Source organism: Pelobates fuscus, chromosome 1 (assembly GCF_036172605.1).
Source record: "Pelobates fuscus isolate aPelFus1 chromosome 1, aPelFus1.pri, whole genome shotgun sequence".
Lineage (NCBI taxonomy): Eukaryota > Metazoa > Chordata > Amphibia > Anura > Pelobatidae > Pelobates > Pelobates fuscus.
In genome coordinates this window covers 439,344,019-439,416,107 of record NC_086317.1, presented here as the reverse complement: position 1 = coordinate 439,416,107, position 72,089 = coordinate 439,344,019, and the positions used below count along the sequence as shown (strand labels likewise).

The window sequence follows — 72,089 nt, the reverse complement described above, 5'->3', positions numbered from 1 at the left end:
TCACACGCCCATTCAGTTCCTGAGACTACCTACTCATCTGATGAGAATGTCTACTCAACTGGTAATTATACTGGTTTCATTTAATTAATCTAAATTAATTAAAATTTTCTAATAGCATGATATATGACTGGATAAATCACGATCAGATTTCGATATTTAGAAATCTTAGTTACTAAAGAATACATAGTTATAGCATCCCATTCTGCAGGTGGGAAAAGAATAATTATATATTAGTGTGATTACATCACATGTTAGCATATCGTGATATTTATCCAGGTGTATTGATTTGCTCTAAAATAAGATAAGATATCTGTTTAGGCAAGTTAAAATTCTGCTTATAGAACATTGTAGATTACTCTTATTGGATGGTTCCAGGAAATTACTAATGAGCTGGTTTAAATGTTATGTTATTTAAAATTACATGAGAATAGATCTTATATGTCCAGAAAGATCTAACCAGCATTGAAAGGGTTATTCTAACTGTTAGCTAAAGTTTTATGGCCTTACGCTGCAAGCTCCGTGAAAGAAAGTTTTTCTTTGTCTCTGTGAAGCCCATCATAAATCTTGTCTTAACAATTGCTATGTTAACCATTGGAATGTGTATTGCCATTGTATTGCATACCATGTTATACTAAATATTCATTGATTATTATCACGCATGTTACATATTATTATTATTTAATTTGTCACAATAAATTGTATCTATTTTTATAACAAATTGTGATTTTATTTATATGGAATACATTTCACTTACATGATAACGATCTTTGGGATCTGAGAATTGAAATAGTGGGCAAATCAGAGGCATTCTATATAAGATATAAGGAAGCCAATAATACTTGCAAAAAGGCAATTAAAGAGGCCCCATCGATAAAAACAATATTTAGCCACGATGATCGATCATAAAAAACTCAAAACATATACCTGTGCACAGCAGAACCCCCACAGAGAGAAATGGGACGAAGAAACCGCAAGCCGACCCACTCGGGTAGCTCTAAACAGCCCGACATCCGCACATCCTTCGACAGGCCGCAACAACAGGCGCAGCCCAAGATGGCGCCCGAGCGGGCCCGAGACTCCAGCTACTCAGACGAATCCCCGGAGGAAGATGACAACAGGCCCTCGGAGACCCAAAACCGGGTGTACGCGAGTGAAGACTCAGACTCCGACACCTCACCCTCCACCAAAGGGGACATTAAAAGACTGCTGGTCGACCTGCGGGAGGTCTGGAAGGCCGACCTGGCGGGAGTGCGGTCTGAAGTTAATGGCATAACCGCGCGGATCGGTGTGGTGGAAACAAGGAAGGGGAAGAGGGATCAGGAGCTGACAGAAGCGAAGGCCCAAATGGAGGCCATGTCTCAGCAACTTAACAGGCTCACACGCACGGTCTCCTCGCTGGAAGCGAGGCACCGTAGGAAAAACATTAGGATCCGCGGTGTTCCGGAAAGTGTGGGTATGGAGGCTATACTAGGCTTTGCCAACACAGTCGCAGAAACACTGGGAGTGCGACCCACAGCAGGAGCCTCACTCGTTCCGAATTAGAAAGGCCCCGACGGCACCGGCAGACGCCTCAAGGGACGTCATAGCAGTAATGTGGGATATATCCACGAAAAGTGCAATCCTGGCCCGCTCCAGAAACAACCCTACCACTATGGTGAAAGGCAACCCCGTCCGGATCTATGATGACCTACCTTTCACAGTGCTCCTGGAGAGACGGAGGTTCATGCCTGTGACAAGGGAACTCCGCGACAAGGGGATAAGATACAGATGGGGCGCATCGGGCACCCTCGTAGTGCAACAGGGAGAATCGGTGCTCGCTTTATCGGCACATGAAGATCCGGCGGACTTCCTAAGGGCGCTACCTCTACTGATGCAAACCTCCTCTGCAGGGAGGGAAAACACAAACCTCACGCCTGAGGGACCCAGCCGGGCACGAAAACAGACCACTGAGGCCGACCACACGCAGCATAAGAAAAGAGTTCTGCACCCACCATAGATCGGGGCAATGGGCGGTAAGCGGGACTTTTACTACCCCAGAGGACCCACGAACACCCACACTAACCCCCTGCCCAGGACTTAACCTGAATCACACACCACGGCTACACCAAGATTCTCCCTACAGCTTTGAACCGTCCACATTGTTATGCTCTTGTATTTTTATACTCTTATTTTTATTTTATTTTTCTTACACAAGTCACCTTATTCTTGGCCGCACTGAAGCTCCCGGACACCCAACTAGGGGCCTCGGTCACACAGGGGACTGCAACAGAGGGGGTAACCCCAAGGACAAACCTGTCCCACCCTCGCCCAGTTTAGAGAATATGTACAAGGAACTGGCAACTGATATGGATGGTTTTGAACACCCAGGGCATGGCGACCTAACTGGCTGGGCTAAACAAGGTGTACTCCTCTTAAATGCTGTACTAACAGTCCAGGCCCATAATGCCAACTCCCCTAACGAATGGGGAGCAGTTCACTGATTTTGTGGTTTCCTGGCTGAACAAAAATCTTGATGGAATAGTCTTCATGTTATGGGGAGCCTATGCTCAGAAGAAGGGCTACAATATTGACACAAAGCATCACCACATTCTTTGAACCGTGCACCCACCCCCTCTGTCTGCACACAGAGGATTTTTCGGATGCCGTCATTTTTCTAACCCAAATATCTTCCTCCAAGAATTGGGAAAAGATACTATTGACTGGAAGGCTTTATGAACTCTGGGAGTTTGGAACACTTCAGCCTTTGTTTCAATTACTCAACGGTCCACGCCTGACTCCTTCAGTATTCCACTGTGAGAAATCACTAAATATGAACCAGAGTGCCTTTTATTTAACATGTTATGAATGGCCGTAGTTTCTGTGTAGATGAAATAACTGGGCATCTATTAATTTTAGAGAATTTATTTGTTATACATTCACTTGAATAGTACTAGACATATTGTTTTCTAAAGTGAAATGTATCTTTATATTTGTGCTTATGCTTATTTTGTAGGAAGTAGCTCAGAGGGTGCGATGGCAAATGCATTAAATACTTCATTATACAAACCAGCTGCTCTGATTGCATCGTAAAAGGCCATTGATGGAACTAGGTTCCTAACATGTAAAAGGAGATGCACTTCATCATATAGTAAATCTGGTAGGACCTGTGTGGCCATTTTACAATTTGTAATGTTCACTATAAATTCATAATTTTGGTGCGGTTTTGACAGCTTGGTAGATTGGCAATTCATGCTATGGAATGGAGGTCACTACAAATTCTAACATGTTTTAAGAATACTTTAATGTTCTAATGCATTATTGTCTTCCAATGTATCTTGAGAGAACCTTTTTTCAAGTTTTAATTTTCTGTATTCCCTTTGGCTCTTAATGATGACTGTTACTCTTGACTTGACTTGAAAACATACCTGTTTTACCCACTTAAGTCTTTGACACAACTAGGAAAATGTGTATAAACCAGTTACCTCTGCAGGTCATTCGGGGGGATTGTGCCACCGTCTTTGTGATATGCTCTGCACGCATGCTCAGTATCTTTGAATGACTCTCTATACTTAGACAAGGCGCCAGATTATACATTTTACTGACGTGAGTTGAAGCAAATTCATTCATTTAAAAATAAAAAAGTATACCTAGTCATATCGAATAGATAATCTTCGTTAACCTAATAGGTCTTATAAATGTAAAACTCCACAAATACACTATTGTCACAACGAGAATAGAGAAGCTAGAATCTAACATCATAATCTGTTTACTTTACATGTCTGCAATGTTAATCTTGTTAATTTTTATACCACTTTAAAAAGTGCACTGTATTTCTTATGCCATGTCACTCTATGTTAATGAACGGTTGGCTGTAGCTATTGTGGCGCAGCAAGCCAGACTGTAATTTCATGCACAAACAAAAATAAAGAATTTTTAAAAAAAAAGGCAATTAAAGTGGCTAAACTAGAAAAGGAGAAATTGATAGCCAAAGAATGCAAAACCAACCCCAAATTTTTTTTCAAATACATTAATTCTAAAAAAATGAAAAATGAAAGTGTAGGTACACTGAAAACAGAGATGGGTCTGTTAGTCAATGAAGATCAGGAAAAGGCAGAAATTTTAAATAACTATTTTTCTTCAGTATATATTAATGAGGATCCTATGGCAAGAAATATGCAAATGACTGCTGCAACAAACTTGCAGATAACTTGTGATTGGATAACTTGAGACAAGGTGCTACAGCTATTAAAGAAAATGAATGTAAATAAAGCTCCAGGGCCTGACGGTATCCACCCACGAGTACTTAAGGAGCTATGTAGGGAAATAAGTGAACCTCTGTATTTAATTTTTCAAGATTCTTTTGTTTCAGGTATTGTACCGGAGGATTGGAGGAAGGCAGATGTTGTTCCTATATTTAAAAAGGGTTCAAAATCCTTGCCTGGAAATTATAGACCTGTGAGCTTAACTTCTGTGACTGGGAAATTATTTGAACGGCTATTAAGGGATAATATTCAGGAATTCATTGGGAAGAACTGTGTTATTAGCAATAATCAGCATGGTTTTATGAAACATAGGTCATGTCAAACTAACCTAATTGCATTCTACGAAAAAGTAAGTAGAAATATAGATCAGGGTGTTGCAGTGGATGTGATCTACTTGGATTTTGCCAAGGCATTTGATACGGTTCCTCACAATAGGTTAGTCTTCAAACTAAAATAAATTGGTCTAGATGAATATTCTTGTTCTTGGGTAGAACATTGGCTTAAGGATAGAGTACAACGAGTTGTCATAAATGGTACATTTTCAAACTGGACAAAAGTGGTAAGTGATGTCCCTCAGGGTTCAGTTTTGGGACCGCTTCTATTTAACATATTTATAAATGATCTTGAAATGGGCATTGAAAGCCATGTTTCAGTGTTTGCAGATGACACAAAACTTAGTAATAAAATGTGAGCCGGATATTGCCTTGCTGCAGAGGAATTTGGATAGATTGGGGGACTGAGCACTAAAATGGCAGATTAAATTTAACGTAGAAAAATGCAAAGTTATGCACTTCAGGGTTCAGAATGCACAAAATTTAAGTCTCTTTAGTTTGGAAAAAACGGCGCCTGAGAGGGGATATGATAACATTATACAAATATATTCGGGGCCAGTACAAACCATTATCTGGAAATCTATTCATAAACAGGGCTATACATAGGACACGAGGTCACACATTTAGGCTTGAATAAAAGAGATTTCATCTAAGGCAAAGAAAAGTCTTTTTTATAGTAAGAGCAATAAGGATATGGAATTCATTGCCTGAAGAGGTGGTTTTGTCAGCGTCTATACAGATGTTTAAACTGCAATTGGATAAATACTTGCAAAAACATAAAATACAGGGATATAATTTCTAATTAGTGGGGAAATAGCTGATTGATCCAAGGAGACATCTGACTGCTATTTTGGGGTCAAGAATGAATTTTTTCCTAGTTTGTTGCAAAATTGGAAGCGCTTCAGGCTGGGTTTTTTGCCTTCTTTTGGATCAACAGCAAAAGCATATGTGAGGAAGGCTGAACTTGATGGACGCAAGTCTCTTTTCAGCTATGTAACTATGTAACTATACTGATAGATATATGCATACATACAGGCATACACACATACATACTGACAGACAGACATACACATACATATATGCATAGATAGATACACACATACATACACACATACACACAGACATACATACATACTGACATATATATACATACACACTTCCTTACATACATACATAGATAGATATATACACACATACTGACAAACAGACATACATACATGCAGACACATACATATATTCTGATATACATACAAACATACAGCCATACACCTCATTTTTCAGCCACCCTCCTATTCCTTACCTTTAAGTTGCAGGAGGGTGGCTGGGGGTGATGGGAGCGGATGCCTCTGCTCTCCTCTCCTCTGCTCAGCTCAGCTCGGCTGTCTCTCCCCCCGCGCAGAGTAAGCTGGGAGGAAGTGACCGGCCGTCACTTCCTCCCAGCAGCACTTGTGGTGCAGCCGCATTATTATTATTATTATTATTTCTTAAAGGGGCCCGGTCGTGCTATTACAGCGCTGACTGGGCCCCTGAAGATATAGGGCTCATCGGGTGGCCCTAAATGCTTGGGCCACCTGATAAGCCCTGCTGCAGATGCAGATGCACGTGGTTGTCACCCCCTGATGGCGGCCCTGTGTGCATGTTCACTTATAAAGCCCGCTTAGTGCATGAAATACAAAACCTGGACATTTATATCATGCATAGAAGGCATTGCCCATCTTAGGTGTTCATATTTATGTGTAGTTTAATACCCCGCATATGAAAATAATAAGACAATACTTAAAGGGAAACTCCAGTGCCAGGAAAACCATCTGTTTTCCTGGCATTGCAGATCCCCTCTCCCTCCCACCTCCCAATCCCCGGTTGCTGAAGGGGTGAAAACCCCTTCAGTGACTTACCAGAGGCAGCGATATGTCCCACGTCCCTGCTTCTTCCTCCGCCGCCGCTCCTTCTCTGCATTACGTCGGCCGGTGGGCGAGACTGATCCCGCCGGCCGGGGAGACCTAATGCGCATTAGAGCTCCCCATAGGAAAGCATTGAAAATGCTTTTCAATGCTTTCCTATGGGGAATTGAGCGTGAGAACGTCCAGCGACGCTCTAGCACAGTTTTTCTGTGCTATGAAGCAGGAAGTGCCCTCTAGTGGCTGTCTAGTAGACAGCCACTAGAGGAGGAGTTAACCCTGCAAGGTAAATATTGCAGTTTATGAAAACTGCAATAATTACACTTGCAGGGTTAAGGGTAGTGGGAGTTGGCAGAAGGGGTCTGGGTGCCTGGAGTGTCCCTTTAATGAAACAAGTAAAGATCCCAAACTTAACCCGTTTTCAAAAATCTGGACAAACTGAAAATCTAAAACTCTATATAGGGAGAAAACTAAAATAAATTGCGGGGGCGTGGCCTGACTGGGAAGCAGTGCAGTCGCATGAAACGAGAGCTCCCAGGCCTCAGGCAAATTACTTGCTAAAATCGGGGGCAAACTCAACAAACCTGACTCCCCACTCACCGCTTCTTACTCTGCAAACACTGGCGAACAAGGGGATACCACACATGCCCGGAAAAAACGCAGGAATGACAGAGCTGAGGCCTGGGGCCTATACTAAGCAGGGCAACGGAGAGGCGGCCGCTCTCCCAGCCCATAACCGCAAGCAGCACCCACAGCAAACGACTACCCCCCCCCCTTCGGACCGGTGGGGTTATCCCGGTCCCAAATGCCTCGACTGGCAAGACCCAGAGGACACTAACAGCACCAAACTTGCAAGCAGTCCACGATAACAAAATGGCGGACAAGCAACCTCGTGGACAAACTGGGCCTCCCCTATGAAGCCCCAACACACTCGACTCCCTTAATACCCGCCTAGACAAACTGTTTGAGGCCTTCTGGGCTAAGATCGCGGCCCGACATAAGACAGAGCGACCTCAGCTACTAGTGAGCGGAGGTGCGGAGGGCCAACATGGCGACACCGACCGGAGTGGGACCAGGCTGCCCTCGGCGAAGCCGTGCAACCACAGCCCAAGACACTCCACACCAGCCCATCTGGGCCCAGGGCCACCAGGGGATCAACCCCAGAGCATCGGCCACGCAGGCGGAGACCCATCCGCCGTAGGCGGCACACCACCAACCCCAGGATCTCCAGACCTACCCCGAAAGGGAAGGACTCGGCCTTCAATAGCCCCCGAGTCCGCGGCCACAAGGTGCCGGCCCTGCAACGGGCCCGGAGCGGGAGGGCACCACTGGCTAGCTCCCGTCCGACCGCCAAACTCTACGCTACCCCACGCAAGCTCCAGAGGGCACGGCAACACGCATCTGTGGCAAGAGCTCTACCAGCGCGCATGACACTGAGCCCAGCGAAGCCATCAGCAACACAGAGGGGAAAACTGCCAAGATACAGACCCCAGCCCTACATTGAACTTTACATGCCATGGAGAGCCGGATCCCTGACTACAGACCAGCACAACCTCCTACCTGGGACTTACACTGGCAACAACCTACCCTCCCTAATCTGCGACTGGACACACCAGGGCAGGAGAGCAGAGCAGCGGGAACCAGGCAAAAGACCGCTGAGCGGCATTGGTTGACTGTGACTGGCATTACCACACATTACGTAAAGCAGAGCCTGTGTCTCCTTTCTTTTCTCCTTTTTCTTTTATCATTTGCTTTTTAATTACCGTATTTTTCGCTCCATAAGACGCACTTTTTTCCCCCTCAAAAGTGAGGGGAAATGTCTGTGCGTCTTATGGAGCGAATATGAAGCTTTACTTACCTGTCTTGCATCGTTGGCCGGCAGCACAGGGCGCACCGCGGTAGTGGAACTTGAATTTCATGTTCCGGTTTCCGGCGGGACTGAAAGGAAGTGTGCACAAGCTGAGTGTGCACAAGCTGAGGGGGGGATGAAGTCTATGGGGAGGGGGGGGTGAAGTCTATGGGGGGGGGTGAAGTCTATGGGGGGTGGATGAAGACTATGGGGAGGAGGGGATATGAAGTCTATGGGGAGGGGGGGATATGAAGTCTATGGGGAGGGGGGGATATGAAGTCTATGGGGAGGGGGGGAGATGAAGTCTATGGGGAGGGGGGGAGATGAAGTCTATGGGGAGGGGGGGAGATGAAGTCTATGGGGAGGGGGGAGATGAAGTCTATGGGGAGGGGGTGGATGAAGTCTATGGGGAGGGGGGGATATGAAGTCTATGGGGAGGGGGGGATATGAAGTCTATGGGGAGGGGGGGAGATGAAGTCTATGGGGAGGGGGGGAGATGAAGTCTATGGGGAGGGGGGAGATGAAGTCTATGGGGAGGGGGTGGATGAAGTCTATGGGGAGGGGGGGATATGAAGTCTATGGGGAGGGGGGGATATGAAGTCTATGGGGAGGGGGGGAGATGAAGTCTATGGGGAGGGGGGAGATGAAGTCTATGGGGAGGGGGGGGATGAAGTCTATGGGGAGGGGGTGGATGAAGTCTATGGGGAGGGGGTGGATGAAGTCTATGGGGAGGGGGTGGATGAAGTCTATGGGGAGGGGGTGGATGAAGTCTATGGGGAGGGGGTGGATGAAGTCTATGGGGAGGGGATGGATGGAGTCTATGGGGAGGGGGTGGATGGAGTCTATGGGGAGGGGGTGGATGGAGTCTATGGGGAGGGGGTGGATGGAGTCTATGGGGAGGGGGTGGATGAAGACTATGGGGAGGGGGTGGATGAAGACTATGGGGAGGGGGTGGATGAAGTCTATGGGGAGGGGGTGGATGAAGTCTATGGGGAGGGGGTGGGTGAAGACTATGGGGAGGGGGTGGGTGAAGACTATGGGGAGGGGGTGGGTGAAGACTATGGGGAGGGGGTGGGTGAAGACTATGGGGAGGGGGTGGGTGAAGACTATGGGAGAGAGGAGAAGACTATGGGACAGGGGAGAAAAAAAAATATTCTGTACAAACTGTCCCATAGTAAGAAACACTGTGGGACAGTTTGTTCAGAATATTTTTTTTCTGGGTTTCTTCCTCTAAAAACTAGGTGCGTCTTATGGTGAGGTGCGTCTTATGGAGCGAAAAATACGGTACTTCTCCACCTCTCCTGATTTTACTGCATATACGCAGGGACCCCTATACACCCATGTTAGCAAGCATACAGTAAGGTACAACGGGGACCCATGCTTGCATGCTCCACATTCATAACTGCACCCAGCAGCTTTCTAGCTCTGCTGTAATTTTAATTTTAATTTTATATGTGTTAGTTCAAGGGCCCATCCAACATGAGACCTAACCGGACTTAAGCTAGCTAGCAACACATAATGATAAATATAGTCAGCACCAGGCTAATTCAGAGTGTTCTAGTTTCTCTTGTTCTAATGTTATATGCTCATTCAACCTAGACCTGCCTAAACTACCTGTCATAACCGACATTTACTTAACTTGCAAACTAATGTAACAATAGTATATAATTTCCTTCTGGGTCTTCACCCTCAGTCCATAACCTGTGAGTAAAACTTGTTAATCTTATTCCTTACTTATCGACGTAACACAAGATTGCAAATCACATTATAAGCATAACTGTACCTTCTCCTGTTACTCGAGCATGTCATAGTATACTAAAACAAAAATGTGCAAGATATATATAAGCCATGTTGATGTGACGAAGAGCTTGTGACAGCTATTGTGGCTATGCAAGCATAAAATAAATTGCAAATGTTCAAGCTGCCAGAGAACATATTCCTAATATTTGCCTAATATTTTATTTTGATTTTGTTTCTTTTTGTAGAACTACATATACATTTCTTTAGAAGGAGAGAAACATCATGTTTGAACACTTTTAGCTATGCATTATTTTCTTCGAAATCTGTCTGAAATAAAATAGCCGCTTAGACATATTAGCTGCACTGTCAACAAATATAAATCATTCCTACATTTTAGAAACAGAGGAGTTTAATCATCAAACCAGTAATTTTAGATAACTGTTGGGAATTGACAATTATAGGTTAAAATGTTGAATTTGGAAATATGTGAAAGCTGGCTATTTTTCAAACCTGACTATTTTGACCTAGATCTAATAAAAGAGTAGCTGGGGACATTTCCCCCCCTTTATTTTCTATTATATAGTAGCCTTAAATGCTACACCAAAAAATAGAAAAAACCCAACATAATGTGTTTCTGAGCTCACTAGTATTTAAAAAAAATTGGGCAGACTAGATGGGCCAAATGGTTCTTATCTGCCGTCACATTCTATGTTTCTATGTTACTAGTACCTTGGCATTGTCTGTAAAATGCACACTAGATGTCGCCATAGTCCATAAAACACACGCTACATCAGTCTATGCATATGAAAAGCTTTCTCTGGTTAACCATAGCAGTAAATACAAACTATATATTAAAATACATTGTTACGTCCACCCTTACAACCGCTAGAACAAGAAAAGAACTAAAGTCTTCATACGGATCGCAATGTTGGAAGAGGGCATTTTATTACGGATTTAGCCTTTTAGGGCCCTACCCTAAAAGGCTGTAAGTAAAAGTCCCTACTTTGTCTTATGTTTTAAAGAAAACGAGATCACATAGGAAGAAACGTAGAATCCTGAGGGAGAGAAGAGGAGGCGATTAAAGAAAGGTAAGTTCGTCATGATAGTGCCGCTTTAAGCATATCTTTAACTGCTCTCTTTGCTCTGGCATTGTCAATGCTCCTGTTCTTTTCCCCTCCTAAAATCCTTCTAACTATTAACTCTGCTGCCCCATATCTCTGCTACTGTCCTCTTCAAAGCTTCTTGAATGACTTGTCTGTAACTGCCTGACATGTTTTCTAAACTCAAACTCCCTCCTTGACCCTTTTAAATGTCTTCTGTCCCCTCCACTCTACTGAAACTGCTCTGACTAAAGTAACTTATCTAATCGCGACTAAATCCAAAGGCCACTACTCCATATTCATTCTTCTAAACCTCTCTGCTACCTTGTATACTGCTGTATAAAAGGCAACTTCTCCAAACTCTTCATGCTCTCAGCCTTTGTGACACTGTCCTTTCTTGGTTTTATCTTAATCTATACTGACTCAGTTGGAGTCCCCAAGACTCTGTCCTCACCCCCCTTCTATTTTCACTCTATACTGCCTCTCTCGGCCAACTTATTAATTCCTTTGGATTCTGTTACCAAGTCAGTGGAGAACACGCAAACCATGGGGCCCCGGTGCGAAAATGATCCATCAGCCCCCCCTCCCTATTCCCCCCCCAACAGACACACACACACACACACGGGCACACATATATACATACAGAGAGACACACACAGACACATACATACAAACAGACAGGCACACATACAGACACACATAGAAAGACACATACATAAAAAACAGACAGGCACACATACAGCCAGACAGACACACACACACAAGACGCACATACATACATACAAACAAACAGACAAGCACACACATACATACAAACACACAAAATGTTTAAGTCACCCTCCTATTTCTTACATTTTAGGTGCAGGAGGGTGACTGGGGTCCAGTGGTGGCTCAGGTGGATGGGAGTCAGAGTTCCCACTCTGACTCCCTCTGCTTCCTCCTGCGCGTCTCTCAGTGTTAGCTGGGAGGAGTGACGTGCGGTCACTTCCTCCCAGCTTCTGATGTCATCACAGGGGGCCCGGTTGCGCTGTTAAAGCGCCCAGCGCTGACTGGGCCCCCTGACAATCAATATGCATTGGGTGGCCCAGACAGCATGGGTTTGCTGCGTGGGCCGGGCCGCAGAAGTTGATGGCGGCGGATACCCGGTCACAGGGGTCTGCAGGGCGGCCTGTGCCCCCTGTAGTGGCGGGCCCGGTCGCAGCTGCGACCGCGGTATGTACGCCGCTGTACCAAGTGCATGCCGATGCCACCCAAATATACCTCTCCTCAACTGACCTCCTCTTGCTGTTCTAGAACAAGTCTCTGGTTGCCTCTCTTCCTTCTCCGATTGGATGTTCTCCCACTTTTTTAAAACCCGAACTTTATAATACTAATCCTCCCCTGCTGCTCTCCCTGCAAGTTATAGTACCCACATCAGCCTGTCCTTGCAAGCAAACTGCCCTGGTGTTATCTCTGATTCTGGCCTCCCCTTTATACCGTATATCAAGCCTGTCTCCAAATCCTGCACATTTCACCTTAAAAACATTGCTCGCATTTGCCCCTTTCTTACACAAGATGCTACTAAAGAGCTTGTTCATGCGCTTGTAACTTTTCCCATTGACTACTGCAATTCTCTTTTAACCCCTTAAGACCGGAGGGCGTACTATTACGTCCTTTTTAAAGCGGCTCTAAACGCCGCAGGGCGTAATAGTACGTCCTCTGGTTTTTTTTTTTACTTACCCGGTCGCCGGCGATCCCACGCTGGCGATCGCGGTTGGGGGGACTCCCAGGGAGCCCCCCCCGGGGCAGATCTTCCTCCTCCGGTCCCACATATATTTATGTAATAATTTTACATAATTAGGTATCCTAATTAATTACAATTAGCGGGACCTGCCTGACAACCCATGCCGAAAGTATAGGGAATTTAATTTGCTAGCACTATATTTAACCCTATAACATTCCAAGACACCATAAAACCTGTACATGGGGGGTACTGTTTTACTCGGGAGACTTCGCTGAACACAAATATTAGTGTTTCAAAACAGTAAAATGTATTAAAACGATGATATCGCCAGTAAAAGTGACGGTTTTTGCATTTTTCACGCACAAACAGCACTTACACGGACGATATTATTGCTGCAATACTTTTTACTGTTTTAAAACACAAATATTTGTGTTCAGCGAAGTCTCCCGAGTACAACAGTACCCCTCATGTACAGGTTTTATGGTGTTTTCAAAAATTACAGCGTCAAATATAAGGCTTGTGTTTTATTTTTTTCACATTAAAATTCGCCAGATTGCTTACGTTGCCTTTATGACCCTATGGTAGCCCAAGAATGAAAATTACCCCTATGATGGCATAATATTTGCAATAGTAGACAACCCAAGGTATTGCAAATGGGGTATGTCCAGTCTTTTTTAGTAGCCACTTAGTCACAAACACTGCCCAAAATTGGCGTTTTTTGCATTTTTTCTACACACAAACAAATACTAACGCCAACTTTGGCCAGTGTTTGTGACCAAATGGCTACTAAAAAAGACTGGACATACCCCATTTGCAATACCTTGGGTCGTCTACTATTGCAAATGGTATGCCATTATGGATGTAAATTTATTTCCTGGGCTACTATACAGTCTCAAAGGCAACGTAACCAATCTGGCGAATTTCAATTTCAAATGTAACGTGCTATATTTGACCCTGTAACTTCCCAAAACACCATAAAATCTGTACATAGGGGGTACTGTTTTACACGTGAGACTTTGCTGAATACAAATATGTGTATTTTATTGCAGTAAAAGCAAACAGTATTATGACATTGACAGTTAAAATGTCATGTAGAACTAAAAAAATAAAAAAAAATCTTATTTTCTCCCATTTTTTTCATATTAAATTATGTTTCATAGCTAAATATTTGATATTAAATGAAAGCCCTGTTTCCCCTGAAAAAAATGATATATAATAAGGGGGGTGCATTTAATATGAAAGAGGTGAATTACGGTTGGACAGACATATAGCGCAAATGCCAGGTTTAATTAACATTTTGTTTCGTTCACAACTTGTACATTTGGCTGCGGTCTTAAGGGGTTAATTGGTCTCTTGAGACATCACCTCCCTACTGCCTATAATTAATGCTGCTGCCAAGCTTATTTTTCTCTCCTGCCTCTACTCTCATGTCACCCTTCCATCAATCGTCAAGTTGGCTCCCTGTGCCCTATAGGTTTCAATTCAAAACACTAACTTATCTACAAAGCTCTCACAAATCTATCCCCTGCTACATTTCTGAACTAATTCATAGATACAGCCCTTCTCAACTGCTCTACCGGTAACATTGTCCTATCTGCTGCTTGCAGACAGGAGAACTCCTTGCCGGCTGCCCTATTCCCATCAAACAGTCTGCCTCCCCCATAACTCTCCCTCTTACTCTTCAATCGTTTAAGAAGTCCTTAAAAACCCACCTTTTCAGAATAGCCTATGGCCTCCAAGAATGACTGCCATTACTTTCCCAACTTAAGTAGTGGGTCCATTCTCTGCTTCCCTCATCTTCCAAATCTGCTACTTTCCAAGCTTGTCACTTGGTTCCATTTTAACACACTGCTCTTTATATTGTGTTTAGGTACCTCACCTCTTCTAGATTGCAAGATCATTTAAAGCAGGGTGCTATTCAACCTATTGTTCCTGTAGGTACATGCTTACCTGGATGGCAGGCGCCTACTCTGCCGTAATATACCGGAGGGGGATGGGGTGTGAGGCAGGCAGCTAGCGGCAGGCAGGGAGCGCTTATCTTGCAGTTCTTAACTCCTCCCTTGCATGCCCTCTGTAATGCCGGGAGTCAGAAGATGACATAACTATAGCCATGGCATACTAAACAGTGCACAGGAGGAGTTGGGAACTGCAAGATTACAGCATAGTCCCACACTGTGGAAGAGGTAGGCTGGATGGGCGTCAAAAATTTAATTAATTTGTGAGTGCGCAAGAATGAGTGTGTGTTTCAGTGAGTGTGTCTATCAGTTGGTAAATGAGTGTGTGTGAAGTAGAGAGAGTGTAAGTGTGTGTGTGTCTCTCTCTCTCAGTGAAAGAGTGTCTGACAGTGAGCGTGTCAGATAAGAAAAAATGGGGTGGGGCTTGTACACGGAGAAATGGAGTTGTTGTCATAGAAACATGCATTTGTGGACATTGGCAAAGGGGAGGATTTAGTAAGATGACCACATCCACGCAGGGCACCCAATACATTTCTGCACCCAGTTTTTTTTGTGTTCTAATAATTAGTTCATTACAAATGTATATTTTTGCATCTCCCCTTGATTAATATAACTTTAACTATGGGGGGGGGGGGGGATGGGGGAGGGGGATGGGGCAAATAATGTAATAAAAACAATATTGCTTATCTGTGTACGCATCTAATTACCTTATCATAAGGCATTTGTGCAACATCAATTATGAACTGTGGGTTCTGATAACATTTTTCTTCTACTGATTGCCCACGTAAACTCACCTACTACATAGTGCATAGTGTTTTGTTTTCTTTGCCCCTGAATGCAGCCATCTCTCAGAAACACTGCTTGCCAAAGATCACTCTCCTTGGGTGGCACTAATGTATGATCCACATGTCAGAGCTGTTATCCGTTTTGAACTACAGATGCTCCTCACTTACCAACCGAGTTCTGTTCTTACGACCCGGTCAGAAAACGAATTGGTTGTTAAGTGAGGCGCATGTGCACCAGTGCAAGTCTATGTTCGGGGACATTTACCTGAATGTAGACATAAGCACCAGAGCAGGGAATCCCTCTAATCTACGTTCGGGGAAATCCCTTAAATCCCCACGCTAGAGAGCTGGTCGTAAAACAGGTAGGTCGCAAAGTGAGGACCACCTGTAATATTTTAAATTCACAACAACTGACACTTTAAGAAATAACCATGTCTACCTAATGACTACCTTACCTGATCTCCTGTACATTAATTACATTACACGAATATTAAGAGATAACAGCACTTCCGTACAGCGCTATGGAATTTGCTGGCGCTATATAAATGATAAAATAATAACATGCACAGCTATGGGGTTTGTTTCGACTCATCCTCTTGCTAAAAATGAATGACTGTCAAACTTGATAAAATAAAATCACCGTAAAGTAAGATAGTCAGACTGGTTGAACTTGCAGTAATGCATTAACCTCTGGTCAATAAACTACCAAAGTTAGTGCATGAAGCCTTTTGAATGACACTGCATATATTTAATCTAATGTTTTGTAGTGTGTTGCATACAGAGCTAAATGCCACTTATAACAATATAATCTGTTTGGGACAGTTACCATATTTGAACATATGTTCTGCATCTTTAACAAATGTATGTTGTGCTGTAGGACACCACTCTATTGAGTATATACAGAGGCAATAATTATTCTAAAAAAGGGGAGCTGTTGAAGTTTATTTTTTTTTATGTACTTTACACCTCAACTGGACTCCATTCATATTATTAACTAAATCATCAATTGTCAAATTAGAAAAAAATATATATTTTTTTAAATCTACTATATTTTCAGCTGAGCTATTTTGACCTAAGTTTTGTGATTCCGCTAGTGAATTCTTGGCAAAGCACTGTTTAGTCAAATAAACAAAACTATGAAAATTAATTAGTGGTAACATTTTGCTTCACAAAAAGAAACATTTCTGAAGTTTGTAACGCACAGTTCTACTCTAAACAAAAATGTCTTTTACAAATTTAGAATCAGGATTTTTGTTTTTTTTTAATAAATAGTTTTACTCTAAACAGATGTCTGAGTTTGCAACAAAGAGAATGGAGAGACTCTTTTTTTCCATTTCAAGTAAAATTTAACTATATGACCAGCGTAACAGTAAAATCATTATAGTGACGAAAGACGCATCTACAATTCATTACAAAAGGTTTAAAAAGAATCATAGTTTCATATTAACACTGAATTGAAAAAATACATTCCAGCGTTAACACACGTACACATTTCCAAAACTAATTAAGCAAAGTTGTTTGCACTCGTCATGCTGCCTTGCCATACATTTTAAAAACACATTTTTTTCATTATGAAAAATACAACATTAAAGGACCATTGTTAACTGTACAAAATAAATAACGTGTCTGATAACAGCTGATATTCTTGCAATAAACTGAATATTTGGAATTAGACAGTGATATTGTAAAGATGGCATTGATATTTACAAAATATATAGAACCCAATTCCATTTTTTGAGTAACTGAACAGTGATAAATAACATGGATATCTTACATATCAATATGATTTATCAAAACATTTGCAATTGTAAAATAAACAAATTCTCTTGGTTAAAGTCAATATAAGCTATGTGACTGAACAAAGGCAAATTTAAGAAACCATGTCCTGTTACCTGTTCAAATAGGCAAACCAGACTAGAATCATATGATCCAGCCATTCAGGAAAATGTCTTTTTCTGGCTTGTTTTTTTTTTCCCCATGAAACACACCTTTGTAAATATATAGCACACTGAATTAAATGGTGCAGAAGGTAGTGTATACATTCAGGTAAAAAAATAAAATAAAAAAAAAGACAGGACATTAAGTTTATGGTTTAAAGAGACACTAAGCACTATAACCACATTGAGGTACTTAATGAGCCTGGAGTCCCTTGGTACCTACCCTCCTTTCAATGTTTTGCCATTTTTGTTTTTTGAACGGTTTAATGCTAAATTAGCGTCCATGGCAGACCATAGCCTGGCCCACATTGGAGGTACAGGTAATTTGCTGAGATTACACTCTTCCTTAGTCTTGTCAATTCATACCAACAAAGATTGTGTGTGATAGGCTGGAACCAGTCAGCACTCTCAGCCAATGACTGCTGCCCATTTGTGCTCAGGCTAATGCATGCGCTTTAACCTGAGCAACACAGAGGGCTGGCTGCAGAAATCCTCACTCAACAGTTAAACCGTTCAGAAATTAAAAGGAGGTGCATTGCCAGGAGCTATTACCAGAAGTGGTTGTAGTGCCTAGAGCAGGGATAGGCAACCTTTGGCACTTCAGATGTTGTGGACTACATTCCCCATAATGCTCTAACACACATAATGCTGGTAAAGCATCATGGGAGGTGTAGTCCAAAACATCTGCAGTGCCGAAGGTTGCCTATGCCTGGCCTAGAGTGTCCATTTAATACTCTCACTAGGTAATTATAAACTGCAATTGTGTGACAATCGCATGGATTATTTCATAGCCATCTGTGTATCAGTTTAACTTGTTCTTTAACTCAACATCTCTAGTGATACCTACAGGCATGTGCTAAATAAGGCAGCTTACATAATTTGAAGTCACTCAACAAATACTGAATATTGGCCTCTAACAAAAGATTGTTTAATATTGTCAGCTTTGGCAACCAATCTGAAAAAAAATGTGTTATGAAAAAGACTAACTATTGGGCAATGTACAAATTTTACTGGTTGGGGTAAAAAAATAAAAAAGCGGGGGTTTACATAAGCTTTTAAAATAAAATATTTTTAACATCAAATTTTGTCTCTTGAAAAAATAATAAATAAAATCATATATTTTTCATATGGCAACGTTACAAATAAAGATGTGAAATGGATTAGTTTTACTAGTCTTCAAATAGCATTTACAAATTTTCTTCCTTCATTTTCTCTTTTCTCCCTTCATTTAATTTTTTTGTCACAAATCTTCAAGAAAAAAAAAAATCCTCAGAAATAAATAAAAAAAAGTCCAGGTTTTGTTTTTTGTGGGGAACTTTCCAAATCCGATTCACTAATTTTCTTGTCTTTTAAAAGCTGGTATAATTAGGTTCCCTTTATTTCTTGAATGGTGTAAGTTTTGTGATTGTGTTCCAGAAAGGCGAATTCTTCCTTTTAGGTTCAGCCAGTGCAAATACCTGCTGCTGAGGAATGCTGGTGGGGACTGTGATGTGCCGTTGGTGGATCGGATGTAGGTTTTGATGAGACGGTACAGAAGGAAATCCATTGTAAGTAACACCTGTATGAAAGCACACATTTTGTAAATCAAAAAAGAAAAAAAAATGAGCTAGAAGTCACATGCATTTGGTACTTAAAATGAACATCACATTATACAGACAATGGTAACCAAGTTCAAGATCTGCTACTCCATGAACCAAGTCATTTTAGGTCATTATACGCAGGAAGCTGTACTTTACTACCCTGATTGTGGTATCACAGATTGCTTAAATTAGGGATCTCTTCAGGAGTCTCTACTGACTATCAATAACCTTTTGAGGTGCCCTTATCTAGGTCCAACAATGAGGACTTTGATAAGGCTTGGTTAGCAAAGTCCTTGGACAAGCAACTCTGGGTGCCAAAATAACTAGTGATGCAACAGGCATCACTAATAGGAGGGAGATCAGCCTGTAGGTGTCTGAGACGTTAGACTATGCCAAATGTTCCAGGGTCAGTATGCCACAAAATTGCCAGTGCTTCAAGCTGCCATCAATTTATGAGTTTTTCTAAGTTCTCACAACAGTTTTTATTAGTCAATGAGTCTACGTCCTCTTTATCTATTCACTACATTCTTGTAATACATAATTTATAATTATGTAATTACCGTATGTACATCATGTAATTTATGCAGTAACTGACCAGATCAACCGTATCCGTTTTGCTTTTTATTTATTTCCACAAAATAGACTCTAAGACCATACAGTAGCCACTCATCCAAAAGCCAATATTAAGCATACCATCAAGTGATACAAACAGAGCTACAGCTGACCTGAAATTGAACAAATTCAATATGACCTTCAGTGAACTCGGTATTATCTTCGCGCAGTGACAATTCAATCTGGTTTTATGAGTAAATACAAAAGCAGCAATGTCACAACGCCAGGGTTACAAAGTGCCTGGAGGTTTGTTTTATTTATTTGTTTCAGGAATAGAAGTGACACATAATCATCACAATTAGGCAGAGCTTCACTGATCCACACATATATATTGATTAATGGGGACGGCTAAATCAGATTAAAACATTCTCTCCCCCACCCCTCCTCCTAGCACTGCAATCAGACCGTGAGGTTATCGCACAGCAGGCTAACACTATATGCTGCTGGAATTTTAGGATTCCATTAAAAAGATACTCTAGGCACAACAGGACCCTAGACCTTTAAATGTATGATGGAGATATTGTATTGTATTAAAAATAAATATGCAAAAATAACGCATTTTTAGCATTAGGAGAAAATAAATTATCACACTATTTGTGGCTGCATGTGTTCATGCTCTCTCATATGAAGCTGGCCAAGAGAGACAGCATGCTTATACCATAGAAGAATCTTGATCATCAAACAATGGGATATTATATCTGCATTCATTTTTTGTTATGGAAGGAGATGAACTTCCTTCCTAGCCTATTCAAGAATTATGGTTAATGGTGCTCGGAATAACTTTTTGACTAAATGAAAATCTGTTAAAGGGTACTCCCGGCATCAGCTGACCAGTTCAGTCTTTTGAAGTGGTCATGGTGCAAGGCCATGTGAAGACTGTGTTTCATTATGGAATTTGCATACTTCTTTAATGAATTAATTAATTGAGAGTGCTCTTCTGAAGCCCTTAACTAATAAATGATCATTACGATCAACATCTCGCTTTTGCCAAAGGAAAATATATTAATAACATAGAAACATAGAATGTGACGGCAGATAAGAACCATTCGGCCCATCTAGTCCGCCCAATTTTCTAAATACTTTCATTAGTCCCTGGCCTTATCTTATAGTTAGGATAGCCTTATGCCTATCCCACGCATGCTTAAACTCCTTTACTGTGTTAACCTCTACCACTTCAGCTGGAAGGCTATTCCATGCATCCACTACCCTCTCAGTAAAGTAATACTTCCTGATATTTTTAAACCTTTGTCCCTCTAATTTAAAACTATGTCCTCTTGTTGTGGTAGCTTTTCTTCTTTTAAATATAGTCTCCTCCTTTACTGTGTTGATTCCCTTTATGTATTTAAATGTTTCTATCATATCCCCCTGTCTCGTCTTTCCTCCAAGCTATACATGTTAAGATCCTTAACCTTTTTTGGCAAGTTTTATCCTGCAATCCGTGAACCAGTTTAGTAGTTTAATATAATCAGTTTCTGTTAAAAGTAAAAAGTTTAAAGGAATAGTGGTCCCCTTTTATGCATTGCTCACCTTTCATCTTGCCTTGCCTTGATTTCTTAGCATTGTGCATTGCTTGTTTCTTTTGGTCTTCTGAAATCTCCATTCCTAAAATAAAAATAAAAAACGTATTCATGAATTCCACGAACACATTTAATTTACAATAAACAGAAAGTTTTACTATACAGGAACACATTTGCAAGCTTTTTATATTATTAGGTATAGAGCGATGTTTCCAAATGAAGAAATAGTATTCATTGCTTTTGAGGAAGTGACAGCGGGAACAAATAACCTTCCCATTCATTCTTTACGTCCTGCTGACTCATAAATGTAAAAGTTAAAATAAAATAAAAATATTACACATAAGTTATACCACGCAATACCAAGACGCTGCAATCCATGAAACATGAAGGGGAAGGGGGAGAAAAGAAGTTAAAGGAACAGTCTCACTGCCACTCCTCATTAGTGAGGATCTTGGGCCAATGGAATGCTTATCATAGAGAAGTATTAAACAAACTTAGATTCGTGTGTGCTTTAATCAAAAAGGTATATGCTGATCAACTCTATCAGTATACCAATTTGGAGTTTTTTCAATAAAACGAAGCTGCTACAACACGAACATAACCGGACTGAGGAAGTCATAGGACAGCGAAATGCGCATCTCGACTACTATAGACTTCACCTTCATATCTGGTATTTAATAAGCTTGTTTTATTGCATTTTTTTTTTTTTATATTGAAATAAATATCAGTTATTAAAAATCAACTTGGACTCCAGCAGTTTTAAAGAAGGGTGTGTGTGGTCCTTAACCACACTAGGCACCTTTACGGAGCCAGCATACAGGCTCCATACTTTTGAGTATAATAATTGCGGTTTATTCACCATATGGAAGTATAAGGATATCTGCACCATTACTGTGTTTCTTTTAACCCGAGTAATACAAGGAAAGGAAAGACACCATAACTACAAAATCCAGAAGGGGGAGTGTTCGCCCATAACGGACCAATAAGCGATACATTTCAGAGCTAGGTTACATAGCTCTGGAAATTGTGAGTGTGCAATTGGCTTTTTTTCCCCATATATCTTGCAATGGTTTTTAATGTTTTTACACTATTGCAGTTTATTTCTCTATTTAAAGGAACCCACACAGAATTGAAGTGCCTCAATAACAAATTAAGCCAAGTGTCTTTTATTACATATTTATATATGAATTGTCTATGTATTACACTAAGATAGCGCTCCACTATTTTCTGTATATATCATAGAGAAGTGTTGGATTATTCTCAGAGAAGTTTTTAATTTAGTGCTTCTCTGCACGTGGCATTTACAGTGTTTGGCATGACTGAAAGTCTTCAATGAGGAGGCACCTCTACTGGCTGTCTAACTGATGGATTGATTGACTGACAGGCACTAGATGCATTCTGACTCTCACACAAACAGCAATGCTTAGATTTGTTAGAGTGCAAAGACAGGATCTGTGCACCCACACCCCCATATTAAGATGTAGCTGTTTGGTGGTTAGAGTGTCCCTTAAATAAAATAAACATTTTCAACAAAACTTATGAGACTGTGGTTTTCCCTCTAAAAGCAAGCATGTCCGAAACCATTTAGGTTATAAGATTAACAACATTCTCGAATACCTCAAAAACCACAGATCTTTTTTTCCCAATTTTATACACTTTCAAAGTATATAAATAAAGGTCTACACGTCGTAAATCAACACCAGGAGAACAGATTTTATAGGACTTCCCGAGCTTAATGTCTAATTGGTGCATCTTTTAAAATCTGTTCTTGGAAATCTGAAATGTAACTTATTCTCTGATTGTGCAGATTATTGACCACCGTGCACTTGATAAAAATCTGAAATTAAGGCTTTTCTTACATTTTTAATACAATTTCAAATCATGTAGTTAAATCATTGTGCTGACAGAACGTTTAATAAATTCTCATAAATAAATATCGAATTTTAATATCTCTCTACCGATATTTGGAATGTAGTAAAAAAAAAAAAAAAAAAATTGAAATCTACATTTATGGGAATTTTTGTTAAATTCCAGACACACACAGATTATTTATATATTGATGAAGGTATAATCTTGACCGTCACGGCAATCTACTGTCCAGACACAAAATAATTTCAAATTAGAAGGTTTGGGGACCCTGCTTAGAGCATGACATTGGTAGAGTTATTCACTGAACTCTGAATTTTCCCAGATTAAATCTGAAATATAATTTAAAAAAAAAAAAATGAGGCTAAAATAGCTAATCAGGAATAATTTGCCAATTCAGATATAGTCACAACTAGTTATTATTGCTTTAGTCTCACCATTCGGATTTAATTTGAGAAAATTTGGAGTTAAGAGTCTTGCCCTCTGTCCTCCCCCATAGTGTGTGTGTGTGTGTGTGTGTTTGTTGACTATATGTAATGTGTGTAATATGTAGAGTGTGTCTGCCATCTGCTTTTGCCACTATATGCATTAATAGATATTTTAATTTGTAATTCTAGAATGGTAGTCCGATTTCTCCCTGGACAGTGAGAGAGCTAGGATTGGCTAACAGATGTCACTGACCAACTAACTTGCATGCAGATCACTTGTAAAAGCAACAAACCATGGAAACTTGAAACAAACCTCTCTGTTATTATTCCCAAACTGTTATATTACTAGATATGCCTACTTTAAATCTCACTGCTATTAGCTGATCCGGTGCTCTAATTTATCCATCTGGAGATCCATCTGCCACTTGCTGCCTATTCCTTCACCATATTAAAAGGAACACTGTAGTCACCAGAACAACTACAGCTTATTGAATTTGTTCTGGTGAGTAGAATCATTACCTTCAGGCTTTTTGCTGCAAACACTGTCTTTTCAGAGAAAATGCAGTGTTTAAATTACAGCCTAGTGATAACTTCACTGGCCACTCCTCAGATGGCTAATAGAGGTTCTTCCTGGGCCAGTGCTGCACTGCCATTCAGTGTCTCCACCTTCTGCATGCAGACACTGAACTTTCCTCATAGAGATGCATTGATTCAATTCATCTCTATGAAGAGATGCCGATTGGCCAGGGCTGTTTTTGGCTTGTGCTGGCTCTGCCCCTGATCTGCCTCCTTGACAAGCTCAGCCAATCCAATGCTTTCCTATGGGGAAGCATTGTGATTGGCTGAGATCACCACTACTGACTACAAGGAAGCAGATCAGGGAGAGAGCCAGCAGCAGTAGACTGGAATAATGGTAAGATTTTACTATATTTTAGAAGGCAGGGGGGCCAGGGGAGATAGATGGTGTTTTTAACACTATAACATATTTGTATTCCTGACCCTATAGTGTTCCTTTAAAAAATATCTAAAGACATGTAAAACTCAGTACATACCATATTAATATTCACTAGAATTAACCAATAACCTCAATTATTAAAAATGTTGCTTTAAAAAGTGGAGAGTGATGGCATTTCATCTTATTACCATATTTGTACAAACTATTCCACATATATTGTTAATAAAAATAAGCAAACATACCCATATCTTTGTCCTCTTGCACTCTTTTGCGCTCATCAACGAAGGCCTTCAGCCATCGCAGCTTGTCCTCTTGTTTTTTTGCACAAAACAGATGAACTTCATCTGTCTCTTTGTTTACTACTTTAAACGCGTTTTTAATGTTTAGATTGAAGTCCCTGTCTTTCCCATCTTCCACATCAGCAAATTCCATTTCGTCCATATCAATACGACCTTTGTAATACAAAATGTCCCTGCGAAGTAAATCCTTCTTGCAGAACACCAGCTGATGGTCAAATAAAAAGAATGTCCTTTGTTGACTTTTTCCTTGCTTGAAGACCTTAGTCAATTCTCCTGAGTGGATCAGCTCAGAACTTCGAGCTAAAACATCTTGCCCCTAGAAAGTAAGAAATAATCATACATAGATAAGAAAAATGTTTTTGTTTTTTTTAGAATTATCTCTCATTTGTAGAGCGCCTAAATGTTTCAGGAGAAACAAATGTTCCTAAACTTTCCGAACTAGATCCTTATGTAATAATGAGAAAAGTAATGATAAATATAAATTTTAACCAAAATATATACAATATTTATGCAAATAATTATTTGGAACTGCTTCCAAAAAAGTAAAAAAAAACTCTGTCTGGGAATCTTTCTGATAGCAGCATTTGATTGGAGAAGAGCAGAGTTTGGCCGCGTATGCATAACTCCAATCCATTGCTTCTCATCAATGGAGTGGAGGAGATCACGTAGACATCAGCAAGCCTCTTCAAAGGCAGAGCTGGCAGCTACAGCAGAGGAGTCCCAGCGATGGAAATGAGGTGAGTAGTCTTTATTTTACTAAATAAACTAAACGCAAAGGACGTGGACAAAAGGCAGCCTACAGTCCCAAAATGCCAATTGTTATTTTTTGGATGATATGTTCCCTCTAGGCAGTACTGTATTCCAAATGCAGAAGTAAGTTTCAATGTTCTGGCTTTGTGCCACTTCGGTGAAATTGAATAGACTCATCATGTTGTGTGATCATTAACTTCAGTAATAATTACAAACCCCTTTGGCTGAGGGGGATGGGTGTCTGCTAGATGCTCCACACTCTTGGTTTATTTTCACCAAGGTCCCAAAAGCACTACCCGGTTTCGCCATCTACTTCCACATAGCCAGAACAATTATGTGTGTTAAGTATATTATTATTTTTTACATCTCTTAATTTGCCTCTATTTCTTCAGATCAAAGTGATCGGTATAGTGACCAATCATATGTTTTTTTTGAGTTGGTGAACAATAGTCTCTTACTTTCATTCGATTCTTTCATATTCCCCTAAACGTCCTCTAATTTTATTTTGTGTGTGTTAGAATAGCCATGCCTATCATTAGTTGGATTTCAAGTTCTTAAGTCACAACATTAAATATTATTTAAAAAACAACAACAATTGAATTATAGGAGTTTTTCTTAACCAAATAAATAAAACGATAAATGCCACTTACTTCCCATCCTACGATAGAGACCTGCCAGCAAGCGATCTTGTCTATACTCTCCAGGCGCCTTTTCCGCTCATTAATTAAACAAGCGACATTCTTCATGACTTCATACGCTTCTTTTATTCTGTTGTAATCACTGCAAAATAAACACCATTTACTATCTGATTAAGTCAGTATGACAATTATAATAATAAAGTGTTTTAACGCTGGTCATAATTCATACCAAGCACTAACGCCAATCCACGTGATGAAAATTATTTTCTCTCCATTGAAGATTTACTTTATATGTTTGATCCTTTGTATCCTTTCTTCCTTACAGTAGTAAAGTGTGACTTATCAGATTTGTTTTTTTGTTTGTTTTTTCACACCACCCAAGTCTTACAGCAGCCTTACTCTTATACAGATATAGTTTTTTTTATGGTTTTGATGGCTGTTAGAGGCAACATAATCTAGACCAGGGGTGCCCAAAAGGTAGTTCCCAATATGTTGCAGAACTACAACTCCCACAAAGCATCATAGAAGTTGTAACTATAAAACATCTGGGGATCCACCTTTTGGGCACCCCTGATCTAGACTTCTAACATTCCCTCTCTTAAAACTCATGTTTACATTCGATTTCCTTCAAATTTCCTCCTTCTATTCATTTCTACTGCAGCTTCTGAAACAATATTCTGTGCATTTTCACTTGCATTCTAGGTGAACCCTCCACTATCTTTCCATAAGCTCCCAACAACAGATCTTTCACTATAATTCAACACACACCCTGAAATATGGTTAAAATTGGATGCGGTTCTACTAAAATGCTATGGACTTGAACAACGATACAACAATAAAAGTCAAATGTAATATATTCTAGGTTCTTGTCCTCCAAGTTTCTGGATGGATAAAAATGCCTTCACGTCCCACACAAAAAAATTATAATTCTATTACCGAGACCAAATCACATGCAGTTCCAATTGACTTGCAAAAGCACTATCTGAATATGAAATGTATTTGTGTATTTTGTTCTCCCCGAACTCCCATCACAGAGAGATTGAAGGTTGGGGTCAGTAAAATTAAACCTCTCGCTTCACAGAAAGAATACTCTATTTTTCTGCTGTCACACATGGCTACTTTTTAGACTGTTCCCCCCCGCTGGGCCAAAAAAAAAAAAAATCCAATCAACAGTAGTCTTATTGTAAATCCGAGGGGCCAACCCGTTAACTCAGACCAAGGAAAGTTCTTGGTCACACATTATACCAAAACCAAGGTTTGATAAGAGGAACAAAAATTAAGAATATGTTTGGAAGTCAAGGAAACGATAAGCAGGGAAGACCTCAAAACAATGTGGACAGCCAAGAAACATGAATGTCCCAATTCACGAGTGAACACTGACAGCTTGTACTGATGGCTGAGAAATATTTCGTAGAGGGATCTAGGCGACAAGTACAGCACATCCCGTTTATTGGTTAGAGTTTCCCCCCCTGTTTAACTGATGCAAAGGTTACTTGACTTGAAACTATTTGCAAGTTCTAGAACTAAAGTGTATCATCAAAAAGGATTCCACAAAATTAAACTTCAAGACTGCAGACAAAGGTCTATTTTTTGGGGAAGGAATTAAACATTTGTATAGAAAATATACAGTGTTCCTATTACAACTAGAGCAAACACACATCATAGAAACATTTTATACCAACAGCTGGTAAAAATACAAGACCAAAGAAAAACAAAACTACCAAAAAACAGAAAATACCAGAATTACGGAGGACGTTCTTATTACACACAGAACAGATGCACACATAGAAGTAAGCAGATGACTTCTGTTAGAATCTAACAATGCTACAATGTTCTAGCCATGTCACACCTCAGATGGGGCCAGCAATATTTTAGAAGAGTGCACATTTTAACGCAGAGTGTGAAAATAAACATTGAATTATTTATTTATTGTTAATTCTACGTTTTCTTTATTAAACATATAGTTACGTAAAGGGAGGCCTGTAAATTGGAATTGCATCATATCTGCTTCAAGGATATGTTGCCACTTTTATAGGAAGGCTCACCTGTGGTCTTGTGTCGTATACTTAAGTAACTCTGCCAACTGTAAAGGGTATTTGCAGATCTTCTGTACGGGAGTCAGAAGAAATCCATCAATAGCTATGTCGATCATCTGTTGCAGCAGTCTGCAAGCCTCAAAGAAATGTCGATATTTGCTATGCTTCATCAAGTTTGACAGCTCTAAACAAGCGTTTGGATGGTTGTTACAATACTCCGAGTAGATTGAAAAACCAACTTGCTGCACAAGAAAGAAATTAACAGAAATGAGAGAGGTTCGAAAATAATCATATGTGTATATATTCACATACATGTATACACACAAACATACACATGAAATACACATTTTTGCCCTCACTTTGTTTTCCCCTACTTACACCAATTAGACACGTGTACTGATCTGATGTAGCTTTAATCCCTGTCTCACAAATTAAAGGAACACTATAGTCACCTAAATTACTTTAGCTAAATAAAGCAGTTTTAGTGTATAGATCATTCCCCTGCAATTTCACTGCTCAATTCACTGTCATTTAGGAGTCAAATCACTTTATTTCTGTTTATGCAGCCCTAGCCACATCTCCCTTGGCTATGATTGACAAAGCCTGCATGAAATAAAAAAAAACTGGTTTCACTTTCAAACAGATGTAATTGACCTTAAATAATTGCATCTCAATCTCTAAATTGAACTTTAATCACATACAGGAGGCTCTTGCAGGGTCTAGCAAGCTATTAACATAGCAGGGGATAATCTTAATTAAACAGAACTTGCAATAAAGAAAGCCTAAATAGGGTTCTCTTTACAGGAAGTGTTTATGGAAGGCTGTGCAAGTCACATGCAGGGAGGTGTGACTAGGGTTCATAAACAAAGGGATATAACTCCTAAATGGCAGAGGATTGAGCAGTGAGGCTGCAGGGGCATGTTCTATACACCAAAACTGCTTCATTAAGCTAAAGTTGTTCAGGTGACTATAGTGTCCCTTTAAGTTTAAACTATACGTTTTGTTTTACTCAAAAATGCTTGATAATGGGATTTGTTAAAGGGAGAATCTCCTGTTAAGAAGAAGACCATATGTGATTTTACACACATTATATTAAGAATAAGTATGTAATACATTGCTCTGTCAAGTCAAACATCAAGTGCCTGGACTTCCATGATATAAAAGGATCTGCCTAATTTGCTAAATAAATTGATTGGAATCCCAAATGTATTGTGCCTTTTAAAGCCATGGAGCCATATAAACAATTTATAAAATAAAACAAAACATTCACAAAAATATAACCATGAAATACATGAATGAAGATTTTGCAGCAGTACTAAGAAAGTAACCTGTACTACATATTTTTTTTTCTTTCTTCTATTTTTAAAGAACTCATGTCATCCCTCCGATGCTCCCTTAGTTTGCTGAATCACTGAACAAACACCTTGAAATACGTCAAGCTATCTAAACAATAGAGAACAACTTGTGAAGGTCACAAAAATGTGATTAACATAAAAGAAAAAAAATATATATAGGTTGCAACAGTTGCCATTTAATACATTGAATGTATGTTTACATAAAATATTAATTGTGTTACAACCTCTACAATGTTTACATGTGACTTTACACCTCTCCAAAGGCAGGATACTTACATTTTCAAGGAAACAGTCCCCAATCTCACTCAAGTGAGATTCCTCTTTATTGTATTGTTTTTCAAGATCTTTCAAAAACGTCTTCTGAAACTTGTAGATATCTTCAATGTTCCCAAAAATGGTTTTCAGCTGTGCTTCTGTGAACATACTTGTATGTTTCCGACATTGCTTTATATAACCCTATTCAAAATAAAAATAAAAATTGAAAGTTCTAGATATATACTGGTTTAATTTAACACCTGACTCCACTTATTTGTGGCCTTACATTGGGTATAAAAATATTTGATTGTTTACACTATATATTCTTTCTGGTGTGGGTAATATTTTGCATGTTGTCCTAGATCAAGGATTTTTAACCTAAAGTTTGGACCTAATATTCGGTCTTCAAGCTCTTAACAATTGTTTTAAAGAGGCTGTAAAATGCACATCATGCTCATCATATCACAAACACAGACCTATAATAAAATGTTTATTACAGTACCATGTAGACAATTTTGATGACTGAAACAGTCTAATGAAAGGTTCTGCACAATGTGTTATACTAAACTACATGGAAAGAAAGTTCTGAATAATGATGTGCCGGCTGTCTATCCACAAATGCTTCTATACAATATATAAGAAACTTGATTACGGGAGAGAAAAATCCGGCCATACCTCACAGATGTCTTTCAGATGTTTGATGTAAACCCGTTCCGTGTTCATTATTTCCCGAATGACATTCGTTCTCATTTGATCTTTATTTTCTGCATTCTTGTGTCGGAATGTACGGGCCTCAGCATCTTGTTCTTCATCCTGGAAGCTCCCAGAATTTTCAGAGACATCCTCCTGATTGACTCGCAACTGAACGAATGGGAACAAAGACAAATTTACCACCAAATTATGCCTGACATATATTAAAGCTTTCGGTTACAAATCATACAAGGGAATAGAAGTTGCATGCCTTACCCGGACAAAACTAGCAGGAAACCAGGCCTCATTATCTCCAATTCTCCCCCACCACCAGTCTTTGTTCGAAGCTTCAAGAACCCTTATGACATCTCCTGCTTTAAAGCCAAGCTCCTGGTCATCCATTGTCACGTGGTCCCATAATGCTTCGGCATACACCACACTGCCATCACTTATTAACTGAAATAACATAGGTTGAAAATATTTAATGAGGTCATCAACATTGTGGCACACACTGGAAGTTTGCATTGCCAGTATTGAACACAAGATCCAGGACCATACCAAGTGCAATACAAGCACATCCTACACCTAATTCACTACAAAGGTGACAGAATACCCAAGGATAACATTTTGCAGTATATGAAAAGAATCGCAGACAGTAATACAAGAAACGCAAGTGTGTCATTTGTTTTGTCTGTGAAGATCACGGTAAAACACATTAAGGGTTATAAAATAAAAATAAATTAATATAAAGAAGGTTTCCTTTTTTATTAATACAATTATAAATACACATTTAATTAACACATATTTTTAGTTTGGAGTGTTGGAAAGTGTTTGGTTGTAACTACAAATACAAACAAGTCAGCATCTCATAGTATGCAAAGAAAAAAAAAAAAGAAAGCCGTAAATAAATATAATATGATCATTGTGCACATTCTAACAAAGACCAACACATTAGAAATTTAAAAAATGCGTTAGTCTTCTAATTGCCTTGTATAATTGTGTGGCCTCGTTCCATTAATTTGAAGGGAAAAAAAATCCACGGAATGAATTTAGAATATAAAATTTGTAACTTCTTTACTTCATATCGTTATGGAATCAGAAAAGGTTAGAAGAGATTTGTCCAAGTTAAAAGAATATGTACCAACCAACAACATGCTATGAAGAACATGGGATACTAAAAGCAGTAGTAGGTAAAGAATACAGTTTATGCAGATATAACATCACTCTTAGAAAATTATAGAGAAAAGAAAAACAATACTTTTTCAACACCTGGCCGCGCCAATATACAGACATATATTAAAGCTTATGGTATGACAACTTACATTGGCTGGAAAAAAAAAAAAACATTCCATGCGTCCGAACATTAAGTGCAATGTGTAACTTACTGGAAGTAATAGTATTCATTTAAATTATAAATTTAAAACACAGTCAATTGAACTACAACTCATTGAAACTCTTCTGGGCGTAGTTAGGAGAGAAGGGCTTGCAAAGACTTCAGACAAGAATACTACAGGTTTTTCAAGTGTTCTTTGAAGATATACCCCAAAATCAAAAACATTTATAATTAAATGCATGCATGTATGTTTTCATTGGTGGTATATCTACTATTCTTATTTGTATAAAAATTATTATAATTTTTTTCTTTTATTTGGGCAGTGGAGAGCCCCATAACCATTTTAACTGATCCTGCTTTGTGGTTTACCAACTGTTTAGCAGAGATTCTTGGTCCCAGGCAGCCTGCAGCCCGACGAAATGGTTTAAGTGGAGTATGTACTGCTTCATGTCATACGAGGAGTAGCAGGCAGTGATAGCCTTAGAATGTAAGCTGAACACTCTCAGCCAATCACTGCTCCAATCCCTGGTATGAAATGAGATGCAGCATTGCTCTGCCTACGCCATACTGTAATTGGGGGTCCAGGCTGGTGGCTCCCGTGGACTGATAATCTCTGCTAAACCTTACTAAACAGTACAGCGATGTGAGACCTAGTGCGCACTCCAGGCACCATAACAACTTCAGTTGAAGATTAAGCTTAGTAAAAGGTAACCATATACCTCATTGATGGCTAGCTGTTCCCCTCCTGGCTGCAGATATCTTGGATTTGCTTGACAGATGTCATCATAGTTATAATCATCCTCGCTACCATTGTCATCAACCAAAGCAGAAGTCTCAGCACCACCATCTGTTGAAACTGGATAGAGAAAGAATGGAATGATATCATACTAAATAGAAATCCAGGTGCATTTAAATTAAGAAATCAATGAAAATGCCTATTTCCTCATTTGACGTTAACCTCTAAATAGTTTATTGAACACTAAGGTATTAGAAATACATGTCTTCACTCCTAACGCTATAGAGTTCCTTTAAGTCCAGACATCAATGCAGTTTGAAGGAAGTCTGATGTCCATGGTGATAGCTGCAGGCCCAGCTAGACCTTTATACTCCAATCTTTAAGGCAAAAATAGAAGCATACAAGGACTCTTCCAGGACTTACAATCAACACTTTATTCAAAAATCAACATTAAACATCTATAATTTGGCATATAGACCCAGTCATTGCACTAGGGCAAACCACAAAGAAATGAATTAAAAGTTATACATACAGACCAGTAGGATACTCCTTTGATTTTATGTTCTGAACTACACACAACCTTGAATTGCTGGTTGAATGCATAGCATGAAATGCATAAAATTGAAGGCGTATGTTACCGGTGTGTATGTATAACTTGACATTTTGTTGTTTTGCCCTAGCACAATGACTGTGTCTGAATACCAAATTATACATTTTTAATGTTCATTTTTTCAGATTTTATAGATTTTTTCTGAAAGTTTGGATTCTGTACAAATTGGTGTTTAGTAAATAAAGTCTTTGTATGCTCCTCCTGCTGATAGCTTACAATGTCACAATCTGCTGAGCGCATCTTTTGAGCTGGCCCTGGAAACATGTCCATTCATAGTTTTAACTACAGTCTGATGCACACAGCCAAAGCAATGTCCGAGTAGTTTGAGACATATCCTCACAGCTACTCTACAGGCCACTATGCCGTTTGCTGTTAACTCCTGGATTCCAAATGGGATCAACTGCTCCAATAAAGGAAGTTCTATCCTTCACAGTTCTGGATTTTAGAATCTTAATCACCATAGAGTACACTACTTACACATTTAAAGAAAAACATTGAGGTTCAAAACTGCATCTGAAACATTTGGAGCAAAATTTAAACTAATATACAGTCAGGATGATTATATCCATATTTGACATTTTGAAGAGAAAGAAAGGCCATAGACACATCTAGGTTTAAGAATTTCTTGACTCCGATGAGAAATCAACCACCGATGGTTTGCCAGTGGTGGAGCTTAAAGCACACAATGATGAAAGTGCCTCTATTGTATTAGAAAAGTATAGAAAAAAAAAACTAAATATGTAGAACAGAGGACTAAGCAGATAGATATCCCATGCTTTATTAGACTGAAGGTCTTTATAGTTCAATTCTCCAATATATGATATCCAAGAGGGTGGGAGAGAAATATTCAGACAAAAAAGCTCCCCCTGTAATATTTTCCAGAGATAACAAAAACAGACTTAATCCCGAAACTGGATGTTTTCTAAAATATCTGACAACCAATGAGTTAATTTTTGCAGAGCAATGCAAGCAAAAAAATGAAATAATTCTTTGAACCAATTTTTCCATCGTGTTGCCTGGGAGATCAAGTGTGTTTTCTCAGATAACTATAAAAATGCAGGAAAATATCAAGGACTTATTCTATAAAATGTATAAATCCATTAATGGGTGTAGGTGTGGAACCTAGGGTAACAATCTCATATTCCCTGAATTTATTGCATATATATATATATATATATATATATATATATATATATATATATATATATATATTGCACTTGCTAGTATGGGTTATCCCTCTTGAAATTAAATGTATTATGAAGGTGGCGTTCTCGGATGACTCCAGCCATTTCTCCCGAGCCATGCTTCCAGGATCAGATTCATCTCTGATTATCAGACTGCAGTATACTGCAGCATTACACACTGGCACAGCATTTCATATTAAAGAACAAAGAGAAAAAAAAAATCCCAAAAAACAAAACTAACCATAATAGAAAGAAAGGGGATGTTTGATGGCTAAAGCATTCCATCACAGGAGAACCTTTTGACATAGAAAATGTTGTTACTGGGCAGTGAAGGAGTTAAATACAGAGCAATTCTCCGTCTGACTCACTTAATCAGACACAATGTTAACTCACACAGAATGAGAGGAATTCATTTGCAGCCTGCTGAGCCCTGCAAGAGAGGTGTCCGGAATTGGTTAACTGTCATGAAATGTGCAACTGTATTGTTTGTGTTCGGAAAACCCCGTGGCCTATTCCTGGGGTGGCTAAAAAGTAGACGCCCAGCTCTCAAAGAACTTCAACTCCTATGGTGCTTTGCAAGCCTTAAGTCAACATTTGAGCATCTACTTTTAGAGATGACCGCAGTCCTTATTACATTGTCCTGTAGCATATCAGGTAATAATTAGTAGCCAATTAACGTACATAGTTCTATATTATGGAAACAATATATTGCCAGGAATATAAACATGTATTTTTGACAGTTTAGTGCCCATGTGGCAGGTTAGGTTCCCAGCCCCCATTAGAACATTAAAAGGTGATTTTACTCCTCTTTTTTTTCCTATGCCACGCCAGTCAAACTGTGCAGCACTAGCACAGGTAGAACCTCTAGTGGCTGTCTGAGTGACTGCCACTAGAGGCGTTACTAGGCAGCAATGTAAACACTGCCTTTTCTCTGAAAAAACTGCAGAGACAGGGCTATAAACACCAGGACCACTACATTAAGTTGTAGCTGTTCTGGTGACAATAGTGTCCCTTTGCCAAGCTGGGCACAGATCCATTTTGTGAACTTAGCTGTAATGTTAAAATAACATTTTAAGGAGCACTACTCCTACAGACTGCTTTAGTGGTGAAATTGCCTAGACTGGCGTAGCGCAATTCCCTTGGTTTTATATTGCTGAGAAACAGCCCCATCTCCATCACATTAACAATTGATAATCAAGCACTTCTGAAAATTCATTGTCAATTTTATCGAAATTGGACATCACTGATTAGCTGAGAACACTGGGGTAACACACCCACCAGTCTTATTCAATCCCATTGTGCCCAAATTCTGGCCTAAAACTTGCAAGTAATTTGGAAACTTCTTAAACCCAATATTTTGCAAATAAACATACATAATAAATGTGCACACACTAGCACAATGATTCCTACCTTCGGCACTTTTACAATTTGTGATCTAAATTGCCTGTGATGTTCAGAAACCCTAATGTCTAACAAGACATTTATCGAATCATAGTTCACAAACATCTGGGGTGCTACATTAAGCCATTACGGCCCCTGTGGAAACAGTGTCTAAATTTACTCTCCTGAAATAGTTAAATGAGGTAAGGATGAGGTGCATTGCTGGAGTACATCTTTCAATTCAAGAATCAAGAGTTGGCCATTTTAGAAGAAAAATTGCAATTCATTCATGTAAACACTTTAAAGCTCCAAGCAGAAAAAAACAACACAAATAAATAAAAACACTGTAATTAACGCAGTGCCTACAGCAAATAAACAAACACTCACATCCCACAGCAAAGAAAATATTTAAAACGTAATTTTTCTCAATATGAAATTTCAGCTGCCGTCTTATCTCTTTGCAAGATAAGCAGAACTATGCAACTCTGAAAATAATCTCTATCTATACACACTAAAACAACCCTAGAAATATTAAAATAAAAATTCACACATACCCATGTGAAGGCTCTCCAGACTCCAAAAACGTGCCATGCCCCCCTCCCAAACTATCATGCTGTTCTCCAAAAAATGCCCGTTAGCCAAGGGGCTCGGCTTTCGAACACCAGGGACATTGCTAAAAAAGATGCTAGATCAACAGTGAGAGCCTGCAGAAAAGCTTATTCATGGCTCCGATCCTCAGCGCATGGATATCAGGCCACACACTAGGAGGCAACTAACAATTCAACATTATGTGCTGCTGCTGCGAATTTGGATGCTCTGAGTGACGACACCGTGGGGTACCCTTAGGGAGAAAGTGCTAAAAAAAAATATCAATATGATTGCAGTCTTACTGCATAGCCGCCTGTGCCATCAACACTAACCCACACAATACAGAACACGGACTGCCACATCTAAATCAGTCAGTCATGGTTAAATAATGCAGCAAAGCAAAAAAAAAAAACTGTGTGCAAATAACTCTAATAATGGCAAATTCAGAACAAACATGTATGGAAAGTTTAGGGCAAAGCAGAGCACTCCGTGTATACATTGTACTTACTTAGATTATATTTTAACTAGTCCTTCTTCTTTATTTATACCACTACATTATTTTTTTGTAACTCATTTTTAATTCCTTATCAACTTCTAGTACTTAGCTTTAAAGAAATGTGCTTAACACTGTACAAATCGTTCCCCTGCAGTCTTACTGCTCAGTACTCTTAAAGCGTTAAATCACTTTGGTTTCCAACCTGCGTGGAAAAAAATTGTTTCACTGTCAAGTTGATCTTACAGCACAGTGTGTTTACTTTAGATTTCCTTATCTCCTGCTCTGTTTATTCAACAAGAATAACACGCGAGAGGCTGTTGCAGGATTTAGCAGACTATTAAAAAAAAGCAGGAGATAATACCTTCTAGATAAAACACACTGTGCAATAAGGCAACCTGATAGACTCACTATTTAAAGGGACACTATCCCTAACAATTTACATAGAGACACATGGCAGCACAGCTTGTAATTGCCACTGTGGGTCTGTTAGGTGGGCAGCAGGGCAGGCTGAATGATGTAGGGTAAACAGATGGGGTGGAGCCAATAGCCAAAAACTTTAAGAATGAGAGTTCATCAGCCAATCAGCATGGAAGTGTGAGGACACACATGAAAATCCAAACAAAATTATATTTATTTTGTTAATAAAGGAAAACCCACTATCATTTTCCCCAACTAAAAGTGGAAAATAGTAATTCCAAAAGAACGTTTGAATTTTGGAAAGGATTTAAATGGTTTATCCTCAATGGTCTTGCAAAAGAAAAAAAAACTGGTTCTGTACAGAAGGATGTTAGTTTGGCTCAAGAGCCACAGTTACAGGTCTCGTGTCCAGCAGCATGGGGTTTGTATGCATTCATTAACCTGTTAGTCTTGGCTGATCTGCCAAACACAAGCATTGCAAATAAAACAACCAAGACCCTGCTATACATTTCAGTTATTGGACATAGTCAGATAAATAAACCAGACTAAAATATATTTTGTAAACATTTTACTGACAGACAGTGAGACATGACTTATGAATGAGCCTTCCCAAAACAGAGCTCACAGCCAGGCTAATCAAGCAACTCTTCTCTTGTATGTTTAAATTTTATACTTCCCTAATATTAGGGAACCACCAGACACCACCCTCATTACACAAACCAATACTCTGCTAGCTACTGCCAGGGTATGAAAAGCCTAGTATGTCCAGATGAAGTTACTCCATTGCAGGGTTATGAGGCAATGAGTCACAGTTGAGGTAGATCATCAGAAGGGGGGGACAGACAGACACACACACACACACACACACACACACACACACACGCATGTACCCAGAAACACTACCAAAATAAGGCAAAATGAAATAAAAATTACTACCACACTCCATGCTACAAAAGGTTGGAAGGTAAATTGCAGCTTTATTCACTAAAGTTTGTATTGCTAGAAATTCAAAGTTAAATTAAAACGAGAGGCCCAAAAAGCCACATGAGAAAACTATTCTAACTTACGTAACTGTGATTCCAGGTCAGCTATTTTGGCTTACTATATGATCTCCATTACAAAGTAATTTTGAATTCTGGGGGGTTTCACACTTTAATTACAGACCCCCCCCCCCAAAAAAATCCTTAAAAAATAAATAAATAAATAAATAAATAAAGTTACTAATGTACCAGTTATTTTTATTTTTCCAACTGAACTATTTAATTGCTTCTATCAACAACAGCCCATAGAACACGCGTCATCAACAGAAAGGTGATGGAATACTTCTGCGAAAAATGAGTCCTATGGGAAAGCATTTGATTGGCTCTTTAATATGCTGCATTTTGTTGCATGTTTAATATCTGAACGTCAGGGCTGCTTACTGTGCAGCCCTGAGCCAGGAAGCCCCTCCAGTGGCCATCTAAGGAATGGCCACTTAAAGTTGTCACTAGGGGCAATGTAAACACTGCCTTTTCTACGAAAAGGTAGTGTTTGCATGAAAATGCCTGAAGGGAGCTATTATACTCACCAGAACAACTACATTAAGCTGTAGTTGTTTTGGTGACTATAAAGTCCCTTTAAGTTGCACCGTGCCCAAAGTGTCCCTTTAAATACTTCCCCTTTTAAACTTAGCACATTAAACTTGTTTTAATACATCCTGTGACTGATGCAACAGCAGACTGGAACAAAGATAAATTATATGATCAATTTAGCATCATCATAACCACTAACGAACGAAAACAGAAGACTATGTGAAATTAAAATTATTAGAGGCAGCAAATGGGATATTTATGAGAATGTAGTGATCTAAAGTGTGGTACAACATTCTATAGATGTGGTATTTTCCACAGAAACAATGCCATCAGCATGTGTACTCCATGCACTCCATATACCACTTTGGAAATCACAGTTTGTTTTATTGCCTGTCAAACCACAAAGCAAACTTTGATCAGGTCAGATTATTGCTCAGCAAAGTCAAAGACAAGGAAGTAGATTAGAGAAATGGGGTTTATTCCTTAGTACTACACATCAAGTAAGGATTCAAATGTTTTATAAATGTAAACCTTATTGCTATGTTACATACCATGCATCTTCTGAATCTGAAAAACAGTATTTTGTTTGTATAACTTTGTATCTTTATGATACTAGTATGTGTAAACTACCCCCTAAGACTCTCAAATTAAAATGTGTGAAACTCAAAAAAGTGCATATTATGCACAAACTCAAAAAAGTGCAACAGATATCAAATATATGAATATACAGCACCTTTATCGGAAGCAATGTGTATACAGGGTAGACTTTACAATCTTTTATGTTCGGTATAAAAATCATTTAATATTTATTTGCTCTAACAAACTATACCGTAATGGAACATGTTCTAAGCACGTCACAAAATTCAAATCTTTTTGCATTTATCTTTGGATTTATGCCAGGAAAAAAAAGCAGAATTTAGAACTTACTGTTAGAGATCCTAGCCTGCCTCTGGCAGCCGACTCGGTCCAGGCCAATTGGCGTGCTCTGAGAGAAGGTGTAAGGCCGTAAGCGGGCAGACACTGCCCTATATGGTGGTACTTTGTGAGCCGGTACTGGAGGTCGTGGTACAGGCTACGGGTAAAATACAGAAAGATTTGTAAACAAAAAACACAAGATGCATTGCAGCATGTATAGGTAAGGTACACAACACTTTATCTTGAAAATGTTTGCAGATAGAGAGACACTACTAACAAATTTTATATAGATTTAATTTTTTTACCCAGTTCAATACTGTAAGAACTTTGATTTACTTTTGGATTTTAAGCACACTTCACTGCAGAGCAAAGTGAAACTATAGTGTTTATTCCCCTCTAACACGAATACACAATCCCCTAGAAGTACCTACGAAAATATGTACCAAACAACCTCTAGATTGAAAGCTCATTTGAGCAGGGGAATTAATTACTTCTTGTTTCTGGATAGCATTTCTAATAGTTTGTATTGGGATTCTCATTAAAACTGTAAAAGTGCTTCAGAGTAGGCTGATGCTTGCTTTATAAATGTGAATAACAAATGCTGCAAGGGGCAATTAGAGAGATCAGGGATCTCCTCCACTCACCTTGTAAATCAGATAGGCCTGGGAGCCCCATTTTTATATACCTGACCTGGGAGCCCCAATAGACATGGGAGCCCCATTTTATATACCAGAAACACACAGTTTCCTCCCCTACCTCATGCTGTATTTGCGATGTTATCGATTTATAGCTGCTTGTGTTGCTTTGTGCTCAGGCCTCTAATAAGTCAATTTGCACTGGAAGTGAATTAACATGGGAACTTATATAGCTCCCACACATTGTAAGCAGTAGAATGAGAGGAGAAAAAGAAACCAGAGATGGAAAATAATGATACGGACCCATAGGGGTCAGGGGGGAACAAAATATGCTGCCCTGGACTGATATTCTGTCCCAGTTCAGCCTAGCCTAAAGGACACCGATACATTCTAATTCTGTTCTATAATGTTTCAAGTGTTACTCTAGCCACTACGACCACTTCTGTTTTTAGAAGTGGCCATTTCGTAGGAAACTATATTTACAGTGTTTCTGCTCAAAACTGAAATATTTGCTCTTTTGTGCCGTGGGATAGTTACAACCCTGGCATACATGACTGAGGCAGCACGGAACTCTGTCAGTTCAGTGAAAAAAAAAAAAACAAACTACAAACCCTAACAGTTATTTTGTTTTGTTTTTTTTACATGTTTTCTTTAGGTTAATGACTTGCAATATTGTACTAAACAAATATTTTATGTGAACCCAAAAATGTATTTATCATAAATACATTTAAAGAAAACCAGAAACAAATACCTTAAAACACGGTCGTATCAGTTAGCGCAAAAATAATAAAAATAATAATATATATATATATTATTTATTTGGTTTTCAAATATCATTTTCAGAAAAACAGAAACATTACTTACCTGCAATTATTCTAAATGATTTACTACCTCTGGAGAAATACTGAATATTTAACTTGTTCTCTACAAATTCTGTTCATTTACATAAAAAATTTCATCTGGCCTTCAATAGAGATTAGGTTGTTGAAATGTTTTTAATAATCGACCAGTTTTATGAGCTAGGGGGGCTCATCCCTGACAGGCAGTTTGTATTCCTTTTAATAATTACTATGGGGAGAATATTAAGTAACACTCACTGGCTCCTAATGGGTTAAAGAATACTTTGCAAAGCAGAGAACCCTAGTCTTGTAACTATACTTTGAAATCACCACACCTTATCATCTTCCATGATCAGGAAGGAAATTGCCACCCTTTGAGGTCACAGTAAAGCGGTTGCTTTTATGTGTTATATACACTCCCAAATACATGCACTTTCTGCATTTCTCTATATCTTAGTTATGGTGTCTGTTATGAGACTAAAATGACAAAAAAAATAAAAATAAATGGGATTTATGATATTTCTAAAAGTAAAAATCTGATCATGTATTATGAAACAGATTACAGAAACATTTCCTACTGACTATCATGTTACGGGGTTATAGGGGACCATAGTTCTTTTGTAGGAGCATCCAAGCATACATTCGTTATTTAGCAACATGCAAAAAATTACTAAAATAATACTGGAATTTTGCATGGTAACAGAAATATATCCATCTAAATAAAAATGAGTACAATAGTACACTAGAAGGCTCCTTTAATGGGACCGTCAAGCCAAATCTCTTTAAAGCGGCACTGTCATGCTGAACTTACCTTTCCCTAATTGCTTCCTCTTCTTGCCCACTCTCAGGTGGGTGGGGACCCTAAAAGACAATGGGGGGGGACACCTATTGTCCTCCCCCCGGGCCCCACCCATGGGTGACAGATGGTGGGCCTAAATGACAATGTATTCAGTGTGTTTGTCTGAAATTTCTATTCATTCCTTCGCCTTTCTGATGAATGGACGAAATTCCCGACCGTATGTCGGACTATAGCGAATGGCCCAAGTGTTTAACTGGGCATGCACAGGAATTTCACAGTGCTATCTAGTGTGGGCAGATAACGTGTCCCACAGGGACTTCATGTACCCACACAAAGATTGCGGTGCCCAGGACCTAGGTCCGGGCACGAAATAAAAGATTTTAAAAATAGGTAATATGGGGGCTTAGGAGCATTTGGGGGTGACAATAAGATGTAGTGAAGTTGGGAGGGGGGTTACAAAAAAAACCAAAAAAAACCTGGATGCGGCCATGACAGTGCCGCTTTAATGCTTAAACAACTACATATTGAAAAGACATAAAATAAAGATACATTTTGACAAGGTAATGTCGGTGATCAAATTAATGCTTTATAGATCGTTGTGCCAAAAAGAGAACATAATTAGTTGAAAAGGCAAGAAATTATGAGTTAGTTTGATAACATGCATGGTTTATTATTATCAGAGGAATAGAATTTTGAAGATTGTAATAAAGGTAGATCATGGTTAAGAGATGCAATAAAAAGTGAGAATTATAGGATAGTTGGAAGATATTTAATTTTGTAGAAGATTTCATGCTTTCCAAGTTCTTACTTGTTGAAGCATATCACCAGCTTCTCCATCTTCTGACGTGCCATAAAAACTGACACCACCTATAACAGAAATGGGTCGTCTTCTATAATTTCCTTGGTACTCAGTGCTATGTTTGCGGAACTTTTCCTCCTCACTAAAACAGCGTAGGGGAAATTTACACTTCCCGCTATCAGTCTGTGGAGTTTCCATTGGGACAGAGTCTTCTGGGATAGAAAAGCTACGGATGGCCAATTGACCATAGTCTGAAAGTGGCCTTGGTCGCGACCTGCTTTTCCCGGATGACTTTTTTCGAGAGAGTGATTTTTGATGGTCTGCTTTTTCCTCATCTTGTGGTGGGGCTTTTGTCCACGCGTCTTCAATAGGAACCTTTTCAAAAGGTGAAGAGTGTTTTTAAGGTGCACCAGGGAAAATAATATTTAAATACAATTTGCAAAGCACAAAAAAAAGTTTTTTTAGAAAATGACTATTCCATAGAAAGATTACATAACACAAAAAAGAAGGTTTTCAGAAAATGACTATTCCATAGAAAGATGTGACACAACCAACATTCCTTGATGAATACTGGCCAATAATCCTTGACTCCCAGTGTCCTTTCATTTCAATTTTATGACTTAACATTCATCTGTCTTTTAGTCCCACAGCTAAACCTGTAAGAATTCACGTAAAAAACTATCCATCAGCTAATATTTTTTCCAATAAAATATTTGCAATATGTTTACTTCAATGGACTTACATTTACATGTCTGTAGAATTTTAGTGAATGTTTATAAAGGATTTTTTTCCCTACATCTGTTCTGAAAATTGTTCCAAGTAGAGTTTTACAATGGGGAAATCCCATATGAGTGAGCTGGTTGGAGTACGTTTAAAAATTAGAGAATTTTGGGGGGACGAAATAAGACAAAAAGTTATATGATAAAAAAAATAACATTAGGAATTTACCCAAAATACCCAACCAAATAACTGGCAGCATCCTTCATCATCTTGGAGTTTCCTGATCAATACTTCACCATGCAGCCAGAGTAGGCTTATTCACAAGGCAACCCTATGACGGGGCCTAGGTGTTAGACAGGGGCCCCGGAACTACGGATTGATGTAAACTGCCCAGAGACCTGTGGAATCTTAATCTCTCTGTATGTGCACCCAGTACTTTCATATAAAAAATTGTCCATGGCATTTTTGTTCGAAACCAACCAAGAAAACAGTTAAAATGTCAGTGCTTTTCACTTACAATGTACACACTCCATGATAAGGAACCAATATTTGCTAGTGAATAAAACGGTCATGTGCACCCATTTTTATTATGTAGTCCCTGTATATTTGAACAATATAAGGGAATGTTTTAATGTAGCTGCACTCAGACTGAGGATTTTCACTCTCGTCTCGATTTCTGCTTTTTCTGGCTTAGAAAATAAAATTAATTTAATTTCTAAATATATTTTCTCCGGAAACACTAGGTAACGCTTATAGTAATTTAAATTAACAACCCAAGCACCAAATCCACTATGGTGCTGGTTTGACTTCTAACCTGGGATCTGTTGAGTGCCGCTCCCTACCTTCACTGCAGCCTCCTCTCAGTCAGAAACTCTCTGCCTAAGCCGGCACTCCAGATGTTACGGACTACATCTCCCTTGATGCTTTGCCTGCATTGCGGCTGTAAGTGCCTTATGGGAAATGTAGTTCACAGCATCAAGAGTGCCGATGGTTGTCTACTCCTGTCTAAGCCAAGCCCAGCTGTCCAGGGCTTAGCTCACTGGATTAGAGCTACCAGCTGATGCGCTCTGCCATGGAGCCGGCCTTGTGTGGCACGGCTTAGCTCAAGTGAGCTAACAGAAAAACCTTATTCAGGAACTTCAAACACTGCTGACCGCTGAGAGAAGGTGGGAAGCAGCCCTCAGTAGACCCCAGATAAGACGTCAAACTATTAATAAATGGTTTGGCTACTTACAATGGAGGGGCACCATGGCACTGCTGGCACCATAACTGCTACAGTGCGCTTTAGTGGTTATGGTGCTTGGAGCGTTCCTTTAACATAAAGATGGCCTTTCAAGGAAACAATTAAATTTAGCTCTGTAATATATATATATATATATTCCAACATATTGAAATAGAAAATTTAAACTGAAATATAAACAAAACAAATAAAATAAATTATATGGCACTATTGATTTAATGGTGTAGACACTATGTTTCGAACAGTTTTGACAGCAAATCATTTAAACAAGAGAAGCATGAAACCCTGTTTACAGATAAATAAAGGGAAATTCTGAATGTCATTCTCCTGTGTCAACCAGAGTGCAAGAATAAAATAATGTAAAATTAAAGTGAAAGGCAGAAATCAGAATAAATGTAAAAAAAAAAAAAAAAAAAGTACATGTCCAATTGGGGCGAATGCTTCTTTACGCCCCCAAAAAACTGCCTCCAGATTACAAATGTTTATATGTGACAGCTCTAAAGGTGGACTAAAGTCACCAGCCCAACTGAAAAGATATAATGCGAAGTGGAAGAAGATAAGTCCATAAGACCATCACCCTCAGCCTCACCCCCACCATCCTCAGCCTCACCCCCCACCATCACCCCTCCCCACCCTCACCATCACCCCCACCACTCTCACCATCACCCCCCAGCACCCTCAGCCTCACCCCCCACCACCATCACCCCCCCCACCATCACCCCCCACCACTCTCACCATCACCCCCACCACCCTCAGCCTCACCCCCCACAACCATCACCCCCACCACCCTCAGCCTCACCCCCCACCACCATCAGCCTCACCCCCACCACCATCACCCCCCACCACCCTCAGCCTCACCCCCACCACCATCACCCCCCACCACCCTCAGCCTCACCCCCATCACCCTCAGCCTCACCCCCACCACTCTCACCATCACCCCCCAGCCTCACCCCCCACCACCATCACCCCTCCCCACCCTCACCCCCACCATCATCCCCACCACCCTCAGCCTCACCCCCCCACCCTCAGCCTCACCCCCCCACCCTCAGCCTCACCCCCCCCACCATCACCCCATCACCCCCCACCACCCTCAGCCTCACCCCCACCACCATCACACACCACCCTCAGCCTCACCCCCCACCACCATCACCCCCCACCACCCTCAGCCTCACCCCCCACCATCACCCCTCCCCACCCTCACCATCACCCCCCACCACTCTCACCATCACCCCTCAGCACCCTCAGCATCACCCCCCCACCCTCAGCCTCACCCCCCCACCATCACCCCCCACCACTCTCACCATCACCCCACCACCATCACACACCACCCTCAGCCTCACCCCCCACCACCATCACCCCCCACCACCCTCAGCCTCACCCCCCACCATCACCCCTCCCCACCCTCACCATCACCCCCACCACTCTCACCATCACCCCCCAGCACCCTCAGCATCACCCCCCACCACTCTCACCATCACCCCCCAGCACCCTCAGCATCACCCCCCACCACTCTCACCATCACCCCCCACCACCCTCAGCCTCACCCCCCACAACCATCACCACCCTCAGCCTCACCCCCTACCACCATCACCCCCCACCACCCTCAGCTTTACCCCCCACCACCCTCAGCTTTACCCCCCACCACCCTCAGCTTTACCCCCCACCACCCTCAGCTTTACCCCCCACCACCCTCATCATCACCACCCCCCCACCACCCTCATCATCACCACCACCCCCCCACCACCCTCATCATCACCACCATCCCCCACCACCCTCATCATCACCACCACCCTCATCATCACCACCACCCTCATCATCACCACCACCCTCAGCATCACTCCCCCCACCACCCTCAGCATCACCCCCCTCACCACCCTCAGCCTCACCCCCACCACCCTCAGCATAACCCTCCGTCACCACCCTCAGCCTCACCCCACTCACCATCACCCCCTCTCACTCTCACATTACCCCCTCTCACTCTCACATTACCCCCTCTCACTCTCACATTACCCCCTCTCACTCTCACATTACCCCCCTCACTCTCACATTACCCACCCACTCTCACATTATGCCCCCTCACATTCACATTACCCCCCCTCACTCTCACATTACCCCCCTCTCACTCATTACCCCCCTTACTCTCACATTACCCCCCTTACTCTCACATTACCCCCCCTCACTCTTACATTACATTACCCCCCCTCACCCTCACATTACCATCACCCCCCGCTCCCTCTCACCATCAACCCCCCGCTCCCTCTCACCATCACACCCCCCGCTCCCTCTCACCATCACACCCCCCCGCTCCCTCTCACCATCACACCCCCCGCTCCCTCTCACCATCACACCCCCCGCTCCCTCTCACCAACACACCCCTTTCACCATCACCCGCCTCTCACATCACCCCCCTTTCACCATCACCCGCCTCTCACCATCACCCGCCTCTCACCATCACCCCGCCCCCATACACACAACACACTTCAAGCAGCTACCCCATACACAGGGTCTCAGACAAAAACGCAAACATGCTCACAGAGACATACATTCACACACACAATGATACTCTCTGTCAGACACACTCTCAGGCACACACACAGGTAGAGAGTGCATCAATGTGTATATGTGACACTTTTTTGTTAGTGGGGCCTCATGTTTGCGTTTCGCCTAAGGCCTCATAAAGTCTAGAGCCGCCTCTGTATATGAATTACATATTCATGTAATTAAATCTCTGCATAAACTAGAAAAGGTTTAGACATTGGGGACATTGGTGACATGTAAGCTGTAATATGTACACCCAAACGTGGGGTCTGCCCAGCAAGAGACAGATAGTGGTCCTTTGACTAATGCAAATACAAGGTTCTTAACCATTTACAACTGACCCAAAATTATGTATGTAGCTTTGTTTTAGTCTAGCAACCTATACTTAAAGAGTTACTCCAAGCACCATGACCAGATAAGTGATCTGAAATGGTGAGGGTACCTTGAGGCTCTATGTGCAGCACTTTGGTATAAAACACTGCTCATAGGGAGTTTAACTTTGCTGCTGGAGATGGAACTCCGCCTCTGGCAACATCACTGGGGCATCATGATCCAGTCCAGAGATAGATTTATGGGCTGTCTAATGTCAATTATGTGCATGTATTTATATGCACAGAATTGCAAACATTGGCTGATGCTCTCAGCCAATGAATGGGCGGCAAGATTGGAAACCAGATCTGCAGAAACCGGATGCAATATCATAGGCGGCCATACAGGAGACGCAGCATCTGGCAGGACCGGGTAAGAGGGCAAACCATACCAGGAAACGGGCTGTACTGGTTATGGGGAGTGGAATAGCCCTTTGAACTACAAAATTAGCTTTAGGATGAATTCAACTATAACCTATAATATACAAAATAATGTAACAATTCTACAAAACACCTTCATTAGACAGAAACCATCCCACCATGCACTGGGGGTAAAGCCTAATTAATACAATATGCTAGTACCAACTACATTTAGTATTAAAAACTGCTGCTTTCATACATAAATTCAAGGGATGTCATGTCAGTGAACATCCAGGACTACCACCGTGTCAGTCTCTACAAAGAACACAAAGTGGATAACAGCATAGCCCGCCATTGAAACACATAGCTATTTAGTGTAGGTGAGGAACATTTCCAAGATTAGTGTCCAGACATCATGCCTTTTTCAGCATCAGCCAAGTACAATGTAAGTTTTGGATTCATATATAAAAAATATTTTAGCTTTGGTAGATGTGCACAACACAAACCATTAGAATGTTAAAAAATAAATAGTAGAACATCACCAATTAGAATCAGCCTCCAAGCAGTCAGATATATACACTTCACAAAACACTCTCCCCAGCTAATGGGCTACCATAACCACTTCTAATAACAGGACCAACAAATACCCTCTGGTAGTATCAACCTCACTGACTGTCAGCATTCAAGGTAAATTATTATTAATCTGAGAGTTTAGCCTTAATTTACGGTGAGACCACCATTGTTTACAACCTCGCAACACACCACCTCCCCCTTACCATACCTGTTTGCCAGAGACTGGTAATGAGGACCCACAGACACACTGAAACAGACAGCCAGCAGACGGCATGGCGGCTCTCAGCATTTATTGCCGTGCACTTTGAATGTAAACACCTGCAGACAGATTTTGCAGTAAGGATTGTCAGTATTTGCTCACTGTGTCTGCAGGCGGACCTTGTACCAGTCACACAGCAGCTGACCAACGTTAAGGAAGTTAAACTTGTTCATGGAAAACAACTCAAGAAACCGTCCTACAGTCGAGGCGGTTATAGTGAAAGGGATTCTCCACGGAGTTAAAATGAATCCTAATTCAATTACTAATTCAAGATCGAGTTGCAGGGAATTTGCAAGGTGTTGTATTCCATTGTTGTATAACTTTGCCATGTAGATTAGAGCTTCCTGAGTGTGGGCATTCTATGCTCGTTTACAACTCCCACTACTCTTGGCCAAGGACTGTGGGAGTGAATTCAAACAACATCTAAAGTTATGCATAAGAACAAGATGTGCAAGAATTAAATAAAATAATATACACAGTCCACAAAACAGAGGAAGAGAGTTAGTCTTCTCTGATGTTTTGTGTGTTGTATATTGGATTTAAGGTAGTCTTAGCACAAATTGCCATCTTATTCCATTTTTTTGTATAGATATTGATAAGAAGTTGGTTTCCGAACGAGTAAGTGTTTGCAGCTTATTTTCATGTGTGGTGCCCCTATAGCTATAATGTGTTTTTCAGTATTCTGCATATGGCCCATTCATTTATTACACAAAAGGAAATTCTAATTGAATACACAAAATATCAATAAAAAGAAAATAACAAACCATCAAGTGACACATCTACAATTGTAATGTATGTTAAACATGTTAGGCCAAAATAGTTGCATTCCTATTTAGAAGAGACAGTCTATTTTGGAACCAGATCCCACAGCCTTTGTTTCTAGAAGCTCCATATTGTTGATGTGTGAGTGTATAGCAGAGCTCCACATCAATTAAAGCAACTCTTTCACACCTACCCTCCCTGCCCCACAAGAAAAAAATATTTAATAAAGAATACTGAAAATGTTTATGAAAAACAACTCACAATGACCGTGTTGGAATGTCACTGAAATTCAAATTAAGTCAAAAAAATATAAGACAAAGTCAAAAAAAGAGCTACTTTGTCATATGCATTTTTCCAGCTCTTGTCAAAAATTGAAGGTCGTCATGTTTTCTCAATTCTCTCCAGCCATCATTAGTGACTGCTGTGAGGAAATAGGCATTGTCTATGGAGGCTCCCGCTGTCTTGCTAGATCCTCCGTAAACATCAGTGTTGCATTCTCGCACATGCACAAGAGGAAAGCACGAACATGAACTCCTGGCAGATAAAGCCAAGCCACCTAAATGTCCAATTTTGTCTGGTCAGTCCTGATTTTTAGGGCCTTTCCCACCAGTGAACTGTCCCCAACAATCATAGCACTAGCGCATCGGGGTCTGCCCTCAGTGGGTCAGCCTGAATGATAGACAGGTAGCCTGGTGTCCTTTTACGATGGGCTGATCTGCCATTTAATCACGCTGACCCATCCCAGTTTCCTAAATGGTCCGCCCCTTTAGCTTCCTCCCACTGTCATGATACTTAGGACGCCAGAGTTGGGAGGTATGGCATAAAGACCCAGTAGCTGAAGTGGATTCCCCAGATGGAGATGCTGCTAGAGAAGGTTTCAGGTAGATAATACCTACATTCCTTTGCACCCCAGGGCCACCACACACCAAGTGGTGAATTCCTCATTGGGGTCTTTACAAAATATGCAGAGACCCCCAAGGGTTGTCAAAACTACTTAAAACTCAGAGCTGCTTGAAAGTCACAGCAATGCTGATTTCCCCGATTTCGGGTTCTCATCCTGCTTTGGTTCCCTGGTGTCCTGCATCTGGGGACACTAGAGAACTGTCCCCAGGCAACACAGCACAAGTGCATCATTAAACCGTGCAGGCTGCAGCAGGCACTAGAAGCTCTCCCTGCATAGCCCTGATGGCTGGGGCCAGCCCCACCTTGATTTGCCGCATACAAAATGTTGGGATGCGTAAGTTACATTGTTTCTCTTCCATATACATAAATTCTTATTAGGAGGTCACCTTAGACCTCTCAGAACAGGCTCACACCTGGCCACATCCCCAGTCACACCTCTAAAATTAAAAATGTTCCTCTATTTCCGTAAGGAATGTTGAGAGGTATGCAGCTGAATTGGATAAAGTTGCCAAATTGACTTTGTTTTCAATTCTACTATTTTGTCCTAAGATTTGAAATTCACTTTAAAAAATTTAAATCTCTTCAGTTTGGAAAAACGGCGCGGATATGATAACATTATACAAATATATTCGGGGGCAGTATAAACCATTATCTGGAAATCTATTCATAAACAGGGCTATACATAGGACACGAGGTCACACATTTAGGCTTGAAGAAAGGAGATTTCATCTAAGGCAAAGAAAAGGTTTTTTTTACAGTAAGAGCAATAAGGATATGGAATTCATTGCCAGAAGAGGTGGTTTTGTCAGAGTCTATACAGATGTTTAAATTGCAATTGGATAAATACTTGCAAAAACATAACATACAGGGATACAATTTCTAATTAGTGGGGTAATCGCTGCTTGATCCAAGGAGACATCTGACTGCTATTTTGGGGTCAAGAAGGAATTTTTTCCTAGTTTGTTGCAAAATTGGAAGCGCTTCAGACTGGGTTTTTTGCCTTCTTTTGGATCAACAGCAAAAGCATATGTGAGGAAGGCTGAACTTGATGGACGCAAGTCTCTTTTCAGCTATGTAACTTTCAATTCAAGACGCTTTAGTGAACAACCCTATATGTATTGCATTAGTACATATTATGCAGCTCACAACGGCAACATTATAGCTATAATCCAATAATGCTCTTATTTAAAATAAAAATGTGAAGATAGGAGCTGCACTCAATCCCAGCAGACACACCGTGCACTGGAGCAGGACCAGCAATCCCACAACGATCAGGCAGACAAAAAGAAAATCTCCAGGCACTCGAGGTGTTCAATCCACAGGCAGATTTCATGGAACAAAAAACCAGCAGCAACGTTTCGACCTGCTAAGCTTGACAAAGACCTCCAAGCAGGTTGAAACGTTGCTGCTGGTTTTTTGTTCCATGAAATTTACCTGCGGATTGAACACCTCGAGTGCCTGGAGATTTTCTTTTTGTCTGCCTGATTTAAAATAAAAAAAAACTCAATATGGAATTTTGCCACATTTCACAGAACTTAACAATACCAATAGTATTTTATTTGTAATTATATATCATTTTTAACTTATTTCTTAAATCCTCGTTTTTGTCATTTTTACCACCAGTAAAAAAAAAAAAAAAAGGCCAATTAGTGGAGTTGTGAAGATAATACAAGGCACCAAATCACCAAAGAATAATGAAGTCATTTTTACTTGTCCTATTGCCTACTTTCAAGTTAATATTCAAGAAACACGCACATGATTGTGTGCAAAATAATTTTCTGAACACAAAGCCTAACCGTGATGAAAATCTGCATCGAAATGTCAAATACTGCTCGAGAGACATATAATCTATACAAAAGTTTATCTATACACCACTATGCAAACACACCTACATATATATATATACACATACACGTTTAAATAAACATGTATGATAAGCCTATTATATTTATAATGTCAAGTCACCTATGTACACACTTAGCAAGTAAAAGGTTTTGAAGAAAAAAAAATTTTTTAAGTAAATAAAAACAGGACTCTCAGAATTTTTTTTTACAAAAGTAAGGAATTCACAGGAAAAAAATTATAATAAATAATTCATAACTAGCTTCATTGGAACACCAAACAAAACAAGTTAAAGTTGTTAACCCTTTAAAGATCATAATATGCCCTATGCCAGTATGGACTGCCCAGTTTATTTTCTATTTGAATCTGTACCAGTCCTGTGTTTATTAAAGGAGTGGGACATTACATTTTGATATATTTAAAATACCGGTTTGTAATGAGGGAAGTATTCTATCATTGGTCCTTAAGGGGTTAACATGTGTGCGCTTCAATTAGAATGATGTGCAATTACAATAAAGCCTATTGCAAAGCAGAGGTACACAAGCATATCTTGGATGTGCTGAGTATATATATCCACTTTAGTAGCCTCACAAATTTGTATCAGGGGCTGTGCATTGAAATTGCGAAAAGCAGGGAGGTCCAATAATAATACCCTAATTTGGAAGGGTGGAATTATAAACCTATGAGTATTTAACTGACTTTTTAGATTAACGGAGGCATGTTTATTAGACAGGAGTGAGATTTAGAATATTCTCCGTACTGTGCAGTCTCCACCATCATCGATATCAAGAGGTGGAACAGCAGCACAATTCAGAGACAGAGCTAAGATACAGCTTGGGATTGCTACAGAACCAGAGTACAACAGAAGCTCGAGTGTGTACAAGGATTGTGCTATGTGTTTACAGGTACACCCTAATGGTCCAGAAAATCCTGGTCCTGGTTTCCCATGTAAGTTCCTATTAGAATCTTGAAATCATTTTTAAATGGTTACATTTGAATTTTGTACCTCCTCTATAAATTTGCATTGATGTTCCTTAGAAAGTTTATATATAATGTTATTTAAAAAATATAGCAAGTTGGTGATGTGAAAAGGGTTATTTTTTAGCAAATGTCTTTAGATGAATCTTGTTGCATGTCTAGGAAGTGTTTTTGTATTATAAAACTGCATTATATCTACATAGGTTATGTGATAAGGAAAGACGTGGGGAGAGGTATAGTCAAAAGTCACAGCTTGTAACCTGTCACGTCCGTTATCGAACACGGAATTGAAGTTTATACAAATAAATGGAGACAATCACAGACGTCAATTAGCTCTGGGAAAAAAAAATGTTTGCCACAGAGCCTTGAAAAAACAAAAAGAACAAAAGGCCACATAGATACTTACCTTGCACGCAGTCCCTCTGTGCCCTATAACTAATAAATTAATTCCATGTGCTGTTTGACCCATAGGCAGTGGACCCTTTTACCAGGACACGACTTTTAAAAATATCTGTCATAGGCATTTTTTTTTTTTTTTTTATCAAAGCGGGCCATTAGGAAGGGATGTGTTGTTCTCACCAATTACATGCATGTTCCCCAAAGTGGGCATGTTGGTTCCATGCTTTTACAGGGCAGACCATGCGCAGAGATCGCTCACATGAGAAAAGGGCTCCGTGTTTTGCTTGCGCTGCGCAAGCAACTTAATAACATGCGTGCGCTGCGTTTGCTTGTGGCTTGTCTCTGGTGTTTCCATAAGTGGGATACCGCAGGACAAAAGGGCCAGGAAAGAGTATTGTGAATGCATTTTGAAGGCTGAATGTGGGATTGCATGAGTGCAGAGTGAGTTGTTTGTGGTGTCGGGCTTTTTGTAAATCGGTCAGTTTTAGTTGTGTTGTGTTTGTAGTATAATATGTGTAGTCAGAGGATGTAGTATCTGTGTCTAGGTGCTGTAAAGAGTGAGAGTGTGTGTGTATATAGGTGCTTTAGTTTGTGTTTATGTGTGTGTGTGTGTGTGTGTGTGTGTATAGGGGATGTAGTGTGCGTGTAGTGGCTGTAGATGATGTGTGTTTATGGGGTGCAGTGTGTATTGATGTACAGGGGATCTAGTTTGTTTGTGTGTTTGTAGGGGATGTAGTGTATGTGGGGATGCAGAATGTGTATAAGGCATGCCTTGTCTATAGGGGATGAAGTGTGTGTGAAGGGAGCAATATGTGAACATGTTGGGTGGCATAGTGCCTGCATTGTGTGTGTAGGGGGTGAGCTAGGAGCATCTTAAAGTGTTGTCAAAGTATTACATAGAGCCAATGATTAGTAAGCATTCCTTCTGATTCTCTACCCTACCAATCTTGACTGGGGGCATGTCCAAGGAAAGGAAGAATATTACCTTGGCAACTCATTCTTTAATTGTACTAAACTATACATTAGAATATTTGCTAAATTCTACACAACACACATCTGTGTATTTGAACTTGAGTTACAATTTCAACCTATGGTTCTCTGAGAAACTGCCATATATGCGCCCGCCTTCCAATAGTTCAGGTAGGTGAAACATTGGATTGGTAGGAAAACAGTCACTAGTGTTGATCTCCCGAATTCAGAGAAGAGCTGCAGGGAGGAGAATAGGGCTAGAAATCTAAACAGTTTTCAAAAACACTCCAGTATTGAAGAAGAAGAACCCCTCCCCCTCCCCCTCCCCCCTCCCCCTCCCCCCCCCCCCCCCCCCCCACACACACACACCACAACTTCCCTTAAATCTGGGGGGCGGTGGGGAGTACTGAAGATAGGGTCACAGTAAATAAATAAGACAGTTAATTTTTAATGAAAGCAATTTGTGTGGATTCATTTAATGCTGGTACCTAATGGAAGACCATTGTCAATCCAGATCCTTCCATGGATCTCTTGAAACCTCCAGTACAGATGCAGAGGTCACATCACTGGTCTACTTCAAGAGTCCAGCAGTTTGGGCTCCACAAGTACTAGGAGACTCCTCTCAGCTTGGTCTTTTAAGACTAGGTAGGAGCCCTCTATAAAAATCATGCACTATAGAGTCACAGTGGCATGCTATAATGTCATCTTCTAAGATTGTACTGCATGATTTCCATAGATGTATCCATTTCCAGTCAAGTTCTGACGAGTCCTGTCTATTACAGTGTTCTAGAATATTTCTATTACCAGGTTCTACCTAATCATATAATTGATCAGTGTTCAAGGCCATTCTCAATAATCCGGTCAAATTCAAATGTCTGTGAGGGCTTCCAGTCTTATCTCTATTCTGTACAGGCAGTCAGATTCCGGTCCAATCTTGGTAAATTTCATCAGAAATATCTGGCGTTGTGGTGCTTCCAACTTTGACTCCTAGATGGAGTCCAAATATTACAGTAAGCAATCCAGCCTGGCCTAGTCAATCTCTCTGTGCACTCGGGTTTGCAGCAAAGTCCATGTACCAACAAAAAACCCAAAGGCACAAACTGTGGGTGATAATGGTAGTTAAGATGAGAGTTCCAAAAAAAATTAAATAAAATAAAATAGATCCAGTTGGCATGCAGGCCCAGGCATGAGACCATTAAACATTCATCGGAGGAAGATGTAGTATAAATGTATCACACACTGATTGATGCTGTGCTCTCATGGCTTCTAGACGGCTGTCCCCCACAATGTGAAAAGCTGGATCTCTTACGGAACATTTCTCTAATGGGGGTCAGTTGCATGTGAAACAGCACCAAAAAATTATCAAATGGGAAAACTAGTGTCCGATGTATCAGTGGCCAAAATGCCTTTTATATTTAATTTTTAAGTGACCGAGCGCCTTTTAAACTCTTTTAAAGATTTATCTGGAGTAGTATCTCCATGTTGTCACTTATGTCTTTTCCTTTTACTCATTGAGAATATTTTAATGTGGGCCTTTGTTTTCTTTTTCTGCAATACAAAGGGGTTTTTATCTTGGTAAAATTAAACTTGATGGTTCAGTGTCCTTTGTCCGACTCACTGAAACATTTGAAAGAGCACTCGAAAGACTAGCAAAACCGGTTTAGCTACACTTGAAAGTCCCTTTATTGCCAATGCAGATTTTAAGTTCACACCGATGAGAAATAAAATAGGGTTAATGTAGTTCAGTGGAGATTCCTGCCCCCAGTTTCGTTTTGTTTTATATTATTTACTATACAAGACTTTTCATGGTCTATGGGTGACTCACACCACTCCGTTTACTAGGATGAGGTAAGACTTATCAGATATAGATCAAGAACAATATAGCCACCAGCACATTTTATTATTTGCCAATTCTCTGATGGATGTAAACCCTTCATTAATAAGTTAACTCTAGAAATAGAAGCCGCAGACAAATGATAAATGATCGACCAAAATAACCACTAAAACATGGCAAATTTTATACTATTTAGCTATAAATTCACTTTGAATTTCAGACAATTCACACTCCGTGAATAGCCCTAACACAATTGTTATCTGGCAGTTTATACACAGAGAACTGACAAAGGAAATGCTAATTTTAAGATAAAATATTGCTATTCTGGCTTAAAATTAGCACTTTCTTCAAATTCTGGGTTTAGTGAAAAAACATTGGTCTACCGGTATTCGTTCATAAGTAAAGTCATTACATCCCGTTAGAACTTGGAACCACGGTTGTTTGGTACTAAAAGCACCTAAAAGAAAATTCACTTTTAAAAATGATTTAGGGAAATTCATCAAGGCAAAAACAGGTGCTATTCTGGAGCGAGATGCTAAATAAGGAGCAATCACCGTGAAAACCAATTGAACCTCTCTCAACATTTAACACTTGGTACTTATTCACTAAAGTGCCAAGAAATTCTAAGTGAATTTAAAATTTTAGGCCACAAAAGACATCTGAAAAAGTCCCGTAACATTCAGCTAGTTTAGACTCAAGACTGAAATTTACTTTTAATTCACTTCGAAACCCTTCAGCTCACACTTAAGTGAAACATTTTGAGAATAGCATCTTTTTTTGCCATGATAAATCTCACCCGATATGAATTAACTCACAAACGCCTTAACTGCTGAGTTTCAATGTCACTGAAAAAGTTAAAATCAGAGTAGACCGTTGGTCTGTCTACTGAACAAGGCTTATGGAACGGAAGCCAATGTTGGCTGTTCAGTTAGAAATAACATGAATAGTATCCGTAGTTTTTCACCTGCTTGGTGTGCCTTTCCTTGCTCTCCTTGAGGTCCTACTCACCAAATGTTTAGGACGGGTCCTTCTCCCTTTTTTTATCAATTGGTCCATGGTTAAAAGATGGATTTGATGTTATGACAGCTCCCAGAGGTTTTTCGTTAGAAAATGTTCACCCCATACCGTTGCTAAAACTAACACTGCATATAATGAATGCAGAAGCTCATCAGACCGAAGTATCTCAGTGCAAATGGTTTAGCAACGACTGTGTAATAAGACTTCCTTCCTATTCACCCAGCACAGAATTATATTATTTTTTTTTCGTTTCTTCTCATAACTCAGAAGCGTAACTGCAAGCGCTTCCTCTTGAGGTTTGTGGAAGTTGTGAAAATAGGCAAACACTGGATTACCCATGCAATCTGACTGCTGGCCCTTTTTTAAACCTTGCCTTGAGTGAAACGGAATCTGTTAAGACCGACTTCTTACAATGCACCCACAGAGCAGGCATTCGCCACATGCTTAGTAATTTCCGCTTCAAAACAGCAAACCAACACCTTGCAAAACAGACACATACAGGGATGATCTATTAAAAACACAACACTGAACAACCGCCTAGGCAGCTGGCAGCGTACATAATATAGATTAAACAGGGGAGCCAATTGTAACATTTTCTTGCTGGTTATCAAAACATAATTGATCTAGGCATCAGTACGGACATTAAAAGGGACACTATAGTCACCCAGATCACTTCAGCTCAATGAAGTGGTCTGGGTGCCAGGTCCCTCAGGTTTTAACCCTTCACATGTAAACATAGCAGTTTCAGAGAAACTGCTATGTTTACATTAGGGGTTAAGCCAACCTCAAGTGGCTGTCTTCCTGACAGGTGCTAGAGGCGTATCTGCGACGCTGGATGCGAATTTCGTATTCATCGCACAGAGCGTCCATAGGAAAGCATTGAGAAATTCGGGAGCTGTCGTCGGCGGGGGAGGGGAGGTCACCAGCGCTGAGGGAGCCCAGCGCTGGAATAAGGTAAGCTGCTGAAGGGGTTTTAACCTCTTCAGCGCCACGGGAGGGGGACCCTCAGCCTCAGGGCTCTATAGTGTCAGGAAAACCGCTTTGTTTTCCTGACACTATTGTGATCCTTTAAGTAAAAAGACATGCATCTATCTGTCCATGTTTATGGTGTACACTTTAATCTGTCAGGCAGAGTATGTTATAGATTGTGAAGGGAAAGCACTCATAAGTGTGTTTAATATATGCAGGAGTGTTGCCATAGGAAGACATGGTGTGAACAATGGATTGCTAGACATATATGTGCTAGAATATTATGTTGTTATAATATACATGTTATACAAACCGCTTTTGTTTCCCTAAAAGAGTAGGCGAGAAAACAACAAAAAGGAAAAATAAATGTTTTCTTATTTTACAAGCGGACAAAATGGCTGTTATGTGGTTACAATATAACTGAAACTGATTCACTTAACAGCAATATTAGAACATACTATTCTAGCACAATATATCTGACAAGATACATGATCTACAATATACCTGGGAAGTAAAGCATCACTAATTCCAAAGATAAGATGAAGAACATTTAATACATTTTTAATTGCATACCACGGGATGACAATTGGCCTAGAATATCTTAATACACTACTTTTTGTCCATTTTATCCTATGCTGTAATTTAATACAGTCTTGTTGGGGATATTCACAATGCAATACATTCCCTTGAATTTCTACACGCAGGGATACCTCAAATCTTGCTCGCCTTCCAAAGGGAACCCATGACAGCAGTGGTATATGCAGACATTGTTCCTTATTTAACATAATAGAGCCTCTCCGGAGACTGATACCTAAAGGGTTATGCCAGCCTAAGTTTAAAGTTTGACTTGGATGTAGATTGAAAGGCAAGCTCAGGAGTCATTCTCCCAGCTCTTGCCCATCACTTGTAGGACAAAGTCGCACAGCCCTGGGACTCTGAGTATAAGTCAAACAGCTATAGTTTGGAAAACCGCATGGGATGTATTAGTATCTTGGGGCAATATTAGTCCATGGAGACACCCCACAAGTTCAGTTCCTATATCTTGAGGGCACACCATTGTAAGTTCCTCCTCCTGCCGCATCACTCTCCACATTCTTCTACCTTAATATCATCTTGCTAATAAATAGTTTTACTGGAGCGGATCTCATCAATATTTCTAGCAGACGTAAAACAGTAACCATCTACAATCACGGTGGTTCTAAAAACTGATGCACCAATTAAAGCACACAGCTGAGTTACCAGCATGGTAAAAAAATATATATATATATATTTACTGGAGATTAAAACCCATCTAGTCAGTGACGTACTTTCCAAATTCCAATTCACACCTAATGCTTTGATAAAAGTCATTGAGCATTTATTACACATATGTGTAGACTTGTATAAACCTTCCACGTTGAGGATCTTACAACATCCTCTGAAATTAGTAGTAACTGCCAAGTGAAGAAACAGAAAGGCTACACTCAATAACACTGTGAACGGGATTCCTTGCATTAACTACATTAGCCACTTGGGGGCAATAACACTGCAAATATTGTTCGACATCACAGATTATGAGATTTAGACAAGAAAGCACTAAACACATTTCAATTTAGATTGCTATAATTCACCAATTCTTCTAATAATTTAAAATGTAGCTCATTTTCTTTCTTCGCACAATGAAAACAGCATCACTTTTATATTTGTAATTAAAGATTATCTACAAAAGAATAAATACATTTAAAAAAAAAAAAAAAAAAAAAAAAAAACCTCTGTCACAAGTGCCTTTGTGCCAGGACCCGATTTAACCTTGCACTACAGAGAGTCCCATAGGAGTTAGGTTGCTAGGAAAGACCAAGAATGGGGTAAGGTGACATTGTGACGGTCTTATGCAATGCATGATTATATACCGGAACTAAACTACCATTATTTTTGCTTGGGTGAGGAGAGAGAGTATGTGTGTGTGTGCGCGCGCGCGTTCTCTCACATATCATTACAGTTCTACAATAAACCAGCCATAAAAATCACACAATTCTCTTTAGATAAATACATATGTCTGAACACATTACTTATATATTGGGGAAGAAAAATAGCAACTTTTTCTATCAAAAACGACCTCTATCATAACTTCTGTGTGATCACTAACTGCAACAATGTTTTAACTGCAGCAAAACACAGTTTCTACTCCCCCATAACACAGCACGCCAAACCGTGAATGGCAAAACACACAACCAAAGCAAACCAGTTGAACAAGAGGGAAGACACTTGATGTTCAGTCCGGGTGAAGTTAACCAAGGACCTCGTGAAAACATGGTTGGTTTTATGTCAGGAGATATTTTATTAATAAATGTATCTATTTGGTCTTTTCCCCCCCCACAAGTAATATTAAAATGCTGTTATATCTCAATCATCAAAAAGAAAGATAAGCTCACTTATTCACTAAAAGGAAATGAAATGGTTACTATAACTCTTTTTAATTATTATTATTTTTATTTATAATGCCCTTTTGGGCATTAGTAATCCCGCCCTTCCCATATATATATTTATATATTAAGCTTTAAAAAAAACTTACTTGGAATCCAGAGCTGGGTGAAGATCCCCACGCTAATTTCGACTCCACATACAACGTAAACGATTCCCTTGTGAGGTCCAGTCAAAAGATTCTCACAGAAGCATTTGATTGGACTGTTCTCACTAGCTCAGAACACCTTTGCACTCTCTGAGCTGGGGAAGTGAGAGAGGGAATATATATTTAAAAAAAAAATAAAAATTAAAGGGACACTCCAGGCACCCAGACCACTTCTGCCCATTGGAGTGGTCTGGGTGCCAACTCCCACTACCCTTAACCCTGCAAGTGTAATTATTGCAGTTTTTTTAATAAACTGCAATATTTACCTTGCAGGGTTAACTCCACCTCTAGTGGCTGTCTACTAGACAGCCACTAGAGGGCACTTCCGTGTCCATAGCACAGGAAGTTATCAAAACATAATTGATCTAGGTATCAGTACAGAGATTAAAGGGACACTATACTCACCCAGATCACTTCAGCTCAATGAAGTGGTCTGGGTGCCAGGTCCTTCAGGTTTTAATCCTTCACATTTAAACATAGTAGTTTCAGAGTCCCCCCCCCCCGTGGGAGTCCCCTCCCGTGGCGCTGAAGAGGTTAAAACCCCTTCAGCAGCTTACCTTATTCCAGCGCTGGGCTCCCTTGGCGCTGGTGACCTCTCCTCCCCCGCCGACGTCAGTTCCCGAGCATCCAGCGTCGCAGATACGCCTCTAGCAGCTGTCAGGAAGACAGCCACTAGAGGTTGGCTTAACCCCTAATGTAAACATAGCAGTTTCTCTGAAACTACTATGTTTACATGTGAAGGGTTAAAACCTGAAGGACCTGGCACCCAGACCACTTCACTGTGCTAGAGCGTCGCTGGACGTCCTCATGCTGTGTGAGGACCTCCAGCGTCGCTCAATTCCCCATGGGAAAGCATTGAAAAGCATTTTCAATGCTTTCCTATGGAGAGCTCTAATGCGCGAGCGCGTCATTGCCACGCATGCACATTAGGTTTCCTCAACCGGCGGGTGGGATCAATCTCGCCCGCCGGCTGACGTAATCACTGGTAGGAGAGGCAGCGAGCAGAAACCACCACCGAGGGATATCGGCGGGGACTCAGGTAAGTGACCTGAAGGGGTTTTCACCCCTTCAGCTACCGGGGGATGGGTGGTGGGAGGGAGAGGGGACCTGCAGTGCCAGGAAAACTGATTGTTTTCCTGGCACTGGAGAGTCCCTTTAAGTAATGCAGGGAGTCGAAGACAGATGAAACAAGAAAGGGAAGGAGTGGACACTGAAGCTTTCCCTAACAGGTGTGCTTCCAGCAATGCAGAAGCACAGAATATCTGTCATACATAGTTTAGCACTGAACTGATAATATGCAGTACGGAGCATAGTTCTGGGCTGTCCAAGTCACTTGCGCCAGGGTTGCAACTAGCCCACCACACAAAAGATATCTCTGTATGTGCAAAGTTTCAAGCAGAAACGCTGAACATACTGATTGCGTCCTTCATGACCACTTCAAAAAACACATGTGGTTAAGGTGGTTGGAGTAGCCCTTTAATAGCAAAGTCACATTGATAAACAGGTCAATTTCCTTCCCTAAAATGATTTTCTTGAAAGGTCCTGTACTAAAAATGTTAACAGCCCAGCGCTGCAGGCACAAATCACATGACTGTTACAGTTGTAGCACTCTCCCTACGTACATACATTAGCACACCACTGTTCCATACAAGTACTTTACACCTCCTGAGATGAGGCTACAGCTCACATGCACACACTGAACTAATGCAGCCTTAGGACCTACTCTGTAGGTTACAGTGATTTAATGTTTTCCTGATACAAAATATCAACCAGAGGTTTACACCAGAAGGTTTAGAAGAAAATTATATTCTGCGCTTCCACATTGCCCTAACATTGCCAAAGTTAAACGATCAGAGCCAAAGGCAACGGTGCTTCCCTTTGAAAGAACTAAAGCTCAATATTCACATTTTGTGACAACAAAAAGCTGCATAAATGACGACAGACAGACACTCTAATAAAACATGATCCAGCAGGAGGCAGTCTGGATCAACAACTGACCTACATTATTTTATGGCAACAGACAACTTAAATGTTCTGAAATAAATAAAATAAAATAATTATTTTACTGGATCACCAGGGAGCATCAGAGACCTGCGGGTAAGAGGGCAAATTGTTACTAAGTGGTTTGCCCCATTACCGGGGAACCAAGTCAGTAAGGTACTCCTAGCATTATAACCACTGCAGCAGACTATAGTAGTAGTTATGATGCTTAGAGTAACCGTTTAAGGTCAAAATCATGAGGTGTCTGCACATTCTTTTATTTTCTTCTAACTCATTACTGTACCATTGGTTTGTGTTATGCTAAGATTTAGCAGATTAGTAGTGGTTGGTCGCTAGTTTAATGTAAACAATACAAAACCTGTGTAGATTCAATAACATCCCTGTCAGTTATCTTCTATAGTGCTGGAGAATCTATCATCTCAAATCCTGCCAAGTATAGATATTAGAGGACTGGTCTGATGGCACTCTAAACCCTATAACCTCTGTACTGCTTGAACGAATGAGGAAACATAATCCTGAGCAGCAATTGGAGGCAGTGATTGGGTGAGAATGTCAGTTGAACACTTTCAGCCTATCACAGTGCCCATTGCGGGTATGAACTTGAACGGCTGGAAGGAAGTGTGTAATCTCTGCCTAAGCCATACCTCCAATGGATGCTGGAACCTTTATATGGTGTCAGACTGCTCAAATAGAGTGTAACACTAAGTGGACAGACAATGCCAGGGGACTCCAGACACTATAACCAATTCAATGAGATGAAATGATTATATAGCATACAGTGTATCCCTAAATCTTTTATTGGCAAAAATGCACAGAAGAAAATGTAGTTTACATAAGTATTATTTACATAATGACTGCCATAGTGACACACCATGAATTCTTAATAATATAAAGATGTTTGCGATAAGGGATAGTCAATATTTGAGTCTCAGGTTTCTATTAAAATGTGTCATCCTTGGACCCTCCACTAAGATTCATGGGACATGTAGCTGGATAACTGGGTACCTAGAGGTTGCATGCTCATGTTTTAGATTATACACACCCTGAGATATGAGCATAACAACAAAACAATGTGTATCTTAAGCCTCATTTCATTCAAATAATTATGTTCAAGTAGGACATCCTCAATTCGGCCTGATGATCTAGGTTTTGATTGCCAGAACTTGCTATACATAAGAAGAAAAACATACCTTTACTTCAAAACACCCCACTAGAGATTGTGAAGGCATATGTACAAGAAATATCTAAGGTTTACCCCTCTAGACATGGAAAAGGTTCTTACCTCTTGTTTTTCTTCACTGACGACATTGAGACTCAATTGAGAGTGGCTGCTGACTCCACTATCCTCATTGCCATCATCAGAATACACTGACTTTTTGGTGTCTTTATAAAAGTAGGGGCTCCTATCAACCTTTGGGAGTGCTATCTCAGTTCTTTCATCACTCTCCATCGAGCTAAGGGATAAAGTGCTGAGATGGTTCGGGGAATGGATAGAGATACTAGACTTGTACAATTCCGTGCTGGGGCTTTGAGGCTTTGGTGCCGTAGGTCTCAGAGGTGTTCCAAGAAGTCCATTCTCGGATAATGAATGGCTCATGTGTTTAGGCTCCTCAGAGTCTGAATAAAAAACCTCATTGGCCAACTGGTTCAAGCTGCTACACGTAGGAGACACACTACAGCCTTCTGATGTTTTATGGTCAGTAGGCATTACATTCATGTCATGTTCCAGATTCTCAACCTGGGACAGGTTGGAACTACTCAAACATTTAGTCTCTGATGTTGGAGAGTTAAACAAGCACCTTCTCCTCTCATTCTCTGCACTACTAGAAACCCTCCTGGAGTAATCATCATGTAATCGACTGTTAGGCCTGCTCCCATGGGTTCCCTCAGCTGATAAAGAAGTGCTCTTATTTGGCTCTTTTTTCCGATTGCCATCTGTGACATTGCCCATAATTTTTAATACTCGGTCAAAATCTTTTGCTCTAATAGGACTCCTCCAACGTTTTGAACTTCTTTCCGGAGTTCCTCCCAAACGCTCAGAATCGGCTGAAGTGCTTAGCATGGACTTTTGTAGAATTTCTCTTTCACTGTTGGATTTTACATCTGAAAGATTAGATGTTGATTTCCTTTTGAATGAGCTTTTTTTGAGGAAGTTCAGGTTGTCTGTGCTTTTACTCCTTCTGTAAACAATTCGGTTACTTTCTGAATCCTTCACTATGATTTTGCAGATGCTTTGTTCTTGCCTAGCAGGAGATAGGGCCTGAGGGCTACGACAAGAACGTACTTTATCATCTAGTAGGTTTATACGACCTGCACCGTATGCACGTCTAATGCTCCGTGATCGATGAGTACTTCTCAAAAAGGTGTTATCAGTTTCCTCTATGTCCGACCCATCTGACTGCAGACCATCCATCACGTTATAACATTCATGCATGGGCCTTGCATTAACTAACCTACAGGGCATTTGATAACTTCCACCTCCATCATTAGGAGAGCACCTCTGTAGATCTCCTCCGGACTCTTGATTGTTTAAATTATTTGCATTTTCTTTTGCCTGAATCCCTTGAAGAACCGATGATTTTAATTTTTTGAAAGAACCCATCTTTCTCAAGGAGGATAAAGCATTCCATGTTGATGAGTTGCTCGTACTGACCATAGAATGAGGCCTTTCATTACTCGCGCTTCCTCGCTGTTTTGGTGGGGCCAAACAGTGTGTCAACTTAGAGGAATTTAACTTTTCTTCGTCCTCTCTTTTCTCACTGCTGCCATCTGCCCCATTATAGTTATTCCCTTCAGATACTGTTCTTGAGACACTCTTATCTCTTGCTTGAGAGGTGACTATAGTGCTGTTCCCACAGACATTGGCGGGAGACGTCATAGTCTCAACCATGGGAGCATTGGGATTAGGACTTCTATGGTTTAGAACCACAGTGCTCTGTTAATACGTTGTCTCAAGAACCAAACGGTCATCTAATGCCTTTTGAGATTTTTTTTTTCACATCTATTGTCTGCATGAAGCTCCCTGGTGCAGTCCTCTGCTTGCCCCTGCAAAACAAAGCCAGCATTTAGTAAGTCTTTTTTTTTCCCTCAGTACAATCATGTGAAGGAGGCGATGGTATGGGGTAGGTGAAAGATTTTTGTGCTTTTTTTTTTTTTTTTTTTTAGAGGAACTTTTAATTGACAGAAAAGGAAAAAAAATGCTTTGTCACATGATACTAAGAGAAATTGAATCAACTACAAAACCAGTTAATAACAGACATAGGTTTGTCTTCTGAATACTAATCTTACCACAGTTAGGCCACATTTAATTTAGAGAAAGGTGGGATGCTCAGTAGGAAAATATTGATAAAAGAGAAAATACAATTGTTTTGTTGGTCAACACACACACACACACACAAACATTTTTAAATCCAATACAAGTCTCCAAACATTTTTACAAGAACAAATCAAGCAGGATATACACAGTGTTTTTAGAGATAGCAAAGTCTCCAAACATTTTTACAAGAACAAATCAAGCAGGATATACACAGTGTATTTTAAATAGGTAAATATAAATATCAGGATATACTTTTGGATGTTTCAAATGCAAAACATTATGCAAAGTAAATTAAAAATCAGACCCGACTTTTCCCCCCCCCCCATCAAACGAACAGAGCTCTACATTATTCGCAGTCCAGCAGGCAAACAAACTCTACTTATAAAATACTTGTGCTAATTTTACGCTAAAATAAAATAAACTGTCTTGTGCACATATGGGGTGAACTAGATGGAATATAAAAAAAGAAAATAAAAACACACTCCGATATTTGTTTTGCTGTTGGAAACACAAGGTCTGTGCCAGAACAAACTAGGCTCAAGTACAATGACACTGGAGGAGGAGGGGGTGGTCAGTGCCATGAGTACGCTGATTATTAACAAGCCAAGGGGAGTTATTCATTAAAGAATGGTTGCTGGGTAATGCACATTATCAAGAATCAACTGCTAACGGTTTGAAGGGCACAAATGCGGTTTTACCAGGCCTACACATGGAGCAAGGAATAATTGTTTTTCTTCCCCAATGCACCTCTTATTTGTATATAAACTTTGGCACTTAAAGGAGCATCACACCAAACATAGGATGCATGGATTTAACTCCTCAAGGACCAAGGCTAACCTTTACTGCCCTCAATACCTTCAGAATGGGTGAACCTCTAGAAAATGGAGTTCAGAAGGATCTCAACTAAGATTAGCCATCGCTGCTATTTTATTACAAAGTGTAGGCATTCCATTGATTTGTTAGGAGATCATACACTAAACAAGGAACGGAAAACAAGAATTTCCACAATCTGTGGCAAATAGCTGGAATATAAAAATCTGTAATGGAGCTAGTGTTAGTGGATAAACCCCAAGCAGTTTGTTTCAATCGTGAAAGTAAATTGTAAACTGGTGCAAGTTCTGCGGCCTTAATGGGAAGTGCAAATTATCATGTAATGGCTTTTCCGTCTTGTTAATTTCTACATCACTCCAAAAAGTTGTACAAAAGAGTACCTTTCCCAGCTGTTTAACTAGGGTGTCCACCTTTGCAAAAATAACAATCATGCTATTTTTATATTTGAATGGAAATTAACCTCAAATGTTCTTGCTAGTAAAAAAAAATAGATCAATGTAATTATATTTGTGTTTATTGGACTAAAATACACATACAAACATTTTCTTTTCCAGGTGTCTATGTGCAATGGTTCCTGGGCAGGGACCCAGGAGAGGGTCACCATGCCATTTTAATAGGTGTGAACAAGATCACATTCATATAGCAGCTCATAATCCGTGGTATACTGTAACAGCGCTGCGGAAAAACTTACAGACCTGCTGTCTGCAGCCTTTGCACGCCCTTCCCTCTTTCCAAAGCATAGACTTTCATTCTGTGCTAGGGAATTGGACAGGCAGAGGCTTCTCATTGAGAAGCAGTGTGCATGCGCACACACTATCGCAGCTTTCCTATGCAGTAGCACAGCTCACTGAGAAGGCAGACACACTAGCCCACTGCGCCGGTCACTTCTGTTAGCTCTGTGGAGCGAACAGAAGCTGAAACAAGAACTTCTCCAACGGTCGAAATGTAAGGTGTTTCTGCCTCAATTATAAAAGTGCCAATTACTATTGAAATCAGCATTTTTATTAAATTTTCATAATTCAATTAAAAACTTCAGCAGAACTGCTCTGTGTCTGTTGTGCTTCTTTAAAAATTAGATTGTGCTGATCACAAGCAATTGCAGCACATTTATGGGATCATTCACTAAACACAAAGGTGCAGTGCATAGCAGTGGCAACTAAACCAAAATAGATTTTGTGAATAACTCCATAATAATGTTAGAGTAACAACGTAGCTGTTTTATCCTTAATTTTGCAATTCAGTTTTCAATTACTTACAGTTCAGAGTTCAGTGGATAAACCCCTTGTAGCGTTATTCACTAAAATGTGAATTGTCAGGAATTTAACATAATTATTTAGGCCATAATAGTGGACTACAAATACAAAAAGATAAGTCCTGTGTCCACTCCCATCACTCCTGGGTGGCAGCAATGACCACAGTACACATCAGCCCCAATAAATAGTTTAAAAAAGAAGAAGTTACCTGCGCTCTCTCCTTAATCCAGCGCAGGTAACTTTCTTTCCTTTGGTTTTTAACATAATAGTGGACTGGTTGATTTTCCCCCCAATCAGCTTTTGTGGCCTAAAATGTGAAATTCAATTTGGGGTTTTATTCACTAAGAAATTAAACCCAAATGGCAAAATATAGACTAAAATAATCAAACTGACTTTCAAATCTCCTATTTAAGCCTATATTTTTGCCATTTGGATTTAAACTTGCTAGAACTAGTTGGTGACGAACCACTTTGAATTCCTGAAAATAAACCGGTCAGTGTATAGAACAACGCCAAACTACCCATTGTAAAGCGCTGCGTAATTTGTTGGTGCTTTAGAAATAATAATTATAAACTAAAATTAAAAATAATGGGAAAGTTTTATTTAAATGTAAAATATATATATATATCACTAACTGAAAAATAGTGAGTGGCAAAAAAAAAATAAAAAAAAAAAAAACCTTTCAAATTGGAGTAATCACCATAGAAACCAGCAGAATCAACAGGAATATTCAGTCAGTTTCCATGTGAATGTCTCCAATTTTAAAACGTTGCCTCAACTTTTATATTATAATATATATATAAAAATCTCCCCTCTAGTGTACAGATTATAATGTATGCCCCATAAAGTGCCACCGTGTCATGTCTGCTGGACAGCTACCTTAATTATAAAAGAGTTGTTTGTATCTGGATGAGTGAAGTGATTATTTACATTTAAAAGCAGGTTTCCTCTGCTGAGTGGGTGTTGCAAGCAGTGAGACCCATTGTCTTGTCTTCTTATCTGGTTTCTAAACTACTCATGTGAACTTGCAGGGATTAGGCAGAGTAAACCGGAAGTGAAGCCCCCCTTAGCAACCAGAAAAAAAATAATGAGGAGACCCATGTGTAGCAGGGGGGTGCTGCCTCCCACTTAGCGGATTCTTTAATACTAGCAAGGGCCTCACAATTTGACTAAATATTTAAAATAAAAAAATAAACACACAAAAAAAACCAAAAAACCCCAACAACTGCTCATGGACAGAATAATTTAGAATCTTTACACCATTTGATACAACATGACCACAAACCAGCTGCTACAATGTAACTAATGTATATATTGACCTAGGCTGCAGAGGAATGGAATCCCATGTAATAACCTGACAGGGGCGCTCTGTCCATAGACCGGTAACAGGTGCACTGAGCTCAGATCGCCGACATACAGCCCTAGTTACACCTAGAGCACGGCCAGCCGATCATAACTTATCCACCTGCTGAGGACTGCAACTCCTTCCAAGCTCATCCAGCTGCACCCATGTACAAAAACCAGTCGGTGTGGGTTACAGATCACGCCGATGAGATACCTCTCTGGACTGCTGCTCCTATCACACTCAGGCAGCAGCCTGTAGCTCATAACAGATGGCGAGCCAACGGCTGGCCAGTCTTTATCCAATGCTAATCTGGTGGTGATTATAGATCAAAGAATTCCAGTTTAAACGGTTACAGACAACAGAGATTATTTTTAGAGCTGGACAGCAAACCACCACAATTAAACCCGCATCTTGCACTCACTATTACACTGATATATTTAATTACCAGTGTGAGTTTACCAGAAAAATCATAGTACAGGGGAGCCTTTTGCATTTCTAGGAATTGTGTCTGCGATCAGTTGGGGGGGAGGTAGGTAGGACAGGGTTCTGTGTCTGTATTTGGTTAGCTTACCTGGTTACTGGCAGTGCCAGCTCACTAACAGAAGCTGCCAGGCTCATCAGCTCCAAGGCTGCACAGGGTAGCTGCTGGACCCTATGGCTATGCAATGCATCCTCCAAAAAAGACCCCAAGAACATTAAATCCTCTGGACTCACTGGGCTAATCCACACACAGTGTAATTCACAAGATCCATAGGAGAAGCGATCCAGGCAGAAAGCTGAATGAACCAAGGAGATGAGACACTATGATCAGCCAACTAGCTATTGCTGCTGCTGGGAGTGCATTGGGCAGGGCTGTGCATACAGACAGGAGGAGCTATGGGAGGAGGCAGGCACAGCTCCCACTGAGTCTGTCTTCCCACAGCACAGATTGGGGAGAGATGTCCTGCAGGGAGTATAGGATACTTATTAACACACTCTATCATAGCAGGAAGACTGGCTGTATTGGACGCATGGGAAACTGGGATTATCACCCAGCCCTGTTGTTACTCCCCTGTGTGTTAAATCAATGGCAAGTGTAGCTGCTAGGCAATGGATGTCTTTCATCTAACACCAATCTGTAACCACAAAAGTGGTTAATGTGATTCAGACTGTAGTTTATTAGATTAGCATATCACTGGTATCACAATCACAGCAATTGGTTTAATTCATTAAATTCCAAACTACAGTGAATTGAAGTCTGAATGGCAACACTGAGGCAAATATGGCTCAATCCTTGAAAAATGTTCCATCTCAGCTGTAGTCAAAGTTTGGCATTAAGGTTTCAGTCATTTTTAATGCCATTTGCAGATTGCAGTTAAGAGAGCAAACCCCAATACTTGGATTAAACCTTTGGCACGGAAAGGGTTAATCTCACCGTCTACCTACTCAACAGCAAGATTAAAAAAATTGGTTTGTTTTATTTGGGTGTTTTAATGTTAATATATAAACTCTTATAATCAGTATCAGATGTTTAATGCATGCATCTATCTCCAAAGGTTTGTGTTTTGTAAAACAATAGTAAAATAATCTATGCCTAATTAGATTATGTGTTGTCATAGCTAATAGGGTTATTAACTCGTGGAGGATTGAAAAGGGAATTGCAAGTTTTAGGTATAAATAGGTTATCTGGAAAAACACTGAAGTCATTTTTTATCTATTGTAAAAAAAATACACAGGTACAAGTTTATGGATAAAGATAAAACAGGGCAATCAATCAATCAATCAATCAATCACAGTGATTCACTACAGTGGTCTGTATCTTTTGCCCCTTTCACAGCCAGCCCCTCTGTTCTTTTTTTTTTCTTATCTTTGGCGGCAAATTTCTATTTAATTTTGGTCATAGTCTTTTGACTAAAAAGTCATTTTAGTTTTAGTCGTATTTTAGTCATTTCAATTGTTTTAGTTTTAATCTAGTTTTAAATCTCAAACACTTTAGTCGGCTAAAATTGTTAGTGGACAAAATGAACACTGATTTATTTAACACCGAATTGTGGAGAAAAAAAAAAAAAAGTGTTCCAGTTTGATTCTGCCATAATTTGTGGGTTAGTAAATAAACTCGACATATATAAATTAAATTGTGAACTGTTGAGAATTCAAACTGAATTTCAAATTCTAGGCTATA

At 40.1% G+C, this 72,089-nt stretch overlaps 1 protein-coding gene across 2 annotated transcripts; it reads right to left on the bottom strand.

Annotated features, from left to right (window-relative positions):
- Positions 1 to 18,587: 18,587 nt before the first annotated feature.
- On the bottom strand, positions 18,588 to 70,734 carry SPATA13 (spermatogenesis associated 13). Of its 2 annotated transcripts, XM_063429724.1 has the most exons (14): positions 70,500 to 70,734; positions 64,466 to 66,228; positions 59,984 to 59,989; positions 42,853 to 43,218; positions 39,784 to 39,928; positions 32,594 to 32,730; positions 30,818 to 30,997; positions 30,527 to 30,712; positions 29,873 to 30,052; positions 28,251 to 28,483; positions 26,218 to 26,347; positions 24,761 to 25,133; positions 21,280 to 21,354; positions 18,588 to 19,118 (listed from the first exon to the last, which is right to left on the bottom strand). In XM_063429724.1, exons 2-14 carry the CDS (start codon positions 66,071 to 66,073, stop codon positions 18,937 to 18,939), a joined length of 3,801 nt encoding a protein of 1,266 aa, XP_063285794.1. In that variant the 5' UTR covers positions 66,074 to 66,228; positions 70,500 to 70,734; the 3' UTR covers positions 18,588 to 18,936. The 2 variants fall into 2 exon arrangements, with proteins under 2 accessions (XP_063285794.1, XP_063285785.1); XM_063429715.1 differs by lacking the exons at positions 42,853 to 43,218; positions 59,984 to 59,989; positions 64,466 to 66,228; positions 70,500 to 70,734 and adding an exon at positions 57,597 to 57,739.
- Between the last annotated feature and the right edge of the window lie 1,355 nt (positions 70,735 to 72,089).

Excerpts from the sequence above, each read along its gene's own strand:
- SPATA13 (XM_063429724.1), bottom strand. The coding sequence starts at position 66,073 with ATGGTTGAGACTATGACGTCTCCCGCCAATGTCTGTGGGAACAGCACT. Across the intron at positions 30,998-32,593 it reads AACAGCTAGCCATCAATGAG|TTAATAAGTGATGGCAGTGT; the intron begins GTATATGGTTAC and ends ATGTTATTTCAG. Across the intron at positions 21,355-24,760 it reads GCAAGAGGACAAAGATATGG|GAATGGAGATTTCAGAAGAC; the intron begins GTATGTTTGCTT and ends TTTTTATTTTAG.